General features: G+C 38.5%; 1 protein-coding gene across 1 annotated transcript; it reads right to left on the bottom strand.

Moving 5' to 3' along the window:
• Window positions 1-23,921: 23,921 nt before the first annotated feature.
• Window positions 23,922-49,213, bottom strand: LOC124605303 (eukaryotic translation initiation factor 4 gamma 2). Its single transcript, XM_047136884.1, has 17 exons — window positions 49,177-49,213; window positions 48,965-49,070; window positions 41,958-42,068; window positions 41,404-41,664; window positions 41,135-41,314; window positions 40,894-41,055; window positions 40,649-40,815; window positions 40,400-40,563; window positions 40,169-40,315; window positions 39,946-40,073; window positions 39,699-39,867; window positions 33,871-34,023; window positions 33,636-33,796; window positions 33,072-33,323; window positions 32,797-32,983; window positions 25,658-25,779; window positions 23,922-25,344 (listed from the first exon to the last, which is right to left on the bottom strand). Exons 4-17 carry the CDS (start codon window positions 41,623-41,625, stop codon window positions 25,279-25,281), a joined length of 2,280 nt encoding a protein of 759 aa, XP_046992840.1. The 5' UTR covers window positions 41,626-41,664; window positions 41,958-42,068; window positions 48,965-49,070; window positions 49,177-49,213; the 3' UTR covers window positions 23,922-25,278.
• Between the last annotated feature and the right edge of the window lie 22,876 nt (window positions 49,214-72,089).

The raw sequence follows: 72,089 nt of genomic DNA, 5'->3' as shown, positions 1-72,089 counted from the left end.
TAAGCAGAAACTTAGAACACGTTGAAAACAATCAACAAAACAAATACTTTGATAAGAGCAGCTGTTTAGGCTGGTAAACACATGGCACATGCTAGTAAAAGGGGCAAGACTGATCATGGGATCTAGCGGTGGGAGCAGAAACCACGTCAGTCACTGACTCATGTTATTTCTGCGCTCAGCGTTCAAAAAAGACACCCTGTATCTACAGATCTACTCAGCAGACTGACGTGGTTCTTTCACTGAACATGCATTTTGCCTTTCTAAACATCTTTTCATCGAAAACGATTTTTCACATTTTTGTGACTGAAGTGGTTTCTGCACTCACCAATTCAATTATATTAAGCACAAAGAGCCTTAAAAATATATTATCACCCGTAATTGATGAAATTTTTAATTTTATAGTTAAGAACTTGATAGATAATACAGCTGCCCCTCTCTAATGTGTACAGTTCATCACTGATGACAGATATGTTTCCTGATTGTATGACAGTGGCAAAGTTATTCCAGTCATTAAGAAAGGTTAAAAAAAATAATATGGAAAAATACAGATCCACATCATTGATCTGAGTTTGGTAAACTTCCGGACAGATTAATTTATCAAATGTTAACTAATTTTCTGGAAAGGAACCAAATTCTCTGAAGCTCAGTATGGCTTCTGGAAAAATAAATCCACAACAATTGCTATATGTGAGTACATATACTCCACCCTAGATGCTCCAGGGGGGGACCACACAGTTGGTTTCTTCCTATTGCCAAAGGCACATTTGACATCTTAGACTACAAAATTCTCCTAGATAAACTGCAGTTGTATGGCATCAGAGTATCCCTCTAAACTGTTTCAGCTCATATCTCACAAAAGGGGGAAAAATGCTCAAGGACATATCAAAATGTGTAACAAATAGATTTGGCTTAAAGCGATGTGTTATACCTTGCTCTTTCAATCTGAACATGATGTCCACAGTTTTTACAAAGAATTTTCTATTTCATTTTACTAGACATTTGTGTCCTGCCTTCCATGTACAGAATTTTTGTTTTCTTTGTAGATGTATCCTGAGCTGGAGTGCAGCATATCTGCCAAATGGGGTGGCGTTATTACAGTGTGTTGCAGCACTTGCTGCAATGAGCGATTATTCAATGCCACTTCCATCCCATCTAGGAGGTTTGCTCAGGTCTATGGAATCCCGAGTGGGAGACTTTGCTGTTTATGTCTCTAGGAAGAAAAATCAGCTGACAGCCCTGATGTACAACAGGCGTTGTAAAAGGCTAATATTATATAACTTGGATTTGTAACCAACTCCAAAATCATTCAGTAGCAGTTGCTCTTTTAAGTAAATTTGCGGGCTGACACAGGCATCACAACAGAGGAAAAAGAGAGTGAAGCCACGATACGTGGGCCTCGGTACTTCTGCAACTGCTTCCAAGTTCAAGAGTATAAAATTTATAATCTATACCAACCGTAAAATATATACTCGAATAAAACATTACAATCGCTTGATACATTCCATATCTGGTGACCACGACAGAATGGACAGATGTGTCTGAGTCAACAAGTAATGCAATTTGACTGAGAAGATAAGGAGAAGAAGAAGAAGACAAAATTAAATGGATATCATTATCTTAGGAAAATTTGGGTTGTATTACTAGCACAGCAGTTGAAATGGAAAATTTGCATCAAGGAGTCAAATGGTTGAAGAGTTGGTATCAATATCCGAGAATCAGAAGGGAGATCTGTGATTATGTGTCAATTTTTGGTGACTGATTGTGGTCTGGTCAGCTGTTCACTAAGCGACAATAACAGCAGAGTAGCAGTTAACCCATTGTGTTGCACTAGCACCTCCTTGGCAGCGAGTTCTCACAAACCTTTGGTGAGCTGTGTTTGACTCAAATGTCCTTTTTTTTTTTTTTTTTTTTTTTGTGTGTGTGTGTGTGTGTGTGTGTGTGTGTGTGTGTGTGTGTGTGTGTGTGTCATTGCAGTGTTGTGGTGTATTGGTGAGATAATCAGGAGTGCAACTGTCTTATAAAGTTTGTTAGTTTGGTGCCGTGTAATGTCAATTGACAATTGACCACAGTGAAGGTTTGACAGTAAATTTGTTTTTGTTGGGTGTATGCCTATAGTCGTCTGAAGTATTTCATAAGCTGTGGAAGAGGTATGAAAGTGTGTTTACAGAGATGACTGTGAAATTCTATGAGGCAATTGAAGTGTTAAATACGAACATGGTAGATCTTAGAACAGAACTATCTACTATGGTTGATATGGAAATGGCATATCTTAGAACATAAATTATCTGCAATAAATTTGAGTTTAGAAAAATATATAAAGGAATCTAGACATGGGAAAGAGGAAATGCATAATATGGTTTATAACTTACAAACAACAGCTGAGGAGTTGTGGTCAGAAAAAACTAAGCAATGTGATGTGAGAAATGAAGTTGATAAATAATTTTGAGAGGTTAATGATGATATACAATTGAGTGTGGTTAACAAATGGAAATTTAAAGTGATGGCTAACTTGAAGGGGAGAGTGTGTGAAATAACTGATGAAAAGATAGATCTGACTGTCCATACACCCCATTCCGCAGAAGATTTGGAAAGTGTCTAGGGAATTTCAGAAAAATTGGGAGGAACTCAAAAAGACAAAAAAGAAATTAAACAGAAAGAAAGCTACTGTTGGCAATGGATTGTCAGCAGACTTGCTTGAATAATTAAAAATAGGAAATGTGTCAAATTGATCCAAACGATTTCCAAAGCTACCAACCATGGAGAGCTGCATCCCACTTACTTCCTAAGGGTATCCTCTAGGTTGCTCCCTAAATGGTAGGAGGATTTGATAAAGGTACATTTTGTGCTCAGTTATTTAGAGGGTATTGCAGCTGAAAGTGGGAATAGTACACCCTGAGGAATTTAGTTCTTGGGATGACTTTCAAGAAAAATTTGAAAGAACAGAGGACATCAGATAATACGTATTCAGAGACAACTACACAGACTGACCACTGTATAATAACAACATGATCTTTTGCAAATTCACTGAGCAGAGGAAATGGGGATAGAAAACTAGTGAATGCTGAGAATCATTTCAATGTAACATGAACCCTTCTAAAATGCAATCTACCATTAAAAACAAGATGTGAGGAAAGTAAAAGACCTACATAATAATAAACCCCTATTATAAGATAAAATGATAATAGTATATTAAACAATACCAATGCAGTTGTTGTTACCAGAGCTACATGTTAGCACTGTCACATTCACTAGAGGAGTGGGATGTAGACGACCATCTTGGGAAGTAAGTGATGAACTAAATTCTAGTTATGCTTGTTACCAGGATAATGCATGAGTATAAGTTTCTAACATGCACCCACAGAAGGGGAAAGCATGTGAGCCATAGCTGACAAGTAAGCTAGGCAGTCCAGTAAGTTCTTGCTGTAAAAGGGAATAAGCTGCTGTGAGACTAGAAAAGTGGTCGAAGGTAGAAAAATACTCCATGATGTATGGTACAACACACCTTGATATGAACTGGCTTTGTGGACTCTGTTAAGGCAAGACCTGAGGTATGATGCTGTTGGTATTCAAAGGCTTACTCCACGATAGTAAGGCAGAAGAATTTATCTGGATAGGGCAGCTCCTTAAGTTACACAGTATGCGATCCAGCCACATTAATGTGACCACCTTCTACCATCAACATCAATGTGAGATAATCACTCACAGATGGCAGGTAGCAGCCCTAGCAGTGGATGGTATTATAAAGCATATTGGGGGAAGTGGAAATCAGTGCAGTTGTTATTGCAATTTATCCGACATCCGAAAGAGCAAGATATTTGGTTTTTAGGCCAAGAGTGGAAACATTTCCCAAACAGCTAAGTTTGTAAACTGTTCCCACACCACCATGGTTAAAATGGCACAATCCAAAATCAGCACCAAGGCAACTGTGGTGCACCATGTGCCACAGATGACGGGGGTGAGTGATGGCTGAGGAGATATGTACAGGTGAATAGATGTACAGCTGTTGAGCAGCTGATTGCCCAGATAAAGCAAGAGGCTACCAACAGTGTCTCTCCCGTTGCTGCATATGGACCGCCACAGTGGGCACCTGCTCACGCAACCTTGTTAACTGCTGTTCATCAGTGACAAAGTTAGGAATTTGCACACTAGTATCGCAACTGGACACTCACTGAGTGGGGACAGGTTGCCTTTTCAAACGAATCATGTTTTATGCTCCATTGGACAGATGGCTGTTGGTGTGTACAGCAAGGAACGTCTGAAAGCGAATACCTTGCAACAATCTTCAGACAGTGTTTTGGTCTGAGGAATGTTTTTGTGGTATTCTCTGGGTAATCTCGTCATTCTGGAAGGCACAATGGACCAACCAAAGTATTTATCTATTTTTGGGGACCGTGTTCGTTGCTCGATGAGCACTCCCCTGGCCACCGAATTCCCTGGATTTAAACCCAATCGAGAATCTGTGAGACCACCGTGGTCGGGCTGTTTGCACCATTGATCCTGAACTGAGAAACCTAGCGCAGCTGGCCGTGACACTGGAGTTGGCATGGTTCCACGTCCCTGTCAGTACCTCACTGACATTCTTCCTGCAAGTCTTGCCGAGGTTTGTGTTGCAAAAGGTGGTTATTCACGCTTCTTATAGGTTGTTACTTTAATGTCACAGGATAGTGCATTTGGCTAAACAAATGAACAAGCACATGCATGCCTGAGCTTCACTGTCTATATAAGGAGCAGGGAACTTGAGTATTGGATAAGGAACGACAGATGGTTGTGAATTACTTTATGCCTGTAACTCCTCAATTGAAAGATTCACAGTTTTGTAAATAATGTCATGCAAGTAAGAACTGTTCACTTGTGACCATAGCATAATCACAAATAGTAGTTTGATCTATAATGTGTCAAAGAAAGGAACAAATTAATGAATATACTTCCTTGTGATGAAATACATATAATCTGGCTTAGTAGCTCACTGGAAGATAGATTAAGTGCTAGTAATCGGGAATTTTACACAGTTTTGATAATAGTATTGAATTACACGGGTGGGTTTGTAAATGTTCATATGGAATGGGCTTTACTTTAAACATAATTACTCCTTTTCATATATTATGTGGGCTAGTAACTTTAAACAAGAAGGGTAACAGCAATCGTTTACTGTACTGAAGAATTGCTTAACTGTTTCATGAGTAGCCAGCAGCGGTGAAGTCAGTAATTGAACCTGGAATGTACTTGATGGACAATCTTGTGTGTGCATAGCACACACATTCCTGATAATAAACTTAATAAAGAATCATATGGTATAAAGAACAGTAGTGTGAAAATAGGATTGTTGTTACTGGATTTGTATGTTAAATCCATGGACTGATATAAGCACATGTACACATAATACATTGAATGTGCACACAAGGATTTGAAAGAAAGCCAAGATGTTTAATTATTGTTTAAAACTTAAGAAACTATTTGAGTGTAAAGCAAGGTGCTATGAAGTCTATCATTTTGTTTCAGATGGAAGATACTGTTGCTATGACTTACTGAAGATGTGAGTTGAAAAACAGTTAACGTTGATTTACCGTATTTACTCGAATCTAAGCCGCACTCGAATCTAAGCTGCACCTGAAAAATGAGACTCGAAATCAAGGAAAAAAAAATTTCCCGATTCTAAGCCGCACCTGAAATTTGAGACTCGAAATTCCAAGGGAGAGAAAAGTTTTAGGTCGCACATCCAAATCGAAACAAAGTTGGTCCACTGTAATATGAAACACAATTTAGGTCGAATGAATGACTATACAGCTACAGTAGTTTGGTTCCAGTCTTGAGCTTAGCAGTTAAGCTTTACCATGTAGCCATTGCTATGCGTTTGGTGCTCCGTACCTATTTGTACGGGTACCATTTCTTTTTCACGTGCTTCGTCTGGTTTGAATTGATTGCTTATTTTTCTTTGATCTGGTAAGTGTAGTTCTCTTTGTTATAGATGTTTACGTCACTCTAAGCTGAAAATGCATAACTGTACTGTGTCATGCATTGTTTGTCGCATTCTGATAGTGAGTGTTTACGACCTGTCGCCGCTCGCGGCATGGCTTGCTTTTGTGCGCGCTACCGCCTATATTTTTTTTTTTTTTTTTTTTAAATATTGCGTATGATAGAAGATGTTCTGAACGAGAGTTTAGCGAAAATTTTTCTCCGGTTGAAAATCTTTGCAGACGCCTCTATAGTACATTACATTCTGCACAGAAATTAGTCATCTTAGATTTAAAAAGCTTGTCAATTGTCGAGCTTCATTTCTGACTGTATCACTATTAGGCATAAGAACAATATGAATATAAACATGGCATGATATGTATATTATTCCGCGTTTGCTGTTGTCTTACCCTAGTTTCGTAGTTTATTAGGCAGACAGGATTTAAATGAGATAGCAGCAAACACGAAAGAATACATGGGAACATGTTTATATTCGTACGGTATTATTCTTATGATGAAAAGAATACTGCATGCGATTCACAATTCATAAAAGTTCTTATTAGCAACGATCTCTTGTCACAGGTAGGAAAAAATTCAGAACAGAGATTTGGCCATATTGACAAACATCCCAAACAATCTTGCCAGTCGGATTTTCGTAGTATGTTGAAATGCTGCTACATTCGAAGATGAACAATACGGAATTTGTATTTACTTCGTTGGATAATGTATGAAAATGCAGTGGTCGAAACTCGGGGCGGTGGAAAAAGCTCGTCTTACCACTTTTTTTTTTACTGATGCAGAGGTTTTGTCGCCAGTATCTTTGTGCCTGCAAAGCATGCCTGTGTGGCGCTACATAATTCGACGGCAGAAGTTAGTTGTGGCGGCACCTACCAACATTTTTCAGAACTTCCGCTTACTTTGCACTCGATTCTAAGCCGCAGGTGGGTTTGTGGATTACAAAAACCGGAAAAAAAGTGCGGCTTAGATTCGAGTAAATACGGTAGTTTTTCTGTACCATAGAATTGTCACATCATCATCTGTCTCTGGGGACTGTGAGGTGTAGCAGATTGCTTTGGCTTAAAGCAATGTGTTGTACCTTGCTCTTCAAACAGATGAACATTATCCAAGGTTTTCAAAAGGAATTTTCTGTTTCTCTTTAGTAGATGTTCACGACTTTCCTTCTGTGCGCTCTTTTTTCCCCTGTGTGCTGGGGTGAACACAGCATATCTGCAAAACAGGGAGGTGATATTATGGCATATTGTGTGACGTTTCACCCACTTTATTTATTTATTTATTTTTTTTTTTTGTCCTCAGTGTCAACATACTGCGTTGATATACTGGCTGAAAAACGGGGGTGAAAGTCAAACACGAACTACATTAAATGATGTAGCCAACAGGTGCACATTTGTGATTCACAGTTGTTTACTTTCAGTGTTCACAACCCCCATATACACATTTAATATGGCCAATGCACTATTGTTTAACTTTTGATAAGCGTCATTAATAGCTTGCAGGCGAACATCCACATGCTGCTACAATAGTTTACTATTGGACATCTATGAGCAGTAAAAACCTAACCACACAGTTCTTGAAGAATAACAAGGTATGTATGGAATAGACACTGTCATTGTTTTAACACACAGCCTAATTGTGTTACACTTATTTCACGGGTGCATTGTTGTTGATCTAATCAATACAGGTTCCTCGTGTAAAACTCGGACATGGACTGACTGACTCGTGACCAAAAATCGGGCCCTTATGCATCCTCACAATAATAGGTACTGAAACTAAACATTGTTCAAAGTTAAATTTACAGAAATTACAATTAAAGCTTAACTCATTAAATTCACTGAATACATCAAAAAATTGGTTCTTTTTAACAGTTTCTTCTACTACAAGGGTTAAGCCAAATTGTTTGTCTAAATCATGAAATTATCATTTATAGTTACACTAACAATACTTTTGACAAAACTATTAATTACGATGGAATTAATTAAGAGCTGGCTTTGCTAACATGTTTTTGAATAGAGCCAAATGGCTGCTTTAAGAATACTACTAGTTGTTCCTCCAAATGTTTATAATTAGTACAGAATTTATATTTGTTTATATGTCAACAATAGAATTTAAGTTACAAAACAATTACTGATTTCACCCTATAACAAAAGATACTAACTAGGAATAGTCAAAATAAATAAGAAAATCAATTACATACATAAAGCTACGCACAAAATTAGATCTGGTGTTGCTGTTGTTATGGTCTTCAGTCCCTATACTGGTTTGATGCAGCTCTCCATGCTACTCTGTCCCATGCAAGCTTCTTCATCTCCCAGTACCTACTGCAACCTACATCCTTCTGAATCTGTTTAGTGTATTCATCTCTTGGCCTCCCTCTACAATTTTTACCCTCCACGCTGCCCTCCAATACTAAATTGGTGATCCCTTGACACCTCAGAATATGCCCTACCAACCGATCCCTTATAATCAAGCTCTGCCACAAATTTCTCTTCTCTCCAATTCTAGTCAATACATCCTCATTAGTTATGTGATCTACCCATCTAATCTTCCAGCATTCTTCTGTAGCACCACATTTCAAAAGCTTCTATTCTCTTCTTGTCTAAACTATTTATCGTCCACGTTTCACTTCCATACATATACTTTCAGAAACGACTTCCTGACACTTAAAAATCTATACTCGATGTTAACAAATGTCTCTTCTTCAAAAACGCTTTCCTTGCCATTGCCGGTCTACATTTTATATCCTCTCTACATTGGCCATCATCAGTTATTTTGCTCCCCAAATAGCAAAACGCATATACTACTTTAAGTGTCTCATTTCCAAATCTAATTCCTGCAGCATCACCCATTTTAATTTGACTACATTCCATTATCTTCATTTTGCTTTTGTTGATGTTCATCTTATATCCTCCTTTCAAGACACTGTCCATTCTGTTCAGCTGCTCTTCCAGGTCTTTTGCTGTCTCTGACAGAATTACAATGTCATCGGCGAACCTCAAAGTTCTATATTTCTTCTCCATGGATTTTAATTTCTACTCCGAATTTTTCTTTTGTTTCCTTTACTGCTGGCTCAATATGCAGATTGAATAACATCGGGGAGAGGCTACAACCCTGTCTCACTCCCTTCCCAACCACTGCTTCCCTTTCATGCCCCTCAACTCTTATAACTGCCATCTGGTTCCTGTACAAATTGCAAATAGTCTTTTGCTCCCAGTATTTTACCCCTGCCACTTTCAGCATTTGAAAGAGAGTATTCCAGTCAACATTGTCAAAAGCTTTCTCAAGTCCACAAATGCTAGAAACGTTAGGTTTGCCTTTCCTTAATCTATTTTCTAAGATAAGTTGCGGGGTCAGTATTGCCTCACGTGTTCCAACATTTCTACGGAATCCATACTGATCTTCCCCGAGGTCGGCTTCTACCAGTTTCTCCATTCATTGGTAAAGAATTCATGTTAGTGTTTTGCAGCCATGGTTTCTTAAACTGATAGTTTGGTAATTTTCACATCTGTCAACACCTGCTTTCTTTGTGATTGGAATTATTATATTCTTCTTGAAGTCTGAGGGTATTTCGCGTGTCTCATACATCTTGCTCTCTAGATGGTAGAGTTTTGTTAGGCCTGTCTCTCCCAAGGCTGTCAGTAAATCTAATGGAATGTTGTCTACTCCCGGGGCCTTGTTTCGACTTAGGTCTTTCAGTGCTCTGTAAAACTCTTCACGCAGTATCATATCTCCTATTTCATCTTCATCTACATCCTCTTCCATTTCCATAATATTGTCCTCAAGAACATCACTCTTGTATAGACCCTCTATATACTTCTTCCACCTTTCTGCTTTCCCTTCTTTGCTTAGAACTGGGTTTCCATCTGAGCTCTTGATATTCATGCAAGTGGTTCTCTTTTCTCCAAAGGTCTCTTTAATTTTCCTGTAAGCAGTATCTATCTTACCCCTAGTGATATGCTCCTCTACATCCTTACATTTGTCCTCTAGCCATCCCTGCTTAGCCATTTTGCACTTCCTGTCGATTTCATTTTTGAGACATTTGTATTCCTTTATGCCTGCTTCATTTACTGCATTTTTGTATTTTCTCCTTTCATCAATTAAATTCAATATCTCTTCTGTTACCCAAGGATTTCTATTAGCCTTCGTCTTATTACCTACTTGATCCTCTGCTCCCTTCACTATTTCATCTCTCTAAGCTACCCATTCTTCTTCTACTGTATTTCTTTCCCCCAGTCTTGTCAATCTTTCCATTAATGCTCTCCCTGAAACTCTCTACAACCTCTGGTTCTTTCAGTTTATCCAGGTCCCACCTCCTCAAATTCCCACCTTTTTGCAGTTTTAATCTACAATTCATAACCAATGTGGTCAGAGTCCACATCTGCCCCTGGAAATGTCTTACAATTTAAAACCTGGTTCCTGAATCTCTATCTTACCGTTATACAATCTATCTGAGACCTTCCAGTATCTCCAGGCTTCTTCCATGTATACAACCTGTTTTCATGATTCTTGAACCAAATGTTAGCTACGATTAAGTTATGCTCTGTGCAAAATTCTACCAGGCGGCTTCCTCTTTTCATTTCTTCCCCCCAGTCCATATTCACCTACTACGTTTCCTTCTCTTCCTTTTCCTACTATCGAATTCCAGTCACCCATGGCTATTAAATTTTCGTCTCCCTTCACTATCTGAATAATTTCTTTTATCTCATCATACATTTCATCAATCTCTTCATCATCTGCGGAGCTCGTTGGCATATAAACTTGTACTACTGTGGTAGGCGTGGGCCTCGCATATATCTTGGCCACAATAATGCATTCACTATGCTGTTTGTAGTAGCTTACCCGCATTCCTATTCATTATTAAACCTACTTCTGCATTACCCCTATTTGATTTAGTATTTATAACCCTGTATTCACCTGACCAGAAGTCTTGTTCCTTCTGCCACCAAACTTCACTAATTCCCACTATACCTAACTTTAACCTCTCCATTTCCCTTTTTAAATTTTCTAACCTACCTGCCCGATTAAGGGATCTGACATTCCTCACTCTGATCCATAGAATACCAGTTTTCTTTCTCCTGATATCAACATCCTCCTGGGTAGCCCCGCCCGAAGATTCGTATGGGGGACTATTTTACCTCCAGAATATTTTACCCAAGAGGACGCCATCATCATTTAACCGTAATGTAAAGCTGCATGCCCTTGGGAAAAATTACTGCTGTAGTTTCCCCTTGCTTTCAGCCGTTCGCAGTACCAGCACAGCAAGGCCGTTTTGGTTAGTGTTACAAGGCCAGATCAGTCAATCATCCAGACTGTTGCCCCTGCAACTACTGAAAAGACTGCTGCCCCTCTTCAGGAACCACACGTTTGTCTGGCCTCTCAACAGATACCCCTCCGTTGTTGTTGCGCCTACGGTACGGCCATCTGTATCGCTGAGGCACGCAAGCCTCCCCACCAACGGCATGGTCAATGGTTCATAGGAGGAATCTGGTGTTATATTCTTTAAAACTGAGGGCCAATCTTTCTCTTTTATTAAAATGCAGATTAAAGTCGTGTATGTTACTGCTAATTAGTTAAAAGTGAAAAAATGAATTCAAGGAGGCAGATGGATAAACAAGAGCAGAAGTAAAAATATCCCACCTTGCTTCGTCACAGTTGTAATGAGCAGTTATTATATGCTGCTTACACCCAGCTTAGGAAGTATGTTCCACTCCATGGAACCCCCAAGAGTAGGAAATTTTGCTGTTGACATCTCTAGTAAGAAAAGTCAATCATTGGCAGACAGTCCTGATATAAGAGACATTGTAGAGTGCTAATGTTGTAAACTTGGAATTGTAAGTGTAAAAATATGATGTATTTGTTGTAATGGGAATGTATTGCAAAGAAAGAGTCCAAACTCATTCAGTAGTAGCTTGTTTTAAGCAAATACCTGGGCCACGATTCTTCTGCAACTGCTTTCAAATGCAGGATGATAAACAATTGTAATCTATGGCAACTGTAAAATAAACTCATAAATTGACGCTTACAGATGCCTGATTCATTGCTCTAAGGAGATATAGCACATATTGTGTCCCATGGTTCAATACTAGTGCCAGTTCTGTTCCTTCTTCACATAAACAACTTGCAGTTGAGCATCAGTGCCATTAGTACACTCTAAGCAGATAAAACTAGTATCTTCACTACCAGCGGAAATGAGTCATGAATGCCAAAAGGCCATAACTGCAAGTGCAGGTGAGTTGTATGATTGGTCTGACAAGTTACCTGACAGTTAACACAAAGGACACCACCTTTCTGAACTTTCACCAGAGAACCTTAGGCCTGTGGATCCAGGACAGCTTAAAATGGTGCAGACACATCAGGAAAACTAGAGTACACTAAACAAAGTGTATCACATCTTACACAGCTGTGCAGACTGCAAAAACCCAGATACTCTTGACAGTCTCTACATATTAGAAATGTGTGTTTGTAAAAAGTAATTCTGTAAAACTCAGCAAAAATGTGAATGCCCATGATCATGGTACAAAACAGAAAACAAAACTCCATGTTCACAAAACAAGTGTGCTGCTGCCTTTGAAAATTCACTATTTAACCAAGATAATGGACTTTACAACAATCTGGCGAAAAAAAAGAGAGACAATGACCCAAGACACTTATATGTATAAGGTTCATTTGATAAGCCAGATAAAATTTCCATGAAAGAACAGAATATTTTTATTTATTTATTTATTTTTATGCCTTCATCGTTGGTAAGCTTGATTGTTCCAAGGATCTTATTAAGAATTTCAAAATTGTACAGCATATAGTTCATTGTTGACAGCCATCTGAATTGGTCAGTGTGTCAACTGCGATAGAAAGTGGAGAAATACGAGTTTTGTGCTGTTATTAAACATTTTCATTTGAAGGGGTGGACTGCCGCACGATTCGAACACAGATTGGTTGAAGCTCAGGTGGATTCTGCACCATCATTGGATACCATTTACTTTTGGGTTAATTAGTTTAAAACTAGTCGGAAAGCACCAAAGACAAAGGATGTTCTGACCATCCAATTGAAGTCGCCACAAAGGAAACCACTGTCAAAATCCACAATATGGTATTGCAAGACTGCCGAATAAAAATTTAAACAATGGAAAACCCAGGATGGAATAATGACAATATTATTAAAAGGTACGGTTGCTATTCTCCATATAGTGGAGATGCTGAGTCACAGACAGACACAACACAAAGACTTAAGGCCAAAACGCCTTCTTCAAACACAAAAAAACACACGAGTGTGGAATGCGCGAACAGTCCCGGGCCAATGAGGTCATGAGATTGCAGACTCTATACGCATCTCAACTGAGCAAATGCATTATATTCCACAGGGAGAACTGTTTAAGAAGAAGCTGTGGATGATATGAACACCACAATTGTTTAGTCAACCAAAGGTCCATCCAGTACATTTCAACAAAATGTCTGGTGATGTTTAATCGCAATCAACAAGGCGTTTTACGCCACTTTACGACTGTTACTGAAACCTGGATCCATCATTTTATTTACTGGTCAAGTTCTGTAGGACTAAATTGAGAAGTAAATCTCCAAGGCCATGGAACATGTCAGTACATGAAACTACAAAATAAAAGTAATAACAGATAAAAACAAAATGTTTATGAACCCAAAAAGTCAAGCCATAAGTTTAAGTAAATGCAATCAACAATATAACATAAGAATCAACTTTACTTTTCAAGGAACTCCTCAACAGAATAGAAAAAGTGACCCATGAGGAAAATCTTCAGTTTCGATTTGAAAGTGCTAAGATTTTTGAACTCTCTTGGTAGCTTATTGAAAATGAATGCAGCAGTACACTGCACACCTTTCTGCACAAGAGTTAAGGAAGTCCAGTCCAAAGGCAGGTTGGGTTTCTGCCGAGTATTAACTGAGGGAAAGCTGCTTATTCTTGGGAATAAGCTGATTGTGTTAACAAGGAAGGACAGTAAAGAATATGTATGAGTATATTGAGAGACCAATGTCAAAATACCCAAACTAGTGAACAGGGGTCAACAAGGAGTTCGTAAACTTACACCACTTATTGCACAAACTGCCTGTTTCTGAGCCAAAAATATCCTTTTAGAATGGTAAGAGTAAGTCCAAAATATAATAACATATAACACTAGCAAATGAAAATAACCAAAGTACACTAATTTTTGTGTCGAACGATCACTTACTTCAGATACTGTCCTAATAGTAAAAATGGCAGCACTAAGTCTCTGAACAAGATCCTGAACATTGGCTTTCCATGACAGTTGACTATCTATCTGAGCCCCTAGAAATCTGAACTGTTCAGTTTCACTAATCGTATGCCCATTCTGAGAAATTAAAATATTGGTTTTTGTTGAATTGTGTGTTAGAAACTGTAAAAACTGAGTCTTACGTTGATTTAGCGTTAGTTTATTTTCTACAGGCCATTAATTTATATCATGAACTGCACTATTTGAAACTGAGCCAGTGTAGCACACATTCTTTACTACCATGCTAGTGTTACCTGTAATACTAGAGGGCATATCATTTATATAAATAAGGAACAGGAGTGGCCCCAACACTGATCCCTGGGGCACCCCCGACTTGACTGTACCCCACTAAGTCCTCACATCACAGACATCCTGTGAAATACAGTACTTCATACAGCCTATGAATCTCTTCAACATCAATCTCAGAAAGACATTTGGCAAGAGAGTTATATGATTCCCTTTTGCTGTTCTGTTGTTAAAGTAAGAGGTGAACCAATTGTGGGCTACTCCCCATATTATGTAATTGGTCCAACTTCTGGAGCAATATTTTGTGACCAACACAATCAAACAAACGCCTTAGTTAAATCAAAAAATGTGCCTAACGTTCAAAATTGACCATTCCTAATGGAAAAACTACAAATATGGCTAAGTACAGAGCTAATATGTGCAGCACAGTACTTTAAAATTCTGCTAGGTGCTCCATCATATCCATGAGAGTCCTTACTCTTCAGAGAATAATTATTGACTCAATCACTCCCTTGTCAGTATCACACAGGACTATTTCAGACATCAATCTTGGAAAGGCATTTGGCAAGAGAGTTATATTATTCCCTGCAGAAACTAAATTTTTATTTAATTCATCAGCGATGCTCAGAAATTGATTTTTAAATACTGTACATATATCTGACTTATCAGTATCAGAAATATTTGACTACAGACTGACTTTACATCGTCGACCTTGTGCTGCTGACCAGACACTTCCTTCAAAACTGACAATATGGCTTTAATTTTATTCTGTGAATTAGCTATTTTATTTGTGTACCACATACTCTTTGCCTTCCTAATAACATTTTTAAGCACCTTACAATACTGTTTGTAACGCGCTGTTGTAGCCTGATTGTGCTACTACTTACATTTTGATATAATTCCAACTTTGTTCTACGCGATGCCCTTATCCCACTAGTCAGCCACCCTGGTTACCTTTCACTGCTAGTACAATGTTTAGAACATTCTAATGGAAAACAATTTTCAAAGATTGTGATAAATGTATTAAGGAAAGCACTATATTTGACATCTATGTTATCGGCACTCTAAACATTCTGCCACTCTAGTTCCTTAACGAGGTTTAAAAAAACTCTGTATTGCCATTGGATTAGCTTTTCTACATAATTTGTGACATTTGTTTGAGTACAAAATCCTTTTAGCGTTAAAATTTGTGCATAATGGTCTGAAAGGCCATTCACCCTTTTACTAACAGAATGCCTGTCTAGTAATGAAGAATGAATAAAAATATTGTCTATGGCTGTGCTACTGTTCCTCTGCACCCTTGTTGAGAAAAACACAGTCTCCATCAGATCATACGAATTTTGGAGATCTTCCAATATACTTTTTCTTGCACCATCATACACAAAATTTATATCAAAGTCACCACATTTACCTAATTTTTGATATTTCCTATAAACTGAACCAATAACCCTCTCTAGCTTGAGAAGAAATTATCTGAAGTCAGAGTTAGGGGACCTATAAATAACAACTAGAAGTTGGGTTTCACTAAATTCAATTGCCTCTGCACAACATTCAAATATCTGTTCAGTGCAGTGCTGTGATGCGTCTGTGGACTCAAACGGAACACTGTTTTTTACGCACATGGCCACTCCCCAACTCCACAAGGAACTCCTTGAAAAACAGCCAACTAATCTGTATCGTGGTAAAGGAAGCCTCTGAATTGTCAAATTATTTAAGCGTTGCTCCGATATACCAATAATTTCAGTCAACATCTATAAACAGTTCACTAACTTTATCTCTAATACCTCTTATTTACTGATTAAATATACTAGTTCCTTCACTACTTCGAAACATCTAAAAAAGGTGCAGCTGTAACACCAATTACTGCAGGATTTTCGCACCACCCACTACACCTATAAGCTTTGCCATTCTCTCCTTTCCGTACCTGTTGAGATGTAGGCCATGCCTAGTGAAACCCGATATACTGATAGACTCAACTGGCACCACTGCACACATCACAGTCAAAATACTGGACAGATGCCCTGCAGAAGGCAAAGATCATTTTATCACCTGGTATGGTGATTGCCACTTTTGTGATTCTGAAGGGATAATCCTCTTAGATTACTTGGGAAAAGGCAGGACCGTAACTGGAACCTATTGGAAGCTCATTTTGGCTGAAGGAACACTGAGGATGGCACACAGGAAAGTATTCCTACATCAGGACACCCCTGCCCCATCCCCCAATCAGTTAACAATGTTGAAAGTCCATGAATTGGGCTTCAAAATGGTTCCTTATCCACCCTATTCACCAGATCTAGACCCAATTGACTTCTTCCTGTTCACTAACTTGAAACTTTGGCTTGCTGGGAAGAAATTTTCATCAAAAGAGGAAATGAGAGTTGCAGTCAACAAGGGGCTTGATGAAAACTATTCTTTTGACGGATGAAAAAGCTGGAGGATCACTGGACCAAGTGTATATCCCCGAAGAAGACTTATGCCTAGAAGTAGGGTGAACTGTTTAAGAAAGAAACATTTTCTCTTTGCTTTTTTTTTACCAGACTTGGTTTTCTTTCCTTCCATCCAACAGATTATCTGATTACAAAACATGGCACCCAGAATAATAATGATGATAATGATCATGATCCATGTAGAGGTTGGGCAAAACAAAACTGGCCTGGAAAACAAAGAATGACTCTGAACTGACCTCACTAATGAGCATAACTGCTCATCACGGAAAATATTGGATACAGTGATTTTGAAGGACAAATCAGTTGTTACATATACACTGCCGATGTGCCCTGTCCCAAGTAGCTTGCTGTACCATTACATTTAAGTGATGTGAGCATACATGTTTAGTGAACACTTGAATGCAACACAAAATGGCCCTCACAATAAAGCAGCGCGTTTTCAGTGTCGAGTGTTATGCAAAGCACAATTCGTAGAAAATTTGCAGAACTGTTTGTGCAAGTTTAAGACAAAGTGTTTTGGCCAAATATCCCATAAAGAGTGAAAAAAAAAGAAAGCTACTGCCATTAAAGAGGCTTCGTGACTAACAAAAACTAACTATCCAAAAGAAGTTCAAACACCAAAGAACACTACACAGGTGGTGGGAAAACTGGAGCAAAGTCCAACAAAATATAAATACAAAATTGTTAAGGCCGACGTTTTGCCAGCACGAGTGGCTGGCATTGTCAAAGCCATTGCCAGTAGTGAACTCGAGCCGAGCTCACGGCCGCAGCCTATGTGTACCTGGCGCGCCAAGGCTTCTCCTCAGTCATTTCCGGTGAGGTTCTCCTCTTGCTACCTGCGACGGTCGTTTGTTGCGGTACAGGAAGCCAGGATCTGTTTACCTTACGGCTTTCCTCTTTCTTGTTGAAACTGTTTGCGTGTTTTTGTATGTCTACAGCTTCTCTGAACAAGCGCGTATGATAGTGCTTCTCTACAGCCAGAACTTCCATGTCAGCAAATTTTATTACGTGCTCTGCCACAGCCGATTTCTCAACCTGCCCCAATCTGCAATGTCGCTTATGTTCTTTGATCCTGGTGTTGATTGATCATCCAGTCATTCCGACATAACCTTTTCTGCATGTACATGGTATACGGTATATTCCAGACATTGCTAGTGGGTCCCTTTTCTCCTTTGCCGGTCTAAGGCTCTCTTTGATCTTCTTTGTCAGTTTGAAAATCGTCTTTATGCCATGTTTGCGCAATATACGGCCGATTCTGTCCGTCACACTGGGAATGTATGGCAGAAAGGCCATACCCGACATTTCTTTTTCTTATTCCTACCTCTGCCGAGTATTTGGCTCTGTCACACTTCTAATATAATTTGTGGAGTACCCATTGCTCCTCAAACACTTACCAGGTGTTGCATTTCGTGTCTGAGGTGCTGCGGCTCACATATTCATCCTGCTTGCATTACGAGCATATTAATCATGCCTCTTTTCTGGCTCAGGTGGTGGTTTCATAGTCTGTGCAGGTATCGGTCCGCGTGTGTTGGTTTTCGATACATGCTGTGTCCCAGGTTTTTGCCATCCCTTGTGACGAGCACATCTGGAAATGGCAATTTTTTGTCCTTTTCTACTTCCATGGTAAATTTTATGTTGGCATCTAGGCTGTTGAAGTGTCTTAGGAAGTCACCAAGCTGTTCTTCACCATGGCTCCACACAACGAAAGTATCATCGATGTATCTGTACCAGCTTTGAAAGTCGCCAAGTCCAGTGCCTGTGCTTCGAATTGTTCCATGAAGAAGTTGGCCACCACTGGACTAACAGGACTACCCATGGCGACGCCTACCACCTGTACGTAGAAATCAACATTCCACGTAAAATAGCTCGTGGTGAGACATGCATGGAAGAGCTTTGTGATGTCTTGAGGGAAAATGAAACCGATGTGCTCCAGAGCGTCACTGAGTGGCACTTTCGTAAACAAAGAAACAACATCAAAGCTGACCAGGATGTCGTTTGGTGCAAGTTTCAGTTTCTTCAGCTTCTCAGTGAAATGTCCTGAGTCCTTTATGTATGTGTCGGTCTTCCCCACATGTGGCTGGAGCAGAGGCCAAGTGTTTTGCCAGTTTATACATCGGTGAGCCAGAAGCGCTAACAAGCGGTCTTAGTGGAATGTTGTTCATATGGATCTTGGGTAATCCATACAGCCTAGGTGGTAGGGCTTCTGTGTTGCGCAGGTTTCTCTGTATGTCCACTGGCAGAGAAGACGCCTTGATTAATCGATTCGTATTCCGTGTGATACGCTGCGTCGGATGTCGCACTGAAAACTAAGCGCAGATCCTCAAGACATCACAAAGCTCTTCCACGCATGTCTCACCATGGGCTATTTCATGTGGAATGGCGATTTCTATGAACAGCTGGTAGGCATCGCCATGGGTAGTCCTGTTAGTCCAGTGGGGCCAACTTCTTCATGGAACAATTTGAAGCACAGGCACTGGACTCGGCGACTTGCAAACCTAAGCTGGTACAGATACGTCGATGATACTTTCGTTGTGTGGAGCCATGGTGAAGAACAGCTCGGTGACTTCCTAAGACACTTCAACAGCCTAGATGCCAACAAAATTTACCATGGAAGAAGAAAAGGACAAAAAACTGCCATTTCTAGATGTGCTCGTCACAAGGGATGGCGTAAACCTGTGACACAGCGTGTATCAAAAACCAACACACGCGGACCAATACCTGTACAAACTATGAAACCACCACCTGAGCCAGAAAAGAGGCATGATTAATATGCTCGTAACGCAAGCAGGACGAATGTGAGCCGCAGCACCTCAGACACGAAATGCAACACCTGGTAAGTCTTCTTAGGAGCAATGGGTACTCCACAAATTATATTAGAAGTGTAACAAAGCCAAACACTCGGCGAAGTAAGGAATCAGAAAAAGAAATGTCGGGCTCAGCCTTTCTGCCATACATCCCCAGAGTGACGGACAGAATCGGCCGTATATTGTGCAAACCGACAAGGGAGATCAAAGAGTGTCTTAGATCGGCAAAGGAGAAAAGGGACCCACTTGCAATGTCGGGAATATACTGTATACCAAGCACATGCGGAAAAGTTTATGTTGGAATGACTGGACAATCAATCAACACAAGAATCAAAGAACATAAGTGACATTGCAGGTTGGATCAGGTTGAGAAATCGGCCGTGGCACAGCGCACACACTGAGTGAGACCGACCACGTAATAAAATTCGCCGTCATGGAAATTCTAGCTGTAGAGAAGCACTATCACAAGCACTTGTTCAGAGAAGCTGTAGAAATACAAAAATAAGCAAATAGCTTCAACAAGAAAGAGGAAAGTGTTAAGGTAAACAGATCCTGCAGCAAACAACTGTCGCAGGTAGCAAGAGGAGAACCGCACCGGAAATGACGGAAGAGAAGCCCTAGGACGTTGGCACGCCAGGTACATATAGTCTGCGGCCACGATCTTGGCTCCAGTTCACCACCGGCAATGGAGGGTGAAGCTTTAACAATGCCAGCCACTCGTGCTGGCGAAACGTCAGTAAAATTATTAAATTAAAGTCGGCCAAAGAACCTGAGACAGAACCCAATAGGCAGTTTGTCAAAATATAAATACCATTTATCAGTGCAAGTGGGAACGAAGATTGTGTCGTGTCAAAATATTTAAAAAGGAACTGCATCTCCATCCTTACTAGTTCGCTGTTGTACACAAATTAAAGCATTTAATTAACTTTTGGATCTTCAACTTTTCCATTTCTTTAGAAGAGGCCTTGCTCAGCGATCAAGGATGGCCAGTTCCTGCATCATAAATGATGTTCATGAACACATTTACTGCCGCACACTTAGTCATGGACGTTAGGGCAAAAACATGGCCTTTGGCTATGCTGAAGCTGGCAACAGTCAATGTGTTAACAATGGTCAACTCTGTCAGTCTTATTGTAAACATTTTCCAGGCCAGTTTTTTTATGCAGGAAAGCAGTTAACTAATTGAGTTGCCACTCTGTTTTAGGTGTATCTTATGCGCATCACTTGCGTACTGTAGGAATTATGAGAGCTAATGGACTCAAATTCAAACATCTTTTGTGACCAATACTTTTAAGTGAGGCTATCAGTGCAATAATGGTCTAACCCACATGTTTTTGGAAAAAATGAGACAATCGCACAGAACATCACTTTACACCCTACCATTATGTCCTGCAATCGCCAGACGCGTGATCGGACACCATCGACAAGTTGGCAGCATCAGACAAAGTTTATGCACCGTGCAGTGCCATACGATACAGGGCGTAATAGTGGCCTATGCCGCATAGGGCACTAATGGGCCATGAATGCATAGGTGTGTGTGTGTGTGTGTGTGTGTGTGTGTGTGTGTGTGTGTGTGTGTGTGTGTGTGTGTGTGTCCATTTCAGACCTATTTGGTTCGGATACTACTACTGATGCCTCAAGACATGGAATGTGCACCTGGCCGATTCAGCCAGCATGGAAGTGATTCACTGGATGAGTTGTGTGTGTGTGTCATGTTAGCAGAGCCTGATCTACCCAGTACACCTGATACCACACACACTACGTCAACCATGGATGTATCAGACGGGGATCGTAGTACTGGTACCGTAATTGCACCACAATGAGAAAAAAAAACATGTCCGGAATGCACACCTGTGGGCACAGAATGTTCAAAAAGAAAAGCAATCAAAAGGGGAATACATTAACGTGAAGGGAAATGTAGTGCCAAAGAAATGTCCTACCCTCGGAGCATGCGCTTCTCAGAAGGAATGTGGTTGACACATTTCACCTAACACCAGCAACATCTATGACTCATTCTATGCATTGGAGTAGTTTCAACTTGCAGTCGGCATACATTTTTGCTATGGTGAAGGTAGTCCCTACGGCACATGTGTATTCCTCTGCCACTACAAAGTCACAACGAGTAACATGCCTATACCATTTCCAGAATGAAGAGGGAGTGGACGTAAAGATGTGTAAAACATTCTCAAAGAACATTTTGCAGATAAGATTACAAGGGTTCTTTCGCACAAAGTGCAGCGCTAGACTGAACCCATCGATAATCGATGCGCATGCTCTGCTAAAAACAAAACACCAGTATCAAAGACAGTTGCGGTAGAGAACTTCATAAACGGTTTCGAACATATTGGACCATTATGCACAAATGAATGAAACAGTGGATTGAAAGTATTTGTCACCAAACCTGAGCATTGGAAGTTACACCATTTATATAAAGCGAGCATGATATCTGGTCTCATACTACATATTTGGTCAGATATTTAATACAAGATTTAATCTGTCCTTTCATCGCCCTTTAAGCGATTCCTGCTATAAATGTGACCTCTATAACATCAAACATGCTGCAGCCGACACTGCGAAAGAGAAGGTTAATGGGAACTTGAAAGCACCGCGAAAGAGAATGGTATATGTGTACTTGAAAGAATTACATCAATGAAAGGCCAAGAGCCCACAGACGAGATTGCGTTAGAACGCAGCAGAATGATATGACCGTGGTTGCCTTTGATTTGATGAGGATGCCACCGACACCGGTACTTACGACATGTATTTGTTACTACAAGCTGCAATTGTGGACATACTGCCTTGGAACACACAACCTATGTACCAAGAAAGCTACCATGTATGGAGTGAGGATGAAGCATCCCGAGGACCGCAAGAAATTGGATCGTGTCTCATGCATTACATTATACATAACATCCACGCAAATCGACTTGTTATGTACTCGGATCAATGAGGTGGGAAAAATCTGAATATAAAAATGGCCTTAACGTGTCAATTCATGGTTCTGCACGCAGACTTCACACTGGAAGTAATCCACCATTAAATTCCTAGTCAGTGAACATTCATACCTACCATGCGACCAGGACTTCGCTATCATCGCAAAGAACAGGAAATTTCACCTGAACATATACATACCCTCTGACTGGAGGACTGTCATCATCACTGCATGAAAAACAACAACCCTTCGCCACTATACAGATGCCACGGAATGTTTTCATGTCCAAAGCACGTTTAGAGAGAAACACACACAACCGTAAAGTGTCGTCACAAAACACCAGGATGCAATGGCTCTACACTCAGTGGCTTCAGTACAATGCATCCTCCCCCCATATGTTAAAGTACTCCAATGAGCCAATGTCCTGTTTGCTAAGGTCAGTTTTGCTAAATAAGGGTTGAAAGTAATTGAGACTCTGGACGTACTATACCCCAATGGAAATGCTATTAGCATGTTGAAAAAGACAGATTTAATGACCTTGCTGCAATTCGTACCCCTGGTGTACCATGGTTATTACCGTAACTTTGAAAGACATCTGTGACACCATTCCTGTAACTGATGAACATTAACACCTCATGTTTATCTTTAACTACAGTGTGTAAAGCAATAACGCTCTATCCCGCATGTTTCGTGTATTAGAGACGTGTGCCGAAACAATAGTGGCCTAACCTACACAAAAAAGGGTCTAAAAACACTATTATGGGTAACTCTACATATAGCCGATTACTGGACACCATACCACAATCGTTGCTATATGCCAGAATCACTACCTTAACACATCAATTCTGCAAATGTCAGTATCTTCCAGTGGGCATTCTCACAAACTAGTGTGCTGAGGAGTTAGGCCACTACAGTGCTGACAGCCTCATGTAATCTAGAAAAAGAAAATAAACAAATAAAAATAAAAAAACTAGTTGTCTTCACAGATTCAGCCATCCCTCCCCCAACTTTTCGAATTCCATTAAAGCTCTCCATCTCCTCTTATAAAAATTCATTTTGGAAATACTATTCCATCTGCAGTCTGAAGGAGCAACGCACTATACCTTACATTAGACTGATTATTTTTAATGACAAATTTCCTGGTATCAGTAAAATCACAGCACTCTTAAGTGATCTTAGTGCAAATGATCGCTGCAGTGTGCAAGAAGACTCATTACATCATTTCTGAAGGAATTAGGTCAAATATGAAATAAAAGTACACAAATTAGTATGAAATGTGGTATTTTAATTCTTCATAGCAATTTGAATTTTGTTTTGATTGCCTAGGAATGTCTTTCAAAGACTAAATGAAACTGGAGGAAATGACATTTTCAACCAGTACAGAGAGCACAAAAATGTGACAAATACATTTGTATGACCAATTTTACAGTGCACAATTGTTGTTCCATATTGTGGACAGCCAAAAATTATCAATTGGCATTAAAATTTCAAATTCATAAAATTAAATGTTTTTAATTCATATGGCTGTGATTCAGAAGAGGAACTGGGCATGATAGAATAAAATTTGCACTCACAGTAAAAAACAACTGACATACAAAAACACACAGAATGAAAAACCTGTTATTAAAAATCAATAAATTACAAATAAGGAATTTATTTCAGTTTACACCAAGTCACAAAGCCACACACTGATCACAGTCAAACTGCAACCATGCTATTGTGCTAAAGGTGATTTCTTTTTAAAAATTAACAGTGCCATTTATCTGATCCTGTAACCGGTGGCTAAGACTTACTAGAACATAATATGCAACTACTACATAATCCCACATGCGATTGATAACAGATCATTTAGAATAAATATGAAATTCAAGCAAATTAATTGGACACACACAAGTATTACAACCAAGTATCATGGGGGCTACAATTTGTATTATAATAAATATGCACACCTACAGGCCGGTGGATGTGTCCACAATCTCATTTAATAAGGATGTATAGTAAGCTTTCATGAATAAATTGGCAATTGTTCAAGGCACACTAAGTTACAAATACATGATTACAATAGATGCTAAAAATTAAAAAATGTTTAAAAAGGAACGTACAAAATGAGAACAATTCACGAGGAAACAGCAAAAACTGAGTGACATTGTTAAATACAATATTAACTATGGTTTGCCTGTTAACAAATCCTGAGAGAAATGCATTAAAAATTAGTTAACAGGTCATTTGTATTTAAACAGTATACTAGTATAAAATTGAAATCCACTTTTACAATCAGCTCTCACAGTATATACTAATCTGTCAGTGATTTAACATCACCATTTCCTTCCAATGACAGATGAAACACCGTTCCACCTATACATCTGCATGCAAACCTTTTACAGTATCCTATGCATTGTCAAGAGCCACAAATAAACAATCTGAATAAAAATTACAACTTCAAATTACTGTAATATTTATTAATCTTTACTAACTTTCTTTTCATTTAAATGCATGCATCTGATTATCAAGCATATTGCAACTGTTACACAATACTTTCATTTAAGCCCAGCCGGATGAGTTCACGAACTTTACATGCATCAATTGGCTAATACTGGAGCTATAATTTTTACAACCCATGGTCAATTGTCTCCCTCATCTTCTTCTTCAGACTCTGCTTCTGCAAGCCACATCAGCCAAGTATTTACCTGCAAAACAATATTCACATGAGAACAAGATACTTGCTGCATACAAGTTGCTGCTTGTTGGAAAGACAGTAATTAAGCATTTCTTCTATGCACAGAAATTCAGAAAATCTTTCACATACATGTACTTAAAATACAGTGGATAATCTTTAATGCCACACTGTCTCTACTTGGTATGTATAATTTTTTTGCTATACATTATTTCACTCATATTCTGAATTTGGAAATTGTCATTAAACATAAAAATACATGAACACTTTATGCACACACAAATAAAAATCTAGTGCAGAAAAAAAATTCAGTGGGTGGGACATACCTGGAACAAAGCTTGACCCTTCCCTGGATACGCATCAGTGATATCTTCTTTCCATTTCAAGAAAGCTTCTTCCTCAACCACTTCCAGATTGTACAGATTCACAAACCAACGCAGAAGCATACCTGTAAGACAAATTAGAATGACCTTCCTATAAACATCAGATGTAATGTTTACCAGTCTGGCATGCAATCACATCACAACAATCATTACCAACACTGAAAATCTGTAAAATGTTGTGATACTATCTGTTGGCTGCACTTGTCTCTATTCAACAGGGATTATGTAGAAACGCTTTTTTGTTCATAAAATGACAAAACTGAAGCAGATGAAATTTATAGTGAATAGTGACAACTACTGTAAAGAAACAGCAACTAAACCAATGGAGCTACAGTTAGTGCATTATTGCATATGCAAGAAAGTTAACCTGCTCGGCCTCATCCTAACTCATCACAAACCCCCTTAAACGAAAGGAAGAAACTACAGTTCCACAGCTCATTATCCATATTACCATTATACACTAACTGAAACAATAATTTGGGAAAATGATATAGGCAGAAATTCTAACATAACACCTTCACCCAGCTGGCTGTGATGAAGAACTGCATGCAACTCTTCAACCCTTTATGCAAGATGGTTTCATAGTGTACCTCCAACATTTTGAGAGGAACTTAGCAGCTCCATAAAACCACCATGTTGCTGCACTGTGCTACCCTCTGTCCGGAAACTCTACTCACTGCTGGTTTGGACATCAAATTGTCATGTGAAGGCAACAAACGCACTTAGCTGCACAGAGTAGTCCCACATTAGCCATAGTTCAAGATCATGAGATCATATATTTGATATCAGCTATATTATCTTTCAAGTTGGTGTAGATCTGACATTATCAAAGTTAATTATAAAGTAGACTAATATTTTAGAGTGATCCATTTCTTGCATGCATGGGATGTAACAGAAAATTGTGAGTGATATCACCATACAACCAGTGACAGTTTAGTGACAACTGCTGTTTTAGGTTTGGAGTGTGATCATGTTTTCAAGAAGAAAATTCAAAGCAAGTTATCTGAACAGCGAAAGCAAGTGAATCATAAGCTAAAATGTTAATGGAAACACTTTGTGGAATATCAAGTGACACTGAGTATTGTACATCAAATAGTGCATTTCGACAATGAAATACAAAATTCTTCATTTCTAAATTAATATACTTTCAAAGATGAAGCTATACAGCTGTGTAACAGAGTGAACAAAAGGAACTGGAAACAAAAAAGCTGATAATGCAGTTATAGGAGAGCATTTTCCATCAACAAAAGCTCAAAGTTTCGTCATGATACACGACCTACACTGAAAGAGACAGCTTAATAGACATTTTCTGTACACTGTTCCCTCCAGAGATTTTACAGGTGATAGCATATGAAGCAAATCTATAAGCAACTAAAAAGATGGAAGGCTCAACAAATGTTGTGCATATAAATTAAGATTAAATATGTAGATTTCTTACAATAAATCTACTAATGGGCATAAAGAGATCCCAAGGATTAGGGGAACATCAGGTACTCTTAACACAGGGCACAGTGTAACATGTGGATTTGTGTTTTAAGTTATGTTGGCAGCCTTTTGTTTGACTTCTTTACAATCATTTTTTGTCACCACTTAGAGCAAGCATACTTTGCAAGCAAGTAGAATTCAGCTGTGGTGTGTAGCGGGGGGAGGGGGAAATCCATTTTGAGATATGGTAAGTAAATTTTTACCATTATATAACATCCTATTGTTCATAATTTTCTTCTTGTTTGTAACAAACAAAGGCTGTAATTCAGAGTAATATTCACAGTCATTATTCTGTATTAGTCTGCATTTTGAAGAATTTGTGATGTTTTGCAGTTTTTTCGAAGCTTACAGAACTATATATAGTTGCCCTGTAGGCACAGTGTAACAATTTAATGTGAGGCACAGTGCAACACTGTTACTGTATACCCCATTACATTACATACTAATAAAAGATAGTTATTTGCCTCTAAAATGATATGTAAAGACACATAAGAACACAATATAAACTGTCTTACATAGGGACATTCAGTTACGGACTGTCAGTGATTCCTCAAAGAGCAGAAGAAACCGATATTGTTATCTTTACTGAGGATGATAGGAGGGCTTCTGCCAAATTGGTGCTTTCAGCACAAGTTTTAACAAAGGCAGCACTTTACAAAAAATAGCAAATCAGTTTAAATTACACAATTTATGTTTCAATACATTCCAGGTATGCTAAGAGTAAGGAAAGATGAAAAACATATTTGCATGTGTCCAAAACATGTTTGTCAGGAATCATCCCTGATTAACAAGAACATTCTTTGGTATGCTACTTGATGAAACATATTCAAACATGCTACAGCCTTACACTGTAGAAGTTCCAATTCATCAACGGTTGCTGCATTCAATGTAAAAAATGTTGGAATATTCTTTAGCAATCAGAAGAGTATTTTGAATTAATTCAGCTTTTAGTGACAAAGTAAAGATATTCAATCTGGATGAAATTGGTACCTCAACAGAACAGACTTCAAGAAAAGTTTTGTTGTGAAAGGAATTAAGCAGTTTAACAAGGTTACCAGTGGGGAAAATCTTATACCTGTAACCACGCATAAGAGGTGCTTCTGGTACTTTTCTTCCCCCAGCAATGACATTCCCTAGTCATTTTCAAGGATCACATGCATACAGATGGCACATTAGAATCTGCAGAATACGAAATTGTTCCCACATGTAATGGAGCATTTTGTGAAGCATAGACAATCAACGAAAAGTCTTTCCTATTCATTGTAATTCTGTGTAATTGACACTGCTGAGAAGTCTCGTGAAATTAAAGTTTAATTACAGATCCTGTGACAGATGAAGCTAACAGTACAATCGCTGCTCTAGGAGCCACTGAGGGTCAAAGTGAGCCACAAACACACCCTTCTATCACCACCATGGGCCCTATTCTGTATCTTTCCGCCATTTTGCCAATCGGTTTGATACGCGAATGGACCAAATGGTCTTTTTTTGAAACAAGAGCCCCAACATTATTTAGCAAGCATTTCAAAAGTGATGCCGAACAGTCCTAGGGAACTGAAATGCTGTTGTCAGTTCTCCCCATCCCATGCCAACCAATGAAAAGCAATCTGCGCAGATCCACGCAGGTGCACTGCAGTGCCACAAACTAAGCAGCTAGCAGCAGACACAAGCATGCCATTTTTCACCCAAAAAGTGTGGTTAGAGTATGTAATACTTCTCGAATTTCGCTGACCATGGGCTTCCATGAATGCATGATAACGACAATATTGGCTGTGTTCTGCAAACTGTCGTAAATGTCACATTATGTCATTTTATTCCCATTCACATCGACGTCTTGTTTTGGATTTTAGGTTCCGGAATATGAATTAGGAATAGAGTGTAGTACCACACTGTATAAATACATCTATTTGTCATTTTTATCCTGTTTTCTGTCGTTCCTAAGTTGCTTCAAACTTCACGGAGGTACGTTCCATCTATGAAACTAATTGAACGCAGTTTGTTTATCGCCATACGTGTTTCGTTTCCTTTATTCGTGATGATGCTTCACAAATAAAAGAAGCTAAACGCATATGGGAATAAACTGCCTTCAATTAGTTGCATAGACGTAACATCTCCATAAATCCACAAAATTGTTTAAGACAGTGTCAAAGAATAAGAAGATGCATAGAATGTGGTTATAGCTCGCTCCTAGAGATCCAAATGATGAAGCTGCCTACTTCCCTATATGATACCTCAACAATTTGGCTCTTAAAAGCAAAATTTTAAAAAATGTCTTTTCATAAGCATGTGGTGAGTTCATTGTACTTTATAACATGCACCTGATGAATCAAAATGCTTCATATATGGTGGTATAGTCCGAAAATATTGTGGTGGTAGCCTTCCATCTCTGTCTACTGTTAACGATATGATCGCAGATAAATACCTGTGACACGCTAGAGTATAAAGATGATTGCTGCTACATTCATTCACAGTAATTTAAGTTGCGCTCTTAGATTCTTGTCTGACCACATTCTTTGAAATCGCAACGTATTTCGAAAAAAAAAAAAAAAAAAGGTTGAATTATTTGTGACAAGAAGAAGTATAAATGTCGCTGTCAGTTGTTTCATGCACAGTAATTTCATCCTTCATTTATTGAATATATGGAGGTCACAAAATCGGAGATACTCGTTACTGAGAAAGCAAACTCTGAAATGTAAATCACAATGAATATTTCAGAAAAATGCTTATCTTTGACAATTAACGCAGTCTGAGCGTGTTGCAAACACGATGACGAAAAAAATATGAACCAACGTCCTTTGCAACGGCAGTTCGTTGCCTTACTGACTTTGCTACTTAAGCTCGCGTGCTAGCGGAGCTTTATTTTATGTAATTGCAGTTGAGAGACACGCTAGCCGACTGTTGCCAATTGATGCGGGCGTAAGCCGTAAATGCACGAAATTTTGGAATGTTTCCTCTATCAGGCTTCACAAAATTCCTTTGCATTGGTACTTAAAAAGTTTTAAATGCATTTCGACACTTAATAAGTAAACCATTTGCGGACAAGAGTAGGCGAAGTCAGTAGTACTTTCAGCTAACACTCGTTTCTAACAAAGGAAAATAGTCTATTATGAACTCACTTTCCAACTGAATACGTCCTGCGGTGATTCTTTAGTAACACAATCACTAAATCCAAAGCTAAAACCACTCAATATGTTTAAAATAAATTGTAGGTGTAAATAAACCACAGCTGACTTAATGACAGGGCCATACTGAAATCCAAAACCTCTCAGTACAATTGTCGAAAAATCGGCAAGATGACTATTCTGCAACAGGTCTCAGAAGCTTACTGAACAGGAAATTCAGATAAAGAACTAAAATTGATGTCACTACAGAGACTAACCTATTGCACCGATCAGTATGAACGATACAGGATAGCGCCCCAGGCGAAGATCCACCACGCACGAGTTTAGCTGGCCCCAATATTTACAGAGATTTCCCTAAAGCTGAAGAAAGAATGAGCAGCAGAAAAAATAGAAACATTATAACAAATATCCATGTTGAAGAAATGTTCGGCAGTATATTTGAAAGAATCTTAGTGACCTGGAATAGTTGAAGATAAAATGTGTAACCCTTTATGTTACCCAGACAGTGAACACATTAAAAGCAAAAAACTGAGAACAAAGAAGAAAATTGGCCAGCTGTTCTGTTTGCTTGAGAAAAACCAAGACACCATGGATGCCCTAATTAGATGTCAAATTAAAAAGTCTGATCTTTGATGCTTTTGAAAAAAAACTGAAATTATTTTCAAAGATTCTAAATATTAATTCTGACACACACACACACACACACACACACACACACACACACACAGACACTTGCAAAACCACAATGAGTTGTGAGCTTTAAAGGAAAACACAGACATATTGAATAGAAAAGCATATTCACCATAATTTTTTTTTATTTAAGAAAAATTCTGTTGCATTGTGTTCCACCTTCTCCTTCTGGTCTTCTGATCCAGCAAGGCAAAATGCATTTCTTCAACAATCTCACAAAATACAGTTTTCTTGGTTGCTGGATATCCAACATCTAAATGACAATGACAAGCAGCTACAGAAAGAAGAGGATGGCTATGTTTAATATAATACCCTCTCTTTTATGTTTTCTCTCCTTCATTCATCATCTTATAAACCAACAAAGAACGTGAATGAGGATGAATTGATAAGACAGCGACATTACGTTTGAAGAAATACTTACCCCACAAGCCAATAAAAAGGAGTTATATAATATGGGTGCATGCAAATGAAAATTGCTATATCTCTCAATTTGAAATACCTTCTGGAAATGTTGGAAATGCTATTAAAAAGTTAGGCATTAAATTTGTCAGAACTATGACAAAGTCCTGATAGACTGAACTACAATGTATTTTTAGATTATTATTTCACTTCATTACCTCTCATGAAGTACCTTTAGTAACAAGAGTGTAGGTGTGTGGAACTGTTCAACACAGCAAGTTGGGACACCTTTAGATTCCACCGCCGAAAAAGTTATGGACAGGGAAGATTTCCTGTTCAGGATTTCTGAGAAAGGACTTTCTGCTATATCATGGAAGGATTAAAAAAATCTTGTTTCCCTCAAATTACCACAAAGTGGACGACATCAACAGTCATGTAAAAAATAAGGATAGCACAGAGCTGTAATATCATGCTCACAACTTTTGGGATCGCAATACCCATTCAAGATGGGTGTTGAAATCACTGTGTGAAACTGACAGAAGTACAAAGTGGTAGCACTGTATACCAAGTAAATTGTAGCTGTGAATTGTGTTCTCATACTTGATTTTTGAAAGAAAAGCATGAAGGACAGCAGATTCATGTTGGTCAAAGAGTTTTACCTTTCAGTCATTGCATATCTGATGGGATCTACAGCTGTACACCACTGGTGGCAAGAGACTTTAATGGAAAAAATACTCTTCACTAAACAGATTTAGTGCAATATCTCTTAACTTCATTTTAGTCGGTGATTTCACTATACAACCATGTCTGATAAATGTGTTAACCCTGATGTACTGTTCTCACTCAAAGTGTTGTATGTAATATTTGTAATGTAAAATATATACAGTTTCTTCTCCTCAAGAAAAGATTTTGGTGTTTGGGATTGGTTGGTTTAAGGGGGATGTTTAGAGTCACAAAGCATTAAAAACTGCATAAAATTATGTGAACAGCACTCACAACAAGATATTCACTAATTGCTTTGTTTCTGATGTGTGTGTCCTACTTTCTGTACACAATGGCACAGAAATACCTTCAATACAATAAATGTTACTGTCAGATGTTTCTTCAAGACTTCTGCCAACACCGTCGTGGGTTAAAATCCCATTACAGATTGCATTATATCTTCAATGTATTCATACATGTGCACGCGCAATAATCTCCACTCTGCTACCAGAAATAATACTCTTTCACATTTCCTGGCCAAGTTTCATACCATCTGTCTCTCAAACACCGAACTAATGACACCTCCCTCCCTCCCCCCCTCCCCCCCCCCCCCAAACACTAATCTTGATACTGTGCACAAGGCTTTTGAATGAGGGTACACATCAAAAGCAATCAAATTAAACTAACCTTTTGGAAATTGTTGTGAATAGCAGAAAACTTGTAAGGAGTAAACTGCTGTTACTTGAAGGTCTACATGCTCATGCAGGAATGCTTGCAATACAGCTTTGTACTTCTCCAACAAAGTCTTCTCCTTCTCAATTAAAGTTTTATCTGGAGGGGTGTTGGGATCACATCCTTCTGAGAGTGTTGACTCCTACAAATTAATAATAATCTTATTACTTTAACAAAAACACTGCAGGTATAAACAATGTAACTCAACTAAATGAAACGACAACTCATACCTGTGTGATATATTTCAGTAAAACAGTCATGAGAGCATTGATAAATCCAGGATCTGTGTGGTGTGAAGGATCAAGATTTTCTTTGATCCACTTGTAAAACTGTCCTGGATTTGGATCTGTCTGAAGCTGTTTCCACAGTTCAGACTGAATACGTAGTAAGGGAAATAAGAAACTAAGTCCACGACCTTCCAGAATATCTGCTAAACGTTCTTTTGTGCGATCCACTTCAGGAAGCATGTTGAGGAGATTCACCTGAAATCCAGGGAAACATTCATGAGGAGGAAACACACAAGCACAGTGAGCTTAAGAATGTCTGATATTGGGAGAGAAATGATGTCTTTAATAGGTTATTTAACATTTCTTCAGAAAAATTCATGTTTTTCACCTTTTATTTGGCAACAATATTTTTATTTATAGTTACAATTGGGATGCTGACTTTTAGGCAGATACAAGTGTTTTCCTTATAAAGTGACTATATTTAATGAGTGAAAGAATATAAAGTAAATGGCTAGCCAAACATTACAAAATTTAGAGTAACTACTGAATTGGATAAAACTCAGTTACCTTGCTTTCATTAAATAGCTGAGTTAATTTTGATTTATCTTGAGTCTTGAGAAGTTGTTGCAGTATAAGCAAGAACAAAGGGTAATGTGCACCATTTTCAGTTACTTCAGAAATCTCTGCTAACGTCAGCAGTCCTTCAGACACAGCACTTGCAGCAAATCCTAAAAATTTAAGAATTTTATGACTACAGTGAAACCATAAACTATTACCACCAAACTGATAAAATTTCTCTTACCTGCCACATATGAATATATACGCGGTATCTCTTGCTCTTTTTCAGCCATTATTACAACCAGATCACGGAATGCGTCCATAAAGTTATTCGAGGTGATGAGAGACTCTTTCTTCATGGCCATAATTAAATTTGATGCCAGTTCCCTATCTGAATCTAGAACAGAAATGAAATGAGTATTAAGGACTTACCTATATTGCAATTATCTTTTTGTATGCTGTAAGTGGGTAAAAGAGCACTTACAGGTGACCTGGCTCATTTGTTGCATGCTGCAGTTGGTAACTGTTTGTACAATGAGCAATGTCAAATGAACAGGACGAATCACAAATCTGGCATTGCTCATTTGTAATTTTCTTTCCTTTGTAAACAAGTTAGATAGCATAAGCAGAGTTTAGGTCCCACCATAACCACCACCTTGGAATCACAATGCATTTGGAAAAAAGAGCCACATGTGTGACAACCAAGATGAGATATGGTTCTCACTGGGTACCTTATCAGCCAACTGGTTACAACAGACATATTGCCAACAGTAGTGCCCTACAGAAGAGCCTGGTACTGAACGTACACTCTAGCCCTGTTAGTGTTTGCCATTACATTTATTCATAGTTACAGAACTAAAATAGGTGGACATAAAACGAAATCCTAGTAACAAATACATTTGTACACAAATATAAAAATTTTCTTCTCTGCAGTAGCACATTAAGACACCATAAGCTCAAGGTAACAGAGAAACTCATTTTTAGTGTCATTTGTTCATCATCAGTTTAATTCTTACTTGCTTCGTTAATATTTCATGGAGTTCAAACTACAATCTGCCACACTACTAAAATCTCTAATGCATTTGCACTAAACACTTGTCTACAAAAAAGTTTTAAATTTGTTCACAATTACAGTCTATGTATACTCTGGAACTACGTTTGTCCAGTTTCCTCATATAAACACAGATGCCTGAAGAAATGTGACACTTATGATTTTGGGACATTCAAATAAAGCATGTATGAATAGATGCAGTACACTTAACACAGCAGCATAAACAACTAAAATGAAGCATGTCTTGTGTTTTAGCACAAATAAGGTATAAAATTAGAACAATACTATTAAATTACTGGAAATATATACTAAGACACAACAATGCATTGGTCCACCTCTGGTGCTGATCCAAGCAGTTATTCAGTTTCACATAGATTAATAAGAGTTATTGGATATCCTCTTGAGGGACATTGTGCCAAATTCTGTCCTAGAGTCCTAAGCTGGTTGTAGGGCCCCATAATGGTCCAAACATTTCTCATTTGGGGAGAGATGTGGCAATCTTGCTAGTCAACATTGGGTTTGACAGGCACAAACACAGCAGAGAAATTCTTGATATGTGCATTATCTTTCTGACATGCAAGCACAATATGACTTGCCATACAAGGTAACAGAGGATGTAGAATATCATTGACATACCACTACACACAGAAGAATACCGTAAACATACTGGTGTGCTTCAGACAACAACCAAAGGGGAACCGCTATGAAATGAAATGGCTCCCCAATCACTCCCGCATTGTCAGGCCATACAGCAGGAGACAGACAGCTTGGTAACCAACCGCTGTCCATGGCATCTACAAGCACATCTTCAACCTGGAATGTCCTTTAATGGAATATAATTGTCTTCAGTGAGTAGTCATGTTTCGAATGAAGCTCCAATGATCAGTGAGGACATATCTGGAGACACCACAGACAGCGGTGGGATAGCAACTTTACTTTTGCCCACCACACGGCCTGACATCAAGGAGTCTTAGTATGTGTGCCACTTTTCTTGCCATCCACGGCATCCTTACAGCATGCTAGTATGTCGACCATATTCTTCAGACCATTTTGTTGACCTGTATGGCAAGCCCTCTTGGGCCTACACTTCAACATAATGCCCGTCTGCACACACCAAGAGTTTCTACTATATGAGAAACCCTACGTTGGCCAGCAAGGTTGCCCAATCACTCCCCAATTCACGACATTTTGAGCAGTACTGGCAGGACCCTACACCAAGATCGTGATTTTGACACTAACACACCAACTGGACAGAATTTGGCACAACATCCAAAAAGTCTATCAAACAATGCCAAGCAAAATAACTGCTTGCATAAGGGCCAGGAGTGGATGAATGCATTACTGACATGCTGAATTTGTGAAGCTCTTTGTCTTGAATAAATCAAAAATTTCTGAAATTGTAATCATTTGTTCTGTCTTTGCACATACATAACATCATCTGATTTCTTGCCTATCTGACCAATTCCTTTAAGTGTATGTTTTTCGTCTTAAGAGTGTATTATTATACACAAAGCTGTCAGTATCAGGGAACTGTTCCACAGGCACCTACAAAACACACTAGTACAAACAAATTTAAGAATACTAACTGGGCGATTCCTTAATTTGACACAAAAGACCATCTCAGGCTTCTTTCATATTAGGTACACCAAGAAACCCAGATAAGAGATGGGAAACTACCAGTTTTCAGAGGTATATGACAATTGTGAAGTTTTAGGTCTGCAAAGTCTGAAAACAAATTTACCTGCTTATCTCAAAATAAATGACTATATTTCTGGTTCTAATTCAGATACAGCAATGGAATTTTTATAGTTGCAAAGCTAATGATTACAGAGTTTTACACCAATATGCAACATGGCAGGTTTCTAAGTCTTCACATTCAAGATCACAGACCTTTAATATCTCAAAAGACCCCACTCCCATTTTTTAGAAATTACTGCAGTGCTCCAATATGCTGCTATATACAGTGAAACCTCTTTATAACGTTCCTCCATATAATGTTTTCCTCTATGTTACATCCGTTTTTTTGGTCCCGACTAAAAGCCCATATAAACAATGTTAAATTTTCCTCTTTACTGCATTTCCTCTACATTACAATTTCCTCCATGTAATGCTCATATTTTTGTACCCCTGGTTAATTATTTACCTCTCTATAACATTTAAGTGACTGGATGTAGACGCATCATTTTCCGTTCTGTGGATCCACAGTTTGCACCGGCTCGGAAAGCCTGCACTCAGCGTGTTTCATATGTCAGCGGCAGATCCTGGTCGCGTTACATGTGACTCATTCTGCTTGCGATCTTTTTGGCACCATTTACTTTCACCCATCCACCTACCGGGTCCCATGTTTTAATTACAAAAAACTAATCATTTGATACATTGATCATTTGCAAATGAATATCATACTACAGTATTGTGAAAGTTTAAAATGTCATCTATGGCACCATTTGTCAAAGCTGATTAGTGGTATCCCAATCTTCAGTAATGCCCTGTAATTATTATTTGGAAGCCTTCCTCTTTATAGTGTTTTCCTCTACACAGCGTTCAGAATTTGTGGTCCCTTGAAAAACGTTATATAGAGGTTTCACTGTATATGGTGAAAATCAAGATGACCCCCCCAAAGGAATTAGACTCAAAAATTTATTTTCATGGCATCAGTACAGAACCAAGTAGTGCACAAATATGAAACACACATTATTAAAAAGTATTTAAGTAATGTAGTAAAAACACAGTTTATATTACTGCAGTGGTATTAGGAACAATGAAAAAGCAATAAAAAGTGGTTAAATCTCCTTTCACAAGTCTTCAATTAGATCGTTAATGTTCACCAGATATGATTCAAGGAAAGTGTGTCCTTCCAGAGGGTGTCACTGGATGCAGTCTTGTTGAGAATGTCATATCTTCTGGTAATACAAGTGACTGGTTTGGCAGGAAACTCAAGGGGTGGTGGTGGTGGTGGTGATCCATATGGAGGCAAGAACCTGGTGTGTACTTCATTAAGTCTGTGAGATATGCATCCACCAATTATATAGGCAGGCAAAAAAAATTCACTTATTTTACTTAACAGCATTTCACTCCCCATAGCAAAGAGTAATGACTCACTCTTCTCTGCTCACTAAAGAAGCAGTATTTCTTTTCACTAGTTATGTTAACACGTACTACACAATGAAGCTTATGGGTACCTACAATTCTCATTATATTCTTGAAATGATGTTTCAGCTTGGTTAACGTCTTTATAGTGAAGGGAAACCAATGTGTAGTCAAAGGCTCATTAAGGAAAATGTACGTTGCACAACAGCTGCTTTGGTGTCAAAAAATACGGTTTTCAGGAACTAGCATGAGGCTGGCAAGTGTTGCTACTCTCTTTACAGTCTCTCAAACCTACCACAAGGTCCTTTACCATGTGCTGTCACAAAAACATGCTACTCTGCTTTTACATCAACATCTTCCTTAGGGTAGGACAGATTCATGAAATTCTTTCTATTTTTGTATCGGGCAGCACAGCCACCAGAAAAGTAATAAATGTCCCTTGCAGTTGGAAAGTGGCAAACCGATGAAACTGTGCTGGAAAGTACCCACACGCATACATAGAGAATATCATGCTTATGGCACTCAGATATTTCCACATATTATATGGTGTGTTTTATCAGCATTTGCATATCTGAAGTAATCTACTAGAAGACAAATTGTAACCTGTGAAATATTCCAGTGAAATCTGTGTACTTCGTTCTGAACAGTGATGGAGTAATTCTCTGCAAAATTACAGATTACAAGATATTCATTTACTTTTTATTCTTCTTTAGTGATTTTAAAGACTTGACTGCCGCAACATGATACAGGAGTGTGGTAGGAACTGTGTAAACTCTATGCAAACACGTCAATGGAATTGTCTGTTGATTTAGTTATAGTTTCTGTAACTACCCAGCTTATAGTTAACCAACCATTACACGTAATTTCGTCAATGAAGTTCATTATAGTTCATTTTTTGTCCATTGATCAATACCAACCTGACAGCCATGTCAAACTTTGACAATAGGGGGACACTTAAAATGTGCTGGAAGTGCACGATTGCATGTAACGAATGCTGTACAGTGCTTTTATGATCTAGAATTCAAAGAATAGTGTCAGGACCTGTACAATTTCCTTTTCATTTAACTACTTTTCTGGAAGTACTTAGCTCAGCTGAGGCAACACCTGTACCCATTGACAAGTTCTGTGATACTACCTTTCTACATTGGCTGCAAATTTTTCTACCTAGCAATACATTAGGACACTTGTTTACAATCCACAACCTGAAAATTCCTTAAACTGTTATGTATCCTTGAATGCCTTTCTTTAAATGAACTGCAACACTACATTTTTGACGTGGAATTCATTTTTTACAAACTAGTACTTAATACTACTTAACAGCACTTTTACACAACAATGACTAAACAAAACACCATGGAATAAAATTATCTGGCTGTTAACAGCAAGAAATGTTCACCAATTTGTCAGAATAATAGTGACTGCTGCTGTTTGCTGTTCTGGAGAAAAAAGCCACATAGCCACTTACAGCATTTTGTTAGTGTAATAATGTTGACAAATTTTTTAGGCCCGACACCTTTGGTGTGCTATCTTGATTATTTACCATATTTATAGTAGCATATTGGATTAACGCAACTATTAAAAAATGAAGATGGAGTGTTCCGAGACAAGATCAAAGGTTGTCAATGACCTTGAATGTGAAAATTCTTACAAACTCCTTATGTTTCATATCAATGTAAAGCTTTACTTATTAGCTCTTCAATCAGAGAAGTTTCAATGCTGTATCTGGATTAGAAGCTGAATTATAGCAATTTACATTTAGACAGATGCACGTAATTATCACACAATATCCAAATTTTCCATAATTGTAACTTTCTTCACATCAGTCACATACTTTTGCAAAATGATAGTTTTCTGCCTCTTATTTGTGTCACTGAATGCACAAAATTTGGAAGAAATCAGAGGTGTGTGGGTCGAGATATATATTTACTTCTTACCATTTTTATCTAAAGTGTGTGTCATAATTTTGAGGATGACATATCGTGAAAAACGTTCTGGTACTTTCTGTTCCTTATATGTACTTATGGCATCTTCCAATTTTGTGGAAGATTGGTAATCATTCATAATTGACTCAATCTTCTTTAAAACTTCTTCTTTGTTTGGGCCCTGAAAATTCGTCATCTAGTTAGACTTTGACAATGCAATTTGAGTAACAATTTCCTTAAGTTTTGATCCACAACTTACCTTGTCTTTTTTGTTGCTTTTTTTGCCTTCTTGTGGAGATGGTTTGATGAGGATATTATTTTCCTTCAGTAAGGGAGGAGTTGGTTTCAATACAGGAGAAGAATCTGGCCTTAAACTTGTCTGGCGTGCTATCAATTTAGAAGAGCAGAATTGATTAAGCTTTGACCTTTACACTGCAATTATAAACACATTAGAACAAAATGTCAATAGTTAAATCACACACCAGCATTAAGCCCAAGGGCTGGTTTTGCCATTGCCTGCTTGTAGACAATAGAACTTGAGGGAGGCCTTAAAGAAACATCATCCAAATTCTCTGGTCCCTGCGGAATTATTGTAGGTCGCTTGAATCTTGGTGGTACATCCTTTACCCCTAATACAGATAAAATTTTAAAAAATGAGGTGGTATACTTAAAGAATTTCAACAGTATGAAATATTAGTTCATAAAATACAAACCATTACTAAAATTTTGCTGATGAGAATTGTTCATGTTTCTGCTTTGTTTCCCATGATTCTGTCCAAAATCCTGTCTGTTATTCCCACCACCTGAATAGAAACTTTGCTGCTGCTGACGTTGCGGACGACCAAGACCACTGGTAAATCCATTTCCTGATGAGTACCTAGAAAACGAAGTGACATCCTGAAAATTTACAAAACTTCTCTGAACAGATAGTAATTATCTTGCGCAAGATTAGCACTACTTACGGGAACTTGTCATGTGACATGCCAATACCACCAAGAGGAGGAGGACCTCTTAACGGAAATGAAGACATTGCAGGGCGTGAGAACATATCACTTGAGCTTCTGCTTCCTGGTACGCCAATGTGAGAACCAAATCCAGGGCGACCACCTCTGATATCATCATCTCTTATCTGGAAAAGAAGACAAATGTATTTATAAAACCTGTAACAAGAGCACAGACTTAACCAGCAGACAAGAAATGTTTTTACCTGATGTATAGGCATTGGGCCCTCAACACTCGCCGCCTTGCGAGGAATCCAGTTGTTTTGTCTGAGTTCTATCACATCTTGAAGCATGAAGCGGATTCTCATTGGCAGATCCTTGTTATCTGCATGAAGTGCCATTCGTTCAAAGTATTGATTCATCAGCATCTGCAAAATAATGATAAACATTCATATTTGGGGAAGTCACTGCTTCCTGTTCTGGATGGAAGTTCAGAATTTGCCTTACCTGGGCCCTTTCAGTGTCCAAGATGCGCCCACAAGTCTTCATTATCTGACAGAGGCACTCCAAATCCTCCGCCAGGTCTTTCGATGAGCCACCACGACTCTTTTCGTGTAATAAGGATTGAATACACTGATGCAAGATACTTTCTGCAAGGATTTCCAATTTTCCCAGTTCTCCAATGAACTATTTAACAGGAAACAGAAAGGGCAAAAATCAAAAATTTAAGCTTAAACTTGCTCATTTAAGATTTGACCCATGTCAAATCAACCTACCTTAATGTTACCAAGCATTTTGCGTTTTGCGAACTGCCGCCTTTCCTCCTCTTCTGCCCCCAACGGTCCATTGTGCCCTTCAAATTCTTCAGTTGCTCTTGATCGGTTTTCAAATTCAGCGCGACACTTGCTGAGCAGCAGCCGACGGAATGTACAAGGCCCAGGTGGTGGTTCAAGATTTGGTGCTTCCTCTGACAATTTCTTGCACAACAGTGCATACATAGAACTGTACTTCGGCTCATCTAGTGCCTTTTCGAATATCTGCATGAAAAATTATGAAGAAACTTCAGTATCAAACAGCATTATATGGAGAACACACTTCTATGCAAATTTTAGTGTCATTCAAATAAACATCCTTCAAGCAATACTACACAAATGCAATCGACACTTTTCAATACTGGAAAGTCTGAGTGTCAAGTGATACTGATAAGCATAGCTCAAAAATATTGACAAAAGCAATCAAATTGTCTACAGAAGTACCTGTTACTAATACTATCAATTCAATTTCACAATTCAGAAATTAAGAGCACAGTACTCAAAATAACATAACATACCAGTAATATAACTCCTGTAAGAATCTTTGGGGATTTGAGGTCTGTACGGAGCAGGTCATCACTCAGCTTCTGGAATTTTTCTGGGGTAAGTTTATTGAGGATCCCCCGCACCTGAAAAATTAAACTATCAGCATCTGCAACAGCATGGGTTTCCTCTATTACCTGAACAGTGAACAATTCGAATTTTAAACAATTTATCTTCAATCTTCGCATTTGGATAAATAATCTATAGCGGTGAACTTAAGCAAATACCTAGTATATACCAAACAGACAAGAACATGAAAGGAAGTTCCAACAAAAATGTTAAATGACAGTACTTTCGCAAGTGGCCTTTTGTCAGTCAAGGGTAAAATACTGACAGGATTGGAATAAAATGTCTTTAATGGCTGTGTGGGGCAGTTCTTGCACTTTGGTCTTTTCACACAGATATGGGTTGTAATTATGAAAGAAATTTATGACAAAATGACCAACTTGAGAGCAAACATATACACTTTACACATTTTTTATTACTATCTTTTTGGAAAGTTTTTTGAATGAGATTACCAGTTTTGATTATGCAATAGCCATCTTCAGGGCCTAATTACTCCTGTTGCGTATGTATGAGTGAGCGACAACTTTTTTGGAAGGGTTGGAAAAATTATGGAGTAGTTCCTCACTTCAATTCAACAGACCTGCTTGAGTATGTGGTGTAGCTGTTCTAGGGTTAATTAAACAGCAGAAGGGACGGTTAGCGGTGTCCCATGCTCGTGTTTGGTGGAAATTTACCAACAACTGCTACTGCATAGGTGAGATGCCTTCTCCCTCCAACTTATCCTTTGTTCTCACAATCCTCGTGGCTTCAATTTATTTTAGTCCCTCTACTGAACCTACATTTCCCCATGTTCCTACTGGGCCATTCTGTGCCAAGTGGTCTAATATTGAGAAATTTTCCCGCATGACCATCATGGATTTTGATGAAATTTTGTATGAACATTCACACATGTTCTCAATGAACACTGGTAAAGCTTCAGTTTCAGAAATTCAATACTTGCAGAGATATAGTAACTTGTTAGAAACCATAGCACAGCTTCCAATAGTGCATCCTTGAATTTTCAGCAACTTCGAGATATCTCTATAAGTAACTTGGCCACCTTATACAACTTTTAGAGCTCTAAAAAGTAAAATATTAAGAAAAGGATTTCTGAGCAATTTTCATACAGATAATTTGAAGCGAAGTTGGGCGAAAAAATAGCTGGTTAAAAATATGTGAACTTTAGTTTTTTATATCTCCAAAAGTAATTGTGCGATGTACATGAAACTTTGCACACCATAACTCACCAACACAAGGTCTTCGAATATAAAATTTCATTCTCCTATTGCTTTCCATTATTTCACAAATCTAGGGTGAAGTTGGCGATTTTTCAAAAAGTGCTAAAAATGGGTATTTTTAGTCAAATTTTTCAAAAAAGTGTTTTCTCCAAACTCTTCTAAACTATGGTCATTAGAAAGAGCATATTCTAAACTATCTAGAAAAGTGAATTTGGTTTTGCAATGCAAGCATATAAGGCCCTAAAAAGTAGCATCATCAAAGAGGCACACTGGAAGTTTGAACACATTTTTTCTGGCACTCAATACCCGAAACCTTTTATTATGCCCAATAAATGTTTATAAGTGCCTTGAATAACTGAAATAAAAAGATCTGGTAAATGGGCAAAGAGACTGTCAGAAAAACTTGAAAACTATGAGAAGTAGCCCTTCTGCTTTTATCGTAAGTGTTCATCTGCATAAAACTCTTCTCAAGGGGGGAGGGAGAGAGAGAGAGAGAGAGAGAGAGAGAGAGAGAGAGAGAGAGAGAGAGAGAGAGAGAGAGAGAGATCATAAAGAACTCAATGAATAACAACTTCATATTGTTTGTACTTCTCAAAATTGTAAATATTTACAACTGTAAAATGAAGACCTAATTTTTGGATTCAATTGTATAAAACATTTTTCCAAAAAAGAATCGGTTTGCTTGAATCATGCATCAAGTGATGTAAATTTTCCAATCAATATTGCCGAGATTTTAATACCTAGGTGTTGTAACCTGTGAACTTTTGTCTTAAAGTTATTAGGGAAACATGTGAAATTGGTTGGTTAAACATCTAAGAGTTTTAATTTTGTATTTAATCACACTTAAATGTAGCCTACCACCTTGGTAAATATGTAACCACTAGTTTCACAGAGAAAATTATCAAGATTCACTGTTTATAGAAAATATAATTGCAACAACTACTTTAACAATCAGATCGTTTCATTATTGTGAGCCTTGTTTGAACAATCAGTATTTCAGTGGTGTGTTTGCAGCATAGTGAGTGGGTTCTCTTGACAGTGTGGCTTATTAAGTGATTCGTAAGACCATCAAAGTTTGTAATATAATTTACAAAAAATTGTTTTGATTGTGTCTTTTATAGCATATCTCTTATTAGATTTTTTCATTGGTATTATACATTGTGTATAATTTTATTCAGTAGCAATTTGTCTGAAATTTAAGCAGATTATAATTTGCACTTAGAGGCCAAATATATTATTTAGCCACTGATTAGAGATGGATGCAGAAGGGAACAGCATACCTTCCTGCTCAATTGGGCAAGGAGATAGTGGAACAAAGTGTCATGTCACTTTCTTTGCCAAAAAAGCTGATTTAAAACGGTTTGCGGATTTTAGTGATGAGGAAAAAGAGTTGTTGGTCCAACGTTCTGAAGCAAAGCTGGACAATACCTCTCAAGTTTGCCTACACCATGAAGCCCTGTCATTGACACAATATGAGAGGGGAAAAATAATAATAATAATAATGCTTCAATCCCTATGGGAAGGTGAATCAATGTTAAGGCAGGAATTCACTCTCTTGATACTGAAACAGCTAATAAGGCTTCTGATACGTTGAAGAAGCAGCTTGTTAATAACATAAAGCCAGGTCAGAAAATTTGTGCGGCTTGCAGAACTACCTTAAATAAACCCTTGCACGAAGCTTTATCAGCCTCATCATCACATTTTGATGAGGACTTTACACCAAAAGAAGAATTAAATAGTAGCTTATTGTCTATCGGTATTTCACCCCTGAAGAGAACAGTGAGCTACAGAGATAAGCCCCAATATGTGAAGAAGAAAATTTAAAAGGCTCAAAATGTGATTAAAAACAGAATTGTAAATGCAATGGTAGTAAACCAACAAATTGAAGATGCTAGTGAAATTAAGGAATGTGGAAACTGTGCCGATTATGCACATTTGCTGACTGAACTGAAAGCCAAGATGCAGAATGCAATTCATAAAGAACAGATGCAAATTTTAACCTTGGCACCTGTAAGTTGGACAGTCAGACAAACAGCAGCTCAGTTCGGAGTGTCCGAAAGAATGGTGAAGAATGCTCGGAAGCTTAAGGCAGAGAAGAGCATTCTGGCACTTCCTGAAAATAGGCAAAGCAGGAAATTACCAGCAGAAGTTGCTAGTAGAGTGCGAAATTTTTTTGAAGATGATGAGTATAGTAGGGTGTGCCCTGGAAAAAAAGATAGTATTTCAGTTAGACTTTTAGATAGAAAGACATACATGCAGAAAAGATTGTTACTTTGCAATTTATGGGAAATGTATGTTATCTATAAGAATATAAATGGTCCAGAAATGGAATTCTCAAAGTTTTGTGAACTTAGACCCAAATGGTGTGAAACAGTAGCATCAGCTGGAATGCATGCAGTTAGCATCTGTGCAAGTCACCAAAATGTTAAGCTTATGCTTAGCGGAGCTGGTATATGTGAAAATTATATGGAGATATTCCAGCTCCATCAGTAAATTCCTCTGGCCGGCAATACACCATTCCTCTTGATATTCATCAGAAAATTAATGTAGCATACCAAAAATTGAAATAGCTTAGAAGAAACAATCTAAGGAACCCAAGAGTGCCTTCTAATTTTACACAGGGCACTTAATTTTACCATCAGGGTTGGGAACCTGTGTAAAGAAACCCTTATCGGGCTTGGGATCCGGTGGTAAAAAAAAAACCACCCGTGGCTGTTGTTGCTAAGCTATCGGGCGTTGCCCCTATGGCAATGGGAATGGTTTTCTCAGGTGAAATGAAACTAACAGTGGTTAAGCCACCATGGACCATAGCAACTCATTTATACACTTCTTTTCCATCAGTAGGTTTGTGGTGTTCATTAAACAGGCAACTAATAATTAGATGATTATGCAAATAAATTTTACGATTTACATTCATTCTTAATAATAATAATAATTGTGTGTGTGTGTGTGTGTGTGTGTGTGTGTGTGTGTGTGTGTGTGTGAGAGAGAGAGAGAGAGAGAGAGAGAGAGAGAGAGAGAGAGAGGGGGGGGGGGGGTGACAATTAGGAAATAACATTGCTTCTATTTTTCTTCTTTTGCTATTCGGACGTAAGCTAGGTCCTATTCATCAGGACTTCTTATTTCACTTATCCCAGACGTTAATAAACGTGTATAAGGCAAAATAAAAGATTTCATGTATAATTTGAGTGCCAGAAAAAATGTGTTCAAACTTCCAGTGTGCCTCTTTGATGATGCTACTTTTTAGGGCCTTATATACTTGCATTGCAAAACCAAATTCACTTTTCTAGATAGTTTAGAATATGCTCTTTCTAATGACCATAGTTTAGAAGAATTTTGAGAAAACACTTTTTTGAAAAACTTGACTAAAAATACCCATTTTTAGCCTTTTTTGAAAAATTGACAACTTCACCCTAGATTTGTGAAATTATGGAAAGCAATAGGAGAATGAAATTTTATATTCAAAGACCTTGTGTTGGTGAGTTATGGTGTGCAAAGTTTCATGTACATCCCACAATTATTTTTGGAGATATAAAAGCTAAAGTTCGCATTTTTTTTTAACAGCTATTTTTTCGCCCAACTTCGCTTCAAATTATCTATATGAAAATTGCTCAGAAATCCTTTTCTTAATATTTTACTTTATAGAGCTCTAAAAGTTGTATCAGATGGCCAAGTTTTGTTTCTTTCATGCAAATACTTACAGAGATATCTCAAAGTTCCTGAAAATTCAAGGACGCACTATAGAAAGCTGCGCTGTGGTCTTAAACAAGTGACTCGGAAGTATTGAATTTCTGAAACAAACTTTACAAGTGTTCATTAAGAACATATGTGAATGTTCATACAAAATTTCATAAAAATCCATGAAGGTCATGTGGGAGCCTCTAGACCACTTTGCATGGAGTGACCCTACTTACTTCAGTCTGGGCCTCTCACTTTCGTTCGTTACATTTTCTCTCAGTGGCTTCCTACTCCAACCAAGTCTAAACATTCTTTACTTACAGTTTCTTACTGTGGCTGAAATAATGCTAATTGCTCCCTGTTAAAACATACGTATAAAATCTACAACAGTTTTTGTTGTGGCGTAACAAGACAGCTACGCCACACTGAAGTAGCCGAAGGCACGCGTTAATCTAGAGAGAGATCTGAAACAGGATACGTAATGAATGGTAGCAAGAAAAGTACGTAGCTGCTATTACTTAACTTTTAATCCGTCATTGGTTTACAACGTTCTTGATGAGACATTTCGTACGATAACTATCAAACTATGTAAGGCTAATGGCGCCTTGTTAGGTCGTAGCCATTGACTTAGCTGAAGGCTATTCTAACTGTCTCGGCAAATGAGAGAAAGGCTTCGTCAGTGTAGTCGCCAGCAAAGTCGTCGTACAACTAGGGCGAGTGCTAGTCCGTATCTCGAGACCTGCCTTGTGGTGGCGCTCTGTCTGCGATCACACAGTGGCGACACGCGGGTCCGACATGTACTAAATGGACCGCGGCCGATTTAAGCTACCACCTAGCAAGTGTGGTGTCTGGCGGTGACACCACAGTTTTCATGGCTGAAATGTCAGTGTGTGCAAATCTCCTTTGCTTGAAAGCACAGATTGAATGCTCCAGAGTGACTTAACATGTTTCAACAATAATATTAATCAATCTAAAATAATGGAGAATATATGTGCTTGTGTGTTTCACCTAAGCATTTCAAGCACCTTCAGTGGTTTCCACTCGAACACCCAAGAATGCCCTTACTCTTCTACACTACGCTACCTTCCTTAACTAAAAATTTACTGAATTTCATTTCACTACACTGTCACTGCAATTTAACCTTCCTCACAACTTGACGAACCAATGGAGAAGAATGTAAGTCCTGTTAACATTGAGGTCATTAGAAGGAGCAGAAGCTCTGATTATGGAAAGATAAATTGGCCTTCCCTTTCAATGAAATTGTTTGCAGTGATTTAGGGAAATTGCACAAAACCTAAATCTGCATGGCCAGACAGTGATTTGAGTAGTCTTCCTCACAAATAAAGCCAATGGGCACACACAGGAAATTAGTTGACAAAAAGCAGAGTACACCAAAAACAACTATAAAAAATACTTTGTTAAAAATTCAATTTCGAAAGACAAGTAACTTATTCTAATATAAAAACAAAAAAAATCTTGAAACTAGCAACATATGTTTAATTCATTAGTAACAAAGGACATCAAGCAGGACTCTCTCCCACCCACCCACCCACCCACCCACACACACACACACACACACACACACACACACACACACACACACAAATCAGACTTATGCACAGTCATACATAAAACTTCCAGAGGTTGCCAGAAAAACTAAAATTACACAAAACCATAGAATACCACAGACTAAATTAGAAGTGAAAGGGTCTAATACACAATAGGCAACATTATTTATAAACAATCTTAAAAGGTACACCCTAGTAACACTGACTTGATTCTGTCAAAGAAAAAAAATTAAGACATTTGTTTGTATATCATTAAATGATAATAGGAAAAATAGTTAAGTGGCCACCTACAAAAGAATGTGAAATTCACAAGTATAACCATTACCAATTACTTCAACACCGAATTTACATTCTAACATCTGAAAAATATAAAAGCACAACTACATGTTAATGTTTACACTTCATTTAAGGAACCATAGCTACTGATAAAAAGCAGACAATGAAAGGCTGTACCTTTCGAAAAACCAAATCTTCATTGCCTTCTGAGGTGAATGCATCTCGTCTTACAGCTGAAGGAGGGATCCAGCGCCGATTTACGGAGTGGGTGCGAGAATCGTCCCTGAAACAAGGACAAATGTTACGAGTAGTCTATAGATTGTACAGTACTGGTATCATCACTTATGATACGGAAAAAGGGCCTCTACTTAATCCGAAAGAACACTTACCTTCCTCCTGAGACACGAGAAGCACCCCCCGGTCCTCTAGGGCCGTCCGTTGTTGCTTGTTTGTTAGCCCCCCGGACAATAAATAATTAAGAGCCTTGGGTGAAATGGGGTTGGGGTGCTGAAACAAATAAATGTATATTTACATAACTATAGGTCAAATATAATAAAACATTTACATAAACCCTAACACTCTGGTGCTTTCGCAAAAGCCAGCAAATCAGAAGATATGAGTCATTAAAATGGCGTAAATTACTGTACGGGGACAAGGGACCCTTGCGAGTAATGACGGATCAGACGTCCGCCATCTTCACCTTTTTACGCACGCTTTCCTAGTACATAAACCCTGAACTCACCAGGTAAATTAAACACTTATACTGTCCTTTGTACGTGCAACTTCGATTTAAAAATAAAATGTCCTCACACTCCCTTCTCGAAAACTGACGTTAGCACCACACGATTCAAGATGGCCTTAAAACTGAGAACTGTGCAAAATCACTTGACAAAAAGTTGAAATTTATTAAGAAGTCCGTTCCAGTAAGTCACCAAATAAACTTAAGACTTTATAAACGCTCGTTTAACAGTGCAGTAACCTCCTACACACTTGTCTTTAACAACTGTCAGCAATGTTCTAGCTGTTTCTTCCTAGCAAGGCACTTCAACGGAAGCCTGGGAAAAGTCCGTGCGTTCACCCTTGTAGTCCCCACCACCACACTACACGTGCTTGGGATGCATCATTTGTCAATTAAAGAGCACTACGCAACGTAGTGCAACGAAACTGAAAATCCAGAGCTTCATATTCTTAATTAAAAGCGCAATATCCAACGTTTATTTTAATTTGGATCTTATACATGCAATGCGATTCTCACTATGAAAGAATAATATTCTACGGGTTACACCAACTACCTTCAAGTGATTTGACATTTGCAGAGCTAAAAACGCCCACCTTGCAAGACGTTCCGTTGCAGATACAAAGAAGGGGTAACCCGTACGATATTTTCAACGGAAAGGAAATAAATTTAGTTTTCTTCAATAAAGCACCCAGTGCCATAACTTGATACGCTTGAAATATAAATAACATCACTCGTAATACCTGAAGTCCGATGAATACTGTTATCCAGAATGTGTAGTCTCTAAATGAAGGGTTCAAGACTTATTACATAGAAACCATTTGCAAATATGACGACACGGATGTAGGTCGCATTCGCCTTCAAAGGAAGGTCAGCTGTTCTCTGACGTTTCCAATCCAAGGACTGTGTAACCTTAAGTTTCAACACGTCAAAACTACATATGACAATTTCCGAGAACTGCAATGTGTTTGCTTATCTTATCAGACAAAAAAATGTTTGTAGACTTTGGGATACATGATAAACTAGCATAATTTAGTTCCTAAATTTTGTTAAATGATCAAACTTCATATTGTCACTTACTAGGAAGCTTTCAAACTATTTTTATCCTTTGTGCTAGCAACTGCTTCCATTTATACGGAAACGGCGAACGACACAATGAAAAGGAAATATTTTACGCGAATTTCAAAATGGCAAACATTTACTCTTCAAACTGATTTCAACATTACACATTTAATTCGAAGTGTAAATCTACCTGTACCCTCGAAGCACGACAAGACATGTGTTACAAACAATTCTATGGGATAAAATCAGCTACTAACAGCAATTTCATCCACGTTATTTTACCTCGGGTGTACACAGCAGAAGTAGTACTCATCGAACGACTCACAATATTCACTAATTTATTTATTGCGGGAGAAATTCCTTACCAATCATAAACTATCACACAGACAAATGTCTGGTACACTTACTGAAAGATAAAGAATGAAACCAACGTCTTTAAGTTAAATAGAATTTGAAGTTTTACTACTACTATACTCACGGGCCAACGGTTTTTGTGTGGACTGCACGCAGCAATCAATTGAGAATTTTCTCTCTGCACTTACTTCCGGTCGAGTCAAATGCGCAGCAAAGTGTTTTGATGTCTTGTGATAATCAGTCACTATCATTTAATTTTACGAACAATTGAAAATGTAAATGTGAAAATCTCTTACGTTTTGGTAGCTATTTACCATGCCAGACTAGACGTCCAATTGACACACGTGGCTCTTCTGCATGGTGAGAAAAATGGACACTGGAACTGGACAAGGATGTCGAATCGCATATTGCGACGAGATGAGAAAGAATCATATCAGAGCCTCAATTGACAGGGCATCGTAGATATGTGGGCTACCGAGTTGGTAGTTCACTCATAACTTTCATGTTTGTGCAAGCAGCATTGACTCCCGAGACATTTTAAATTTGCGCGCTGATATTTCTCTAATCGTGTTAGGAAGCACCTAATGACTTGCCGATACTTATGCAATTGTGTTGGGGGCGGCGGCGGCGGCACAATGAAGGATGGCAACAGAAACATAGAACTCGGGCAATGGGTGCCCCCCCCCCCCTCTCTCTCTCTCTCTCTCTCTCTCTCTCTCTCTCTCTCTCTCTCTCTCTCAGCTGAGTGACTGTAGTGCTTCTCTCAGTAATGTTACATGTGATCTCTGCAACTATGAAAATTTTGATGAACACTATCATATAATAATAGCAGAGAGGGTGCTCGAAATGCTTAAAAAAAAGAAGAAGAAGAAGAAGACCTGTTACAAAGGTGACAAAGGCATCACCAGGTGATGTCAAAATGATTTCACACACAAATGTGAACACTGTGACACTTTGATTGCTTTGTCACCCCTCCCCCTGCCACTACCAGGGCTGAATTGTCATGTACAAAATGTGAAAAATGATCAAATATAATTGTGACAAACATACCATTCTCTGCATATGAAACTGATTGATGCATTATTACTAAATGGGCAACATCACAGTTCCATGGCTTCCATTTAACTTCAGCAGGGAAAAGACTGCTTGTTACCAGGGCAGCACCTGCCCAATCCCAGTAATAACACACATAGAACACTTGCCTTTATGATGTTAATGGGAAGAAAAACAAATAGTAAAAGAGCAGCAGTCCATGATTTGATGATTTTGAGTTGATGATTATGTAACTGCACAAACCTACATTAAAAGGATATCTGTGCATCAGTGAACATCCTACACAATTCTGAAAAACAATGTTATTTTTATAGGGGCATCATGACAAATGCACTACTACAAGTAAAGAGTCACCAGCCATGACTCTTACCCCTCTGAAGCTAAACTTAGCTAGCAGCACTTTCAATGTATGCTGCATATACAAAGTCTGATACAAGCATGGTATATGCCTGTAACGAGGGTGCAGGCAAGAAGAGTGCGAATTAAATGTGCTCATTTATAAATGACGATACAATATACCACAAGAATACACCCACTCCGTCTCCAGGCCATGAGTGGCCTACTGGGACCATCCGACTGCCGTGTCATCCTCAGTGGAGGATGCAGATAGGAGGGGCATGGGGTCAGCACACCACTCTCCCGGTCGTTATGGCGGTATTCCTGACCGAAGACGCTACTATTTGGTCGAGTAGCTACTCAATTGGCATCACGAGGCTGAGTGCACCCCGAAAAATGGCAACAGCACATGGCGGCCTGGATGGTCACCCATCCAAGTGCCGGCCACGCCCGACAGCACTTTACTTTGGTGATCTCACGGGAACTGGTGTATCCACTGCGGCAAGGCCATTGCCACTCGGACTACTGCTCAGCTCGTAATAAGAGACACTTAGCAGATTCCTGTTGTACCTAAGCAATTCTAAGCTTCAACAGAATTCAACAGTACTTTTCAGTGAGAGAACACAGCAATAAGGATTTTGATATTATACAAAGGAAACTAAGTAAATAGGGTGGACTGTTTACCATGCATTATGTCACAGAGATGATTCTTACAAGTTCAAAACCAAGTAAGTTTCTCGTTAGAGGCAAATCAGGGAGACAAGAACTTCTGAAGGAATTCAAAATATTGGAAGACAAAGGAAGGAAACATTTCTGCTGATACTTTTTCATATTCTGTTTTTATACACAAGTGAAGAATAAAATGAAAAGTCACACTTTACTTCTTGGTCCAATGGGGTCCACTGACTGTGGGGGGGGGGGGGGGGGGGGGACATCTTATCCTGCTGAAAAGACTCCATTTGTCCAATACACTCAAGGACTTCGGAAGACTCCAATGTTATCTGCCTGACAAACAGCTACCTTTCTATGCAAAAATTTTGAAGTGGCCAATAAAGAATGACAGCCAAGATGGCATGTGAATGAACTTTCAAATACTGATTACAGTTGTGGAATGATGCATTAGTACTATGAAGTGTAGAACTGCACTTGTTAAATTGTATACAGTTAAGATAATGTGAATAAAATGGTGTGTGCAATTTCAGTATCTTTTACATGTATTTTTTTAAGAGGTCAGTTTCCACCTTTTAATGATTAATTGCATTACCAAAATATAACATTACAAAATCAATCCCTCGTCTGGCAAGAAGTAGAAAGATATACTGGGTGTCTCAAATCCTTTGAGTCTAATTGAAACAGGTTTTGGTGGGTCCTCAACCTATTGTACTGAGATAAGGAACTAATGGTCAGAAATGAGTATTATTTTGTGTTATGGACATACACTGTACACTTCATAACAACAACATAGCTCACAGTAACTGTTGAAAGCAACAATCGCCAGTCTCAATGCCCGCATGGCAATGACACACGCAATTCTACTGCACTCTTGCAAAGATCCTAGGTGTCTGTTGTACACTGGACTGGTAGTGGGTGATAAGCAGCTTGCACCCCTGACCACACGAACAGTCGTATCAAACACAACTTAGCTTATAGCACGCGTGTCATGTGATGGCTGCAAGCATCACACTGGTGCATTAACCTGTGCTGCAAACACACCACTATCCCTGATGTCAGGTGTCCATTGCATCAGACGGCTTGTGAGGTGTGTTACTGTGAACAGTGCATGACACATAGCCACAGGTAGAACATTACTTGTCACAAAAGTTGGCAGACATGCATTTCATGTATGGTGTGGCAGGATGTAGTGCCAGTAAATCAGCATTAATGTATACGGAAGGCTTTTTGAACAGGCATCATCCTTAGTGGAAGAAGTTTATCTCTATGTATACCAACATGTGAGAGATGGGGTCATTTGCTCCACAGAGAGTTGGCCAAGGTTCCTGCCAAAGACATATCCAGACACCTGACTTTGAGGAGATGGTGTTGGATCGTGTGGCTGCCCATCCAGCAATAAGCACCCAACAACTTGCCATGAAACACTCTCTTCAAAGGAAACAATGTGCACAGTACTGGCGGAACAAGTATTACACCCATATCATAAATAAGATGAGCAAGCACTGGGACCAACAGATTTTGAGTCCCGTGTTCACTTCTGTAAATGGATTACGCACCACAGTGCTGTAGTACTAAGCTTTGTACAGTCCGTATTGTTCAAGATGAGCCCTCATTTACTCGTAATGCTGTTCTCAACAGCCGCATCAGCAGTGTATGAAATGAGAACAATCTCTGCATCCCTATCTCAATATAATTAGCTGCAGACCCTCTATCACTTGTTTCAATTTGACCCACAAGGCTTGGAACACCCTGTATATGTCCAACAAAATAGATAAAAAAGCAGTAGGTCATATCTCTGAGAAATGTGAAAATTTTAGGACAGGACAGGAAGAGGTAGAAAAACTAAGTCTCAGGTTTAAAAGAATAGTTGACAATGTACTGGACAGATATGAATGAGGTATCTCAAACAGAATGGATTCCTCCATGTCAGTCATCATGTATTCTGAAAACCTCAATCATGTGGAGCCCAACTTGAACTTTTCTCACATGACATACTGAAAGCTTTGGGTCAAAGCAGTCAAGTAGATGCAGTATTTCTTGATTTTGAGAAAGCATCTGACTCTGTACCACACCTATGCTTATTATCAAAAGTGCAATCACATGGGGTATCAAGTAAAATTTGTGTCTTGGTCTGAGGACTTTTGGTAGGGAGGACAAAACAAGGTATCTTGGCTGGAGAGTCATCAACACATGTAGAAGTAACTTGGAAGTGTGTTCAGACCCTTGCTGATCATGTTGTGTATTAATAATATTGTGCACAATGTTAATAGTAACCTAAAAATTTTGCAGATGATGCAAAGTAGTGCACAGCGTTTCTACTGTATAGCTGCCCAGTGGCTGCCAATGCATTATGATTAGAACTCTTGCACTGATTGGCCCAACTGCATGTTATGTATTACCCAATACTATAATTTCATACACTGAAGATGGGATTTTAAAATCTTGAAACAGGTCATGGTTTAAACAATTATTAGTAAAACTGAAGTGGATCTCTCTAAATAAAGTAATTGTGCCTCTCAGTTGCGAGTGTCCTACACACCAAATTTTGGGCATCTGTAATTAAGTGCTGACTGAAAGAAGCTGCATAAATATTCAGATTTTGATAAGATTTCAATGTGGTGCAAAGATTGGCAACTTGCTTTTAATGTTCAAAAAGTAAAATTGAGCACTTCATTAAAAAATAAACAAATAAAAAAAAGCAAACATAGTATCCTACGGCTACAGTATCGACAAATAAGAGTTGGAGCTGGTCAACTCATACAAATACTTAGGTGTAACAATTTGTAGGCAATATGGTGGCAAGTGTACACGTAACTTTAAACCGCTCTGCAGTTTTTGAGGACTTAATTTCAATCAAGTGTATTGTTTGTGACGAAACAGTGCTAAATGGAGTTAGAATATGCGTGTTTAAACATAAATGGTGCCATTCACGCTGTTATGCTCAAGAAGATTTACAAATACAGTGTAAATGTGACATAGAGTGTAACGGCCGCGAGATCGTGAGTGAAAAGTGCTACGCGGGAATAGAAGACAGCGTGCATGACGAACTTCAAAAAAAACTTGACATTATAAAAAAATATATAAAAACAATGGAAAATTTGGTACTAACCACACGGGAACTGTCTGAATCGTCAAGGCAACAAGATCTCATTAATGCTAGCCATAAAATTCGTAGGTATGCACAACCAAATGTACAAAGTGTAAACAGTACGACTGTAACTAGAAATATGAACGAACTGATCACTCTAAAAGACACAAGTGAATTAAACGCAAGAAAAGAAAGTGGTAATAGTGCACCTATGGATAAAAATATGAACAAACTATCCACACAAAAATATACAAGTGGATTAAACGGAGAAAAACACAAGGTAAATATTCGTAAGGAAAAAAAAGTAAACAACCACGTTATGCATAAGCAAGGATACAAGCAACAGACATATATTTTTGCAGATAGTCATGGGAGAGGAGTTACGGAAATTGTGAGAAGAAATCACCCAGACCTTAATGTAACAGGCATCATCAAACCAGGCGCGCCATTACGCGAAATTCTGAAAAACAGTGACAACATATTAACGACGGGTAACAGCTGCATCATAATAGGAGGCGCAAATGATGTTTACTGTAATGAAACTTGGCGTGCAACGATAATCCTAAAGGAAACAATCAAAAGGATGCCTCGAGTGCATTTCTACATTGTTAGTATCCCCAGGAGGCACGATCTGATGGAAAACTTGTGCGTAAACATCGAGATTGTTACAGCAAACAGGCTATTTGAGAAAATATGTAGAGGTTCCCAGAATACGACTTTCGTAGAGATAAACAGTGTTCAAAGACAGCACTTCACAAGACATGGTCTCCACATAAACGTAAAAGGGAAAAAGATTATTAGTGCCGAAATACTTAAATTTATTAATGAGTCATCTGTAATGGAAGTGTCTCCAATCCCAATTCCGCCAAAACAAGAGTTGTCTGTAACAGTGGAACCATCATTATCTGCAGTAGAGCTACAACAAACACCAGTAGCAGCAGCAAAGGCTCAGATATTCTCAGCAGCAGTGTCATATAAACCAATAGCAGCAGAATCACCACAATCATCAGCAGAGCTGTCGTCATCAGCAACAGCATCCAGAACAGCAGACCCCATAATACTACCTCAAGGCAATGAAAATGCATGTGAGGAAAACATACAAAGGTCATTAGCCGCAACAGCTAACAAAGAAGGGCAGTCACCAAGTCGGGGAGCACAGGAGCCACCAGCAACAGCAACCACACAGAAGAGGTGCCTGAGGCCTGGAAGATGAACAGCAGAAGCAGCTTCCAATCAAGACAGATGCCTGAGAACTAGGAGACCTGCTACACTAAGTGAGGATTTTTTATGGTACCGAGTAAGCAGAAAGAGAACATGGAAAAAGATGTAAGTAAAACTGTCCATCTTAAATACCAGTGTGACAATAGTGAGAGGAATATAAACAACGGACAAAGATACGATCCAGGTTTAATGACACAAACCGAAAAAAATCACTGCATAGTACCAGAAGCAAAGGGAGCAAGTGAAGTGCTTAGTATATTACAGGAAGGGGAACTATTACATTTAAAGCCAACTGTTAGAATACTTCACCAAAATGGTCAATACATAAACAATAAAACAGAGGAACTAGAGGTAATATTACAGGAGTATAGGCCAAACATTCTAGTAGTTACAGAACATGGGCTAAAAGAAAATCACATAGGAATTTACAACTTGAAGAATTATGTGAAAGTAGCCAGTTTTTGCAGAACTTCCTATAAAGGTGGTGGGGTTGCCATTTTTTCTAACTATAAATCAACTAAAGCCATAAATATAACAAAATATGCTATAGAATTGAGCTTTGAAGCTACAGCACTGGAAACTAAAATTGCTGGGAATTTATGTTGTGTATTAGGTTTGTATCGATCACCAAATGGTATAATTAAAACCTTCTTTGAACAGCTGGAAGATATAATCCAACACCTCTCAAAAACATATGCTTATTTGATCATTATAGGAGATCTGAACATAGACACGAGTAAAAATACAGACAATACTAAGACCCTACTGGACTTATTGTGCATATACAATCTAAAAATAAAAATAGATAAACCAACCAGAGTAACAAAGCATAGTGAAACTATTATTGATCATGTAATAACAAATATTCCTACATGCTATTGTGACACACAGGTAATAAACTCCACATTAGCAGACCATTTTGCAATCATGATAGACATAATTTTAAAGACTAGTGATTCAGTGCAGAAGATATGGGAGATGAGAAGACAGAACTACCCACATAACATAAATCTGCTAAAAAAGATGTTAGAGGCAGAAAACTGGGAAACAATATATGCAGCTAAAGATGCAAACACCAAATGGAACCAGTTTTAGTCTTTATTCAATTATTATTATGATGTTACATGTCCTGTTAGTAAAAGGCTTGTCAAACAGCAACAAAAAAAGAAAAGCTGGGTGACTGGAGAAGTAATCCATGCCAGAAATAATCTGAGAGTGTATTATGACCTCTCCAAACAAAAAAATAATGAGGCCTACAACACACTGTATAAAATAAAAAAGAAAGAGTACTGTAGTTTTATCAGAGAAACTAAAGCATCATTCATCAGGATGTCTATAGATAAGGGAAAGAACTACTCAAAAGGTTTATGGTCGTTCATTAATGGAGAGAGAGGAAAAGTAACAAATCGGGCAGAGGACATCTGCCCACTGATGAGTGGGAAAAGCAACGCAAACCCTCTAGAAGTAGCCAATACTTTTAACAGATATTATATTACTGTAGCAGACGAATTAATAAGTCAAAATAAAACAAATGCAGTAAGTAAATTGTTAAACCCCCCACATACAAATCATACTATGGCTTTCATACCTACAACAGATGCAGAAGGGTCAAACCTAATAAAACAACTTAAAATTAAACACTCTTCTGGCTTGGATGGTGTTACATCACATCTCATAAAGGAATGCAGAGAATGTATATTAAAACCATTGACACACATGCTGAATGCTGCGATAGAAGAAGGTATGTTTCCAGATTCACTGAAAGTAAGTAAAGTGAAGCCAATATTTAAGAAAGGGAACAGGGATGAATTAGGAAATTACAGGCCAATATCATTGATCTCAACATTTGCTAAAATCTATGAAATGATAATAAAGAATAGAATTGTAAGTTTTATAACAAAGTACAGTATACTGCATTCATCACAACATGGTTTCAGAGAAGGGAAGTCAACAAAAACAGCATCAACAGACATAATTGAGCACATTCTTAATTTACTTGACAGGCAACAAAAGACTTGTGGGATTTTTATGGACCTATCTAAGGCATTTGATTGTGTGAACCACTCAAAATTAATGATGAAATTATATCAGTATGGAATTAGAGGAAAATGCTATGACATGCTTAAATCATACATTACAAATAGGAAACAATGCACAGAAATCAGACATACTAGTGGGGGAAATATAACAAACTACATATCAGAATTACAAACAGTTAAACACGGTGTGCCGCAAGGATCTGTGCTTGGACCAGTACTATTTATACTCTACGTAAATGACTTCCCTAGCTATATAAATCAGAAACTTATGATGTATGCTGATGACACAACAATCATTTGCACAGCTGACACAAAGGAGGAGCTTGAGAAGGAAGCACTCCTGACTATTGAAAATGCAAATAAATATTTAACACAAAACAACCTGTTTATGAATCAGTCTAAAACAATGAATGTAGTATTTCAGACCAAGCATAGTGAAAATTATAATATAAATGTTAATATAAATGGAAAGACTATTAAAGAAGTAACCAGCACAAATTTTCTAGGAACTATAATAGACAAACATTTGGCATGGGGGGAGCACATAGATGCACTGTGTAAAAAGATAAACAAACAGATCTTCATCATGCATAAAACAGCTAAGACTGTGGATGATAAAGTCCTCAGATCAATGTATTATGGACTTGTCTTCCCACATTTGTCTTATTCAGTTCATACATGGGGAAATGCACAAGCTGGCTACCTAAAAAGAATATTCACAATTCAGAAAAGGGCAGTGAGATGCATTGCAAAAATACCACCAAGACAGACCTGTAGCCAAGCTTTTGTACACTATAATATTATGACAGTATATTCACTGTACATATACCAAAACATAATGGCGGTAAGGTCAAGTGATAAACACCTCCTAAATAAAGATGTACACAAACATGGTACAAGAGGAAATGAAAATTACTACATGATAAACAGAAATCTAAAACTGTCTATGACTGCCCCAGAAGAAGCAGGCAAAAGGTTTTTTAATAAACTCCCCAAAATCATTAAAAAAGAAACAGATCTAAAATGTTTTAAAAATCATTTGAAACTATATCTCACAGAGAAATGTATATACAGTTTGAGTGAATACTAAGACGGTGTTTAAATATATCATTACTGAAATGTACCTGTAAAAATTATCATTTCTGTATGTTTTTTTGATTTGTGTGTACGTATAATGTGAAATATGTAAAACCTTTGTATGATTATGGACTATTTCTGTTTAATCATTTGTTTCATTTATATATATATTGAAATCAAGTTTGATGTTAAAAGGCTATTGTATGACACACCCAATACTCTCAGCTGGATTTTCAGCTGGAGTCCATGGGCAAAGAATAAATAAATAAATAAATAAAAAATGGTACCATCACATAGGCTCAGTAATATGTAAACCAGGGAAATGCAATCAGTCTACTTGCTTACAAATGACTCGTACAACTCATTCCAGAATATGCCTCACACTGTGGGACATATACCAAATAGGATTTACAGAGAATATTAAATGTATACAGAGAATGGCAGCACGAATTGTCATTGGTTTGTTTGCTCCATGGGAGAGTGTCACAAGATGGTGAAGAAACTGAATTGGTCATTTCCTGAAGAAAGTCTACTTACAAAGTTTGAATAACCGGCCTTACCAGATTAATTGCAGTAAGCAGAAGATGCACTTAAACAATCATTCTTCCCACACTACGTACATGAAACGATTGGGTAAAAACCGTAATAACTGGTATAAATGGACTTACCCTACGTCATGCACTTGACAGTGGTCTGCAGAGTGTAGATGCAGATATAAAGTCATTACACAATTTAAACAGTTTTTCTCAGTTTCCCAATGTATATTGGTTGACTAAGCCCCCTTTAAAAATATAGAATTAAAATGTGCTACTTAATGAGAATAATGTATTTGCTGTAAAAACTTAAAAGTAAGGAAAGTTAATAATGCAACAGATAACCTCTAGTGCTTAAAAATATGTCATCATATACTTAAAACAATCTCCTGCATGTATGTCAAGCAACAAGGGACATAAATGCAACAACTGCTAACAATCTGTTTAACTGATCATGACCTAGAAGCTACAGAAAGTAATCAGTACATAGTTCTAGATAGTTCTTACTACAGCAGGACTAATGTAAGACAAGGAGAGTGTGACAGGAGGGGGTTTGTCAGTTTAAATGCATGACACTCTTTGGTCACAGATAGCAGATATAGCTCTACTGCTGTAACATTTTGAATACTGTGCCACAGAATTAAAACTGGAAACTCACTGTTTCATAATTATGTCAGTTTCCAAGTTACCTACATGAAATATTCGAGAGTATTTTCCTCAGCAAGAAACCATTATTGTAAAACTATAGAAATGACAGTAAGATTACAATATGTGGAGAATGAACATTGATTTTCTTTCAAATAACAACAACTATAAACAACTGGACTAATTACTGGCCACTTGCAACTTACTCTCTCTGATAACACTCACTACAATAGCATGTGGCTCAAGTAAGATCACTATTGATAATCTGTTTCTGAACATAACATGTTATAGTGAAGTAAAAATACAGATAATAATAAATGATCTGTCTGATCAAGTTGGTGACAACATTAAAACTTGTCAGCAGAACAGCAGCAAATGATCATACCGAAGTTAAACAAATTAGAACAATAAATGGTAGATCTACTAGTCTGCTTGGGAAGAGCTTACATCAGAAGCAATGGAAAGAAATTTGCCAGGCTGACACAGTTGCCATGAAGTTATTGGCTCAGGCAGGTGAGTGAGTGCTGCAGAGTGCTCCGAGTCTCTGCTGCAAGCCACAATAAGAGGTGGGGGTCGTTATCCAGTGGACCAGTGAGCAGATGCAACCTGGAATTCCCATGATAGGTAAGCTGTACTGCCACATGCCTGTGAATGCCAAGGCAATATGACCAACTTCTGACTGTGCAAAAACTAACGTCTTTGAATTTTCACTGAAACCACAAAAATCACTTCCAGACATTCTACAGAAAATCTGACAAAAGTGTTGAAATCATAACAAGATAAATGCAATAAAACTATTACTACATCTATAAAATAAATCTCAACGAAATCATTAACATTTGTGTGTAAAATTTTTTGTAACAAAATCCTGCCTTTTGTCTCTCTTCTCTGAAGAGTATTCTCTTATGGTATCTATTATGTCCATTCTAATTCTGATATTTTCCACATCTTTGTCAATGTCAGTAACCATGTAGGTTTGGATTTGTAGCTGTTTAGTAAGTTGAAGATTTGCTTGGTTAGTCTGTTACTATCCATTCAGTATATGTGTCTACAAAACTTCTTTTCCCTGCTACATCAATGAGCTTTCCCAGTTTCAAATAGAGCTCTCTTGTTTGATCTTTATTTGTATTCCATATTACTATTACTTCTAGGTCACAGTATTTTCCTTTGAATTCTTCTTTCAACTTATTCCAGTTTCTCAAGATCCCAAATTTCATTAGTTTAAGAATTTCTGCTGCATACAGTGTTAGGTTACCACTATTTGATGGTGTCTTAGTTTTGTGTACTAGGACAATTTTTTTGTTACCTAAGATTTTTTGTTATTTGGAATGCCCTTTCCATTTTCTACGGCTATCTTTTCTTTTGTATTGCTTGTCATCCACTCTTCTAGGTATTTAAAACAGTTTGTTTTTTAAGATTTGGAGGAGCATCACGGATATTTATACTTTTTTAATTCTCTCACTACCTTCCCTAATGCACAGCTGGATAGTAGGGGTGCATCTTCCTATTTTACTACTGATTTTATTTCAAAAGTTTTTGACAGTTCCGCCATAAGTTTTACCTTCACTACTGTGTTTGTTAAAGTTCCTTTAATTATTACTGCTGCTTTATTGTCAAGTTGGAATTCCTCTATAATGGTGATTAGTGCATTTCTACCAGTTGACTCATACACCTTTCAAAAATCTACAGAAGTTATCACGTATTTCAAGTATCCGATTTTTCTCGTTTCTATTATGTTCTTTGGATTTAATCTATTAATCCTAACATTCATCCTGATGGTAAATTGTTTATTTTTCCAAATTTCATTAATGATTTCTGTTAGAAAATTTTATCACTAGAATGTTTCCACAATACAGCAACTATTTGTCTTTTCCTTATGCTATGTTATTTTTAAGCTGTTTTGTGATTTTTTTTATTTCCTCTACTGTTGGTGGCTTAAAGAGTCTGGCTGTATTTGGATTACGTCAGTATTTTGGTGGATTGCAGTTGTGTAGTTCTTTGAAGTAGTCCGCAAGTAATCCTACAGTTCTCGGTGTTATTATATGCAGCCTTCTGTCTTTTTGGACCTTTTAACTGTAAACGTGGTGCTTGGAATCAGCAGAGTGGAGTTATTTATCTTATTATCAAACAGATAAGTAAATCATTATAAATAATTTATTTAATATAGTATTTATGAAGATAGTGCCAATGTCCTTTTATTACAATTTGTTTACATTTGTTCAGAAGAATTTTAATAAGATAATGTTTGTAAGATGGCTGAATATTATAGTATGGCAGCAGCAAGCTGAATAATAATGGTAGTTTGTCTAGCTCTTCTCTTCCATTTTAATATGTGTAAAATATAATCAAAGTTGATTGTAATGCAGTGTTTAGCATGTAATAAAGTAACGTCTGTCTGCAAATTGCCTAAGTATGTTTGAAATATCTAAAGATTATAAAGTATGTGCTTCGAATTGTGGCCTGATTCCAAATGTTCACTTGACTACAGTATTTGGTCAAATGGCAGAAGTTTTAACAAGACAGTAAAGCATGATTAATGGTCTTTTGATATTTGAATCTAACTAGATAAGGTCACAGATAATGTTTGCCTGGCTAGTGAGCCACATGTCTATAAGCAGTAAACAGAATTATTTAAACATGCTTCTATTCAAGACTTAGAGAATAATTGGGATTACAGCTTGATAACAAATTCAACTGGGAGGAGCACACCACAGAACTGCTTAAGTGTCTTAACAAATCTCTATTTGCAAAGCGAATTGTGTCAGACATAGGGGATATAAAAATGAAAAAGCTGGCATACTATGCTTACTTTCATTCCATAATGTCATATGGGATTATTTTTTGTGATAATTCATCAAGCCAAGCTAAAGTTTTCCGGGCACAAAAACGTGCAGTAAGAGTTATATGTGGTGTGACCTCAAGAACATCCTGCCAGAAGCCTGTTTAGGGAAATAGGGATACTAACTACTGCTTCCCAATATATTTATTCCTTAATGAGATTTGTCATTAAAAATATATCACCTTTTCAAACCAACAGCTCAATTCATGGAATCAATACTAGAAATAAGAATAATCTTCACAAAGATTTAAAGTCACTTAGTCTTGTTCAAAAAGGTGTGCATTATTCAGGAACACATATTTCAATAACTTGCCAGCAGCCATAAAAAGCTTAACAACCAATGAAATTCAGTTTAAGAGACTAAAGGATTTATTGGTGGCCAACTCCTTCTACTCCATTGATGAATTTCTCAGTAAAACCAACTGATTTGTGTGTGTCTGTGTGTGTATGTGTGTAAGTACAATCTAACTTCTACACCATTTCAGTGCAGTAATGTGTTCATTGTAAATAAGTATTATAGTAGTTGTATTACACATTTATTACCTTATAAATAAATAAATAAATAAATAAACTTTTATTTTAAATTCAGTGCATTAGTATTTGTAAAATGATTCTTTCATATAGTGTTCATTAAAAAATGATGGGCATTCCACTTGGGACCTGTGGAATGGTACATTAGCTTATTTGTTTTAGTTGTAAATATTTGTCATGTATTGTAGTTCTTCTGACATGTTCTGCATCCTGGAGGACCTCCTCACTACCGATCAAATGGAATGAAAGTTAATCTAATGTAATCTAATCTAACCAGAACAGAGAGGGATAGCACAGTATCAATGACTGAGTTCTGTAATAGAAAAAATGGTTATTGTATATAGTCTTCAAAGAACTTATTGACCTTTAAAAATTTTATTCAGTTTGAGGAATTTAGGTGCACTGCACGATACCTTTGGCTTACATTTGTCACTGCCTACCAATGCTGTGCTGGATCACTTAATTGATCCAAACTGCTTATTGTGTTCAAATACCAGCCTGCATAAGGCCATAATTTGAAGTAATTTGAGTTTCATTTGAATAAACTTCATTTACTCATGTATTTTATACAATGTTCACTGACTGTCAGCTAAGTGTGCCTTATGAATAATCTGTGCTTCTATAAGGATTTAAAGCAAGAGTGCACCGCAACACCCCTAATTTCAGATGAGTCAAATGCAAGTTTAAGTCGTCTATTTGCCCTCTGGCCGCTAGGTACCAACAAATCAATCTTGACTGGTGACTAATTTCACAATATTTATCAGTTACCAAACACCCTTAGTGAAGTTGCAATTCATTCCTAGATTTATTTCAGGGTCAGAAGTCAGAAGTGCAAAAGCAGCAGCAGTAGTAGTAGTAGCAGATAGCTGTCTGTGGGTGCATATTCACTGTGGGAGTAGGCAGCCGTATACATGATACTCCATGGGTCTACACCAATTTGTTCCACCACATTTCCATGCCACAGTCTCTGCGTAACAAATTTTATATTACCACACTTTCGTGTCACAGTTTCACAGGACAACTGCAACCATCCTATTGCCTCTCAATGCTGCAGTTGTTACAGAGCTGCTGCATCTGTGCCTTTCTCGGTTCCTGCCTCAGTTTTGTTGAGTCACTGCATCCCTGCCACCACCTGCCCACATTGCAGTTGGTGTGCAGGGCTGCCATGATCATTCTGTCACATGTCTACGTTACAATTGTCGCAGGGCCATCACATCACTGCTGCAGCCTGTCCATGCAGCAATTGTTGCAGGACCGCTGTAGTCTCATCACGGTGCAGTTTTCGCTGGGCCACCACATCTGTGCTGCTGCCTGTCCACATTGCTTTTGTAAGACTTCTGCATCTGTGCTGATGTCTGTCTTGGCCTCAGTTCCGTCACACTTATCCACACCACTACCTGACCAGATGGCAGCAGTCTCAGGACCATCTTGTCCATGCCAACATCTGTCTGAGCCACAGCAACTCAGCGCTGTCGTGCCTATCAGTGTCACAACTTGACCATACTGCAGCCATCGCAGGACTGCCCTACTGCACTGACATCTGAGTAGTAGTGACTCTCTACTGCTACATCCATGCAGCACTGCTTCCATGCTGCTGATTCCTCGTTGCATCACCTCTGTGCCACAGCATCTCAAGGCTACCACCTACATGCTGCGTCACCTCTGTGCTGCCACCTTCGTTTTGCAACATTTTCGTGTCCCGATACCTATACTGTCTCGCCTCCACACTGCTGCATCTCTGCACCACATGATCTCTGCTTCTGAGCCGTAAGGTCTCTGGGCTGCCGCTTCTAAGCCACGTCATCTCCACACTACTGCTTCCACACGACAGCTTCTCCGTGTCATCGCTTCTTTACCACATCGACTCTGCAGCTTTATGGCTCCTCACCCATTCAGCTCCACACACCACATTGTCTCTGTCTCCACGCCACAGCAGTCTCCATTCCACTGCATTTGTGCCATACCATCATCTGCATGATGCAGCATCTCCGTGCCGCTGCCCCCACGCTGCAGCTTTTCTGTTGTTGCCACCTCCATGGTGCGTTATCTCTGGGCCACAATGCCTCCTCACTACAGACGGTGACATCAGGCAATTCCAAGGCACATCACACAATAACAATGATTGAGAGAATTTTAAGTGCCGCAGCAATTGTTCTTCTTTTATTGTGTTTGAATTGTCTGTCACGGCTGACGAAAACAAAAGATTGCCAAGTGATCATGGATTGTATATAGTGAAACAGGGAGCCCTAAAAGCCAGAGAGAAGTGAGTTTTGAGTAGCAGTGATAAAGGAAGATCAATCCACAGTACTTTTGAATGCTCTGAGATGTGAATTAATTGGGAAATGTGACCAATTTGGGGAATATGGATTCAAAATTAACAGGAGAAATGGAATGTCTGAAGCCAGAACACAGATTCAGAATAAATTTGAGATTACTGTTATACTCGTTGAGGAAGTTCAGCGAAGGGTTGATGGGTCAGAGAAAGGATTAGTAGCTAAAACAGAAGCTGTGCAAATTTTCTTGTGGGGCAGATTCAGCACAAAAACAAAAGTGTAAAATGTATAAACAACAAACAGATGTAGAATTCAGGTCAGTCAAAATAGAATTTTCTGAGTGCCACAAAGGGAAAAACAGTAATATAAAACAATCAGAAGGGGAAATAAATATTTTTAAATATATTTAATAATGTAGCAGCTGGATATGTAATTTAATGTTATGACATCCTGTGGGGCAAGGGTTCAATACCAAATCCTTTGGTGGAAAAAATAGGTATCATGCAGTAAATTTCTTGGTTGTATGTAAGGATAATTTGGAGCTGGTATAAGTGAGGTTGCTAAAACTAAATTTATAAAGAGGTTGAAGAAGGGGCTGAAACCTAGTCTAATCAAAGTGTTGAGCACTTATAGATTATAATATACTAAAACAAAGGTATTGAAAAAGTATTGGGGACAGGCGTAGCGTATGAGATTGCTGAATAATTTGTTGAATGGCCCCAATTACAGAAGTGGGAAGGAAAACATGAAGGAGTTATGTGTTAGGGAGCTGTATAAATTAATTCATTTGGACATGTCACTGGATGTGCTAAAAGAAATTCAACTTTGAAAAGCGGGCTGCCAGAAGTCTTGTAATGGGAACTCATCCCGAATCCTGCTGATTGTGTGGAAGAATTACTCAACTCCCACTAAAAATTGTGGATAGGGTTGTAAGTTATAGATGAAGATATGTTGAACAAAGAGAGAATAGTAGGAATCAGGGTGGGAGAAATTACAATAATAACAATCTGAATAGGCACAGCACTGTCATAAATGGAGAGATACAGAAATGGGCACAACAATCAAGGTAGGGACTGGAGAGAGGCAGCATGAAGAAAATAGAAATTTTGGGAAAGAAGGGGTAATTTTGAGCCAAGAAAAGATAATGACAGGCAAGCAGCAAGGCAAGAGGGACATTCAGATGCCAATTTTCAAAGCAGACAGTTGGGAAACTAACTAGTGAATCACTTAAGAACCATGAAGGGATTTATAATTAATAAATTAATAGGGCCTTTTATGTCCCGGGATAGTATTCATGGCAGACAATAAAAATTTGTCCCAATTCTACATTGGCAGCTCCCAGTAGCCAAACCACTTATGTCACTGACTAGTAGGCTGCCAGCTAGGAGGAAATGCTGCGCTATCGCAGCATGATGGAACCATCGAGAACCCAAGTCTGCAAGTGAAGCATAAGTACGTCATGGAAGCCGAGAGATACTGTCATACTAGTGAAAAAGCAGATTTTCATAAGGAAGGCAAGGTACAATGTAACAATAAGTATTCATGAGCAAAGCCAGCAAAAAAGAGCCTCTGAAAGGAAGCGAGTGAAAACCAGTACACATGATGTCACAGCCATCCCCACTATCACAGACCACACAGGAAGCGCCAACATTAAATACCCCACACTTCTTAGCAAATGTCCGTTGCTGCATGCTGATTGTCAACTGCCCAGTACATAGTCTCCACCCTTGTGTCAGCTGCAGCTGCCCTGTGAGAGTGGAAGCTATGCAGGTCAACCCTTGGCAAGCTTAGCTGTCTTAGTTTATGAAACCAAAGTCCAGCTGGATGGACGCTGTTGCTGCGAGACAACACTGAAGGGGCGCAGAGGCCACCATCGCCCTGCAGGTCTGCTGGAGGCTTCCTGCATGATCTGAATGCTGTCTGTCATCCACCATTGAGATTGGGGCACTGCTGTTGCTCATCCCGTTCCTGAGCAGACACCGATACTGCTGGGTCCTGTCTCCTCAATGGGGGCTGAGAGCTGACCCCTGGTTGCAAATCTGTAACATCAAGTCCTGCAGGACAAGCGCATGCTCAGCTTCTGCTACTGACAAAGTGCTGCTCCGTTGGCCCGGCTGTGGCCCAGTGCTTTTGAAGACAATGCTGTATTACTGCCTAATAAATGTGTTATTAACAATGATGTTTTCTTGGCTTTCTCAAGCATAACTAGATCCTCAACACTGTATCCTAGGTCCTCAACATCACATCCTAGGCCCTCAACACCGCATCCTACCCAGCTCTCTCGTGACAACTGTAAGAGTCTGGGACCAGTCTCCTATATCTGGTGTCAGCAAGCAGTTGCCAGTGGTAGAGATGCCTTCACCTGGTATGACACCCATACATGTAGGACAGCAGCAGCCAACCATCTATGAAGCTCTGATGTGAGGTCGTCAGCTACGAACTGAAGTTCATAACAGTGGTGCAGTGAGTGACCAATATTTGTTTGCTTTCTCGCTCTCATTTTCATATGGGCATGTTGAGCCTTAGAGACCTTCACAGAACATTAAAAGTGTCATTTGTAATACCACAGGAACCTACAGACTTGTCTCAGTTCAGTGGGAACTCTAGAGGAGTTTACTTGCAGCCAGTGTGGTGTCTGTACTATAATTTATCTAGGCAGAGCTTGCCATGTATTTAAGCTGTGTCAGCTGCCTGTGGTACCTGTAGACCAGTTGGTCACAAAGCATACCAGTGCACAGAATCTCTTTGGGCTATGATAACAGTGTAAAGATTAAGTATAGTATACACCCCCCCTCCCCCCCACTGGCATTGTGTGTGCAGTTTCCTTCTTTTCTGGTATAATGTCTAATGGGGTTTACACAAATGCCAGAAACACAAGCAGTGACTCTGAATGAAATAGAAGAAGCTTTAAAGGGGCAGGTAGCAGTGGTGTTACAAACTCCAACACGATAGGGGCAAGACAACAAAGCACTCTGTAGGAATATGGAACCATGGGAAGCTGTTGGGGTCAAGGACTCTTTGGTTCAGGAGAAAATGAAACCATGGTGAATGTACACATCCATCAATGTATCTCACATTGGCTACTCACAGAGTGCCATTTTCAGGAAAAGCAATCAAGGATGTATCTGTTTTTATTAGTGATGTAAAGGCTGCCACTAAATTGGGAAAATGGTCAGAAGAAACGGCTCTGAATATGGCTAGATTAAGGTTAGTGGGTGACGCAAAAACATACATTGTTTACCATGAGACCTTCAGTAAGGCTCAAACGTCGGCTAATGGTGTAACATAGTGCTATCGGAAGCAGGACAATGTTAGGTTCTTTAGGGAAAAACTCAATGGACTATTGCAGAAGCAAGAAAATCAATGGAGTCCTTCTATGACTGAACTCGCAAGTGTATGAACTAATGCAGAATGCAGAGGCTGATAGGGTGATTCTGTGTGAGGCAGAAAATAGGCCTCTGGACATATTTCTAAGAGATATCTGCTGATCTGTCATGGAGGGTCAGAATGGAGAACTCAAGTGACTTATCTGCTGCCATCAGAATTGCTACGCAATTGGGGGTAACTGACACTACTAAGTGAAGACAGAGTGATTGCGATGTTTTTTCTTCTTAAGTGAAGTGTTGTAGAAGTAGGCACATGGGTCACATCACGGAACAATGTCGTCAGCTTGAATGTTATGAATGAAGGGAGGTGGACCATACAGTGTGTGATTGTCAGAAGAAAGCACGAGACAAGCAACAGGAACAGGGGTGTTCATCTGTCGGATGGCATTCCCATTGGAACATGAGACTGCATAAACATGTGCAGAGATGGAGTGTTGTTCGCTAGGCAAAGTAAATGGTACAGAACATAAATTTCTGGTGGACACAGGGGCTCATGTGTCAGTAGTCAGTCTTGGGCCCAAAGAGACTGTGATCACCACGGTACAGGTATTGCAGAGTAGGTGATAATGATGTGAAGTCATTGGGGACAATGCTGTTCAATTTTAACATGGAAAATAAGTGTTTTCAAGAGCATGTAAAAGTATTGCCACGTGCTGGTGAGGGATAATGTGCAATTCTGAGACTCAACTTTCTTGCTAAACTTCACACAAAAATTAACCTTTTGCAGTGTACAATTGCTTACTGGGCCCAGATCAAAATCCTTCAGTCATGAAGCCTGAGCAGAAAATCAAAGATGACTGTCTATCAAACAGTCATAAGACCAGTGGTAATGTATGGCTCAGAAACATGGACAATGACTGTAGCAGAAGAAGAACTCTTGAGAAGATGGGAGAGGAAAATATTAAGAAAGATTTTTGGAGCCGTGTATGAGGCGTGGCAATGGAGGATAAGGAGAAACAAGGAATTGGAAGAAATGTATAGAAATCCTGACTTGGTGACTGAAATTAAGTGTTACAGGTTGAGATGGCTGGGCCATGTAGAAGGATCAAGCTGTCAAAAAGGTTTACACAGGAAATCCAGGTGGCAAAAGGAGCAAAGGGAGAACCAGGAAACAATGGATGGAGGATGTGGAAAATGATTTGAGAAAGATTGGAGTCAGGAGATGGAGGAAACGAGCAGAAAATCATAAGGATTAGGCTGTGATTATCAGAGAGGCCAAGGCCCTACGTGGGCTGTAGAGCCAAGAAGTAAGTAAGTGTACAATTGAACTTGGTGGGACATTTTTTCTGCTATGGGCAACACGCAAAGTTCACTGATCATGAAAGTAGTAACCAATAAACTGCAGACATAGGCACTAAATATCAATTCACGTAGTACACGGAAGCTGAACTGGGTGAGCATAGATATGGACTACCTCACGATTTATTATATGTTTCAGAGCCTTTGGAAACTAACAA

This window comes from Schistocerca americana, chromosome 3 (genome assembly GCF_021461395.2).
Source record: "Schistocerca americana isolate TAMUIC-IGC-003095 chromosome 3, iqSchAmer2.1, whole genome shotgun sequence".
Lineage (NCBI taxonomy): Eukaryota > Metazoa > Arthropoda > Insecta > Orthoptera > Acrididae > Schistocerca > Schistocerca americana.
This window is presented reverse-complemented; position numbering and strand designations above follow the sequence as displayed.

What these genes read in the sequence shown, in the direction of transcription:
- LOC124605303 (XM_047136884.1), bottom strand. Translation starts at nt 41,625, where the DNA reads ATGTATGCACTGTTGTGCAAGAAATTGTCAGAGGAAGCACCAAATCTT. An exon ending in AAAGCAACAAAAAAGACAAG is followed by an intron (nt 39,868 to 39,945) that starts GTAAGTTGTGGA and finishes ACGAATTTTCAG; the next exon opens with GGCCCAAACAAAGAAGAAGT. An exon ending in TACTGAAATATATCACACAG is followed by an intron (nt 32,984 to 33,071) that starts GTATGAGTTGTC and finishes ATTAATTTGTAG; the next exon opens with GAGTCAACACTCTCAGAAGG.